The sequence below is a fragment of the Engystomops pustulosus genome, chromosome 7, assembly GCF_040894005.1.
Source record: "Engystomops pustulosus chromosome 7, aEngPut4.maternal, whole genome shotgun sequence".
NCBI classification, from domain to species: domain Eukaryota; kingdom Metazoa; phylum Chordata; class Amphibia; order Anura; family Leptodactylidae; genus Engystomops; species Engystomops pustulosus.
The window spans coordinates 59064941-59137029 of NC_092417.1; the positions used below are offsets into that span (position 1 = coordinate 59064941).

General features: G+C 43.0%; 1 protein-coding gene and 1 long non-coding RNA gene across 3 annotated transcripts in view; one reads left to right on the forward strand and one right to left on the reverse strand.

Annotated features, from left to right (window-relative positions):
* Window positions 1–28954: 28954 nt before the first annotated feature.
* VRK1 (VRK serine/threonine kinase 1) lies at window positions 28955–58002 on the reverse strand. 2 transcript variants are annotated; one of them, XM_072116061.1, is made up of 14 exons: window positions 57848–58002; window positions 54897–55072; window positions 54587–54642; window positions 45248–45317; window positions 44439–44526; window positions 42488–42596; window positions 42251–42343; window positions 40817–40949; window positions 35460–35580; window positions 34298–34356; window positions 33116–33291; window positions 30562–30591; window positions 29343–29424; window positions 28955–29127 (listed from the first exon to the last, which is right to left on the reverse strand). In XM_072116061.1, exons 2-14 carry the CDS (start codon window positions 55060–55062, stop codon window positions 29048–29050), a joined length of 1263 nt encoding a protein of 420 aa, XP_071972162.1. In that variant the 5' UTR covers window positions 55063–55072; window positions 57848–58002; the 3' UTR covers window positions 28955–29047. The 2 variants fall into 2 exon arrangements, with proteins under 2 accessions (XP_071972162.1, XP_071972163.1); XM_072116062.1 differs by lacking the exon at window positions 30562–30591.
* Window positions 58003–67120: 9118 nt separating this feature from the next.
* Window positions 67121–72089, forward strand: part of LOC140068792 (uncharacterized) — a 13644-nt gene continuing 8675 nt past the window's right edge. The window contains exon 1 of the long non-coding RNA XR_011848564.1: window positions 67121–67238. This is a non-coding gene — a long non-coding RNA (uncharacterized lncRNA). The remainder of the gene's footprint in view (window positions 67239–72089) is intronic.

Genomic DNA, 72089 nt, shown 5'->3' on the forward strand with positions numbered 1-72089 from the left:
GCCGCCTTTTCTACAGTGATCATCTTTAGTTAACACAGTGCAGGCCTGTGTATTGAGACTTGGTGCTGAAGCTCCTAGCCGTGCAAAGGTTAAACTGCAAACATTCCTTAAATTGTGAGCTTATGGAACCTAACTGTGCCATTGAGAGGAAATCTGGGCAGAATATTCCCAGTGGCTTCCAGACAATAAAACATCTGTTGGTTACATGGTTGATTTGTTGCCTCAATTCAGCTCCAAGAGATCGCCACTTGATCAGTCGTGTTCATACCCAGCGGTGCCAATAGAAGCAAAGAGAAATTGATATAAATGTATGTGGGAGAAGGAGGAAAACAGTCGCCTTCTCAAAAAAGCCTATACACAAAGGTTTTCCAGTAAAACTGTATGTGACAACTTCTCACTGGAGTTTCCTGACTGCTATTCAGGCTACAGTAGGAAACAAATGTATCATGTACAATAGATAGATAGATATGAGATAGATAGATACGAGATATATGAATAGGTAGATAACAGGTAAGATAAGATAACAAGTCAGCAAAACAAACACTGGAGATCAAATTTAGAGAACAACACACAATTTCCTATACGTCAAGGTTATTGTGTAGTCATATTTTAATATGAGGAAAATAGCAGTATTTTATTTTTATTTCATAAATTGTATATATATATATATATATATGTATATATATATATATAAAAACTGATTAAAAATGTAAATTAGATCATTGAAAAAGAACACTGATCAAAATAAATGAACACTTTCATAGTAGATATCTGTAAATGATTGGTGTTAATCTGGCGCCTTGTGCTACTTTCCATAATTAGCTGACAAACCCTGTTGAACTGGGATCCTAACCCTCCAGCTGGTTGTCCTGATGAAGGCCAAAGGATGACACTATCAGACTTAGAAAGAGAAGTTGGTTGTCCAAACCTGTGATTTCTAGAATATTACATCTTTCCAACATCACAAACTAATTCAAATCCCCCGTTTAAGAGCATTTGGACTGAAAGACCGCACTACGGTGACCAAACCTCTCATCAGCAGGAAAAATCAAAAGGCTAGACTCACCTTTGCTGAGGAGCATGTTGTGTGAGAAGAATGAGAAGCGGTCAACACTTCATTCTAGTGATGTAAGTAAGTTTAATTTATTTGGATCTGATGGGAAACATTATGGTTTTCGACAAACTGGGGAAAGACTGAACCCAAAGTGCGTAAAGAAGTGATGGAATTGTCATGGTTTGGGGAATGTTTTCTGCAGCAGGAGTTGGACCTCTCATAGAGCTACATGGCATAGTGAATGCAAGTGTATAACAGAACCGTCTTCAACAACACATGGTTCCTTCCTTTCATTTTTCACACAACCAGCCAGCATTTGCTGTGTGATAATGCCCCTTTTACCATTGGTATTTTTTCACAGAGTTTTGGGCAATAGAAATAAAAAGTGTTACTATAATTCACACAAGTTTCTTCATCCTTTGATGTGAACCTGGCAGTGAGGATCTTTAGCACCAAACTTTTGTGCTATTTTAAGGCAAAACTGATTGATCTGTCTCACACATTATAGAAACCACAAAAATTGTGCAAAAGACAACAACAGTTTTGCACAGTTCATGTGATATGTGTGGTAAGTGGCAGAATCTGCAGTCTGGTTATAGTGTACTTCAAATAAATCCACTGCGGGTCATCCACAAAAAAGGTATCCGTTTTCAGTCTGTAGATTACTGTATTAGTATTGTATCCACTTCAAATTGCCAAAGATTAGATGCCACAAAACCTGGTTCACCAGCAACATCTGAAAAGAAAAACAGATGACACTGTCCTTTTTTTCTAGCCAACCCATTGACTTTCATATCTTTGGTCCACATTTGTGAATAAGTAGAGCCTGATGTGGTTTTGCTTACTAATATATGGCTAATGGAAAAAATATATATAAAAAAACATATTCTGTGGTCCGTATCCTGTGGTCCATATCTTGTGGTCCGTGTCCGGTGGCCTGTAGCCTGCGGTCTGAGTCCGGTGGACCGTATCTTGTGGTCCATATCCTGTGGTCCGTGTCCGGTGGTCCATAGCCTGTGGTCTGAGTCCGGTGGTCCGTATCCTGTGGTCCATTCCCGTACGACTGTGCTCCTGCTGTGCCGTCCTGGGCTCCAGCCCAGTGGTGACCTTCTGCCTTCCTGTGCTTCTGTCGAGCCTTCCAAGGTTCCAGCCCAGCGGTGTCTTCATTCCGTACCAGCATTTCCTGTACTCCTCTGCGTTCCTGCTGTCATCTCAAGTTGTGACTGTTTCCTGCATCCATTGCCTTGGGTCCACAGACTCTGCCCTCAGAGACTTTTCCCGCAGAATCTGCTGTTTTATCGTTTTGGGCCGTTGCCTGCTGTTCAATAAAGAACTGTAAGTTCATTTGCACAATGTTGCCTGTTTTGCACAATGGCTGTTTACCACCACAGGCTTCCCTTCCATTACCCAGGGACTCATCCTACAGACACTCAGGGGTTGCCCCAGGGTGAAACCAGTACATCAGCCTCTCCCTCCTTATTTCTTGCACACACCACCTGCTGGAGACATGCCAGGCTGTAGCACAGCCCTCCGGTCCCCATACCCAGCACCGTGACCACAGCGTGCCCAAGGCCGCACTAGCCAGCCACTACGTATTCTGGGCCCTGGCTGCCTCCAAGCCCCCAAGAAAAGGCTAGCCCCTGTGGGGGATGTTGCTCATGTATGGTAAATTATATAAAATAAATAATTATGATACTTCACCCTCATACTTGTACTTGTTTAACAAATCTTCCACCGAGATTAAGATACTGTTACTACCACATCTACCACCGATTTTTCTTCTCTTAATAAATTTATTTTTCCTTTGGAAGTAAAATTTCCAAGTTGTCTTTTGTGAGTAGCTGTTTTGTATGGGTTATAGGATCAATTTGCATGTTGCTATGGTAGATAATTATGCTGGCTGAAGGGTATTACAGAACTCTGCCTTCCTATAAATATCCCACCTTGCAAAAATGCACAACAAAAAACTATTGTCTAAATTTAGACAGTTAGTAATTGTGAACTTAATACAACTTCCATATGTTTCCTGATCACACATCACAAGTGCACTGAGGAGATGATTGTATCTTCTGCATGACTGGTCGCTGGATGAGCAATGCGACTATGTCCGAGACTGTATCCTGACAATGACAGAGATTCACTTCTACCAGGCAGGGGGCAGATTTATGAAATTGGCTTTGTTGCCCCAGTAAAATAATCACAGGAGAGGGGAGCTTACATTTATTTTAAGAGCAGTCTATGAGTTAGTGGACGAAGCAACAAATATCATGAACAAGACAATGGAAAACGTTATTGTGACATTTATCTGTGGTTCTAGTGTCACTTTGTTCATCGTCTTTTCTCAAGTGTCAGTCACTGTGGCATTATTTTATCACCTCAACAAACTAGAAGTGGGGCAAATTCTATTTGTACCTCGGCCATGGGTGTCAACATTTATTTATTTACTAACTTCATCCTCTTCACACTGTGGAGCCTTGGGAGACTTTCTACCTTATTTACATCCTGTGTTGGACCACAAAAATATGGTACATGGACCCCAAAAGAACGTATACCAGAAAAGAGTAGTGACTTCACAGCAGGACATCTATCAGGGCAGTACCGGTAGTACCTCTATCGGGGGCATGGTCACAGAACCAAGCAAAGGAGGCCGGTACTCTAAAGCGCCAGAACAGACAGCTTGAGTTGTAGTGTACTAATGCAGATAGCCCTAAGGCATAGTACCACAGAACGGGAAAGTTCCTTGCGTCGCTCCTTTTATTTGTACCCCCACTGAATAGGATGCAATGGGCAGAAGATGGTTGATTGATCGCCAGCAAGTTTGTAAATATTTTTTTCAATTTTATGTTTACACACTTCTAGCTTTTAATATAATATTACGGTATTATTTACTAATCAGGGACTTCTGTACAAAATAATCACCTTCCGACGCCCTCCCCCCCCTTCCCGGCAGGTCCTCTTCTATATCGCAATGCTCCTGCATCGGCTCTGTATCCCCATGTCACAGGGATTGTGGCGTCGTCACGATCCCTGCGACGGTCCGCGCGGAGACCCGGAACCGATGCCAGAGCATTGTGGTAAAGAAGAGGACCTGCCCGGGGGCGTCGGAAGGTGAGTACAGTGTTTGCTTTTTTTCCTACAGGAATTATATTGGCTGGGCCGGGCTGTATACTACAGGGGGCTGGCCAGGTTGTATACTACAGGGGGCTGGACAGGCTGTATACTACAGGGGGCTGGCAGGCTATATACTACAGGGAGTTGGGCTGGCTGTAAACTACAAGGGGCTGGTCAGGCTGTATAGTACAGGGGGCTGGGCATGCAGTATACTACAGGGGACTGGGCATGCATTAAACTACAGGGGCTGGCAGGCTATATACTACAGGGGTTGGCTATATACTGGGAAGCTGTGACCAATGCATTTCCCACCCTCAGCTTATACTCGAGTCAATACGTTTTTCCAGGTTTTTGTGTTAAAATTAGGGGTCTCGGCTTATACTCGAGTATATATTGTAGATTAGGCATGGGAAATATAGAAATAGATCATTACTGAGTCTTGTTTTACATTGTAGCACAGACTGGATGGGTTTAGAGGAGCAATATATGCTCTTCTTAAAGAGGACCTGCCACTAGATTTTGACCACCCTGACTGAAAATGCCTGCTGATTAAGGGCTATAAGTCCTCCCCAAATCACCTTAAATTACCTGCCAGTGGGGCACTGTACCTTAATTACAGACATTTTTCTGATATGCAAATAAGCTTTTGTGACTCATGTCTGGTATGTGTGACTCTTCTCTTTCTGTCAGGCTTCCTGTGAACCAAACCCCATTATTCTGACTGACAGCTCTGTGTCTCTTTAAATCACTTCTATGCCTCCTTGTAGTTAGGGACCATCTGCTAATATCCAACTACACACATATAAAGCTCTATATACAGATGGGAAATATTGTGTCAATTATTTTACATGGTGCCTTGTGTTACATTCATGACATGTGACCATTGTAGGTCCTTTAGCCTTCTAATAATAGCAAATTGTACACCATGTATGTGATTACATGAGGAGTAATGGAGAGGAGTAGAAGGAGAGGAGGCGGCTGTGACTTTATGTGGTCAAATGCATGCATGGGGTACAGTTTGCTATTGTTAAGAGGCTAAAGTATCTGAGATAATGTCACTGTGGTCACATGACATGAACTGTGACCAGTAAGAAGGCACAAGGAATGGGGAGTACTGGATGGGAGGGGCTGGATGAGCAGGACACACCCTCTTTGATGCTAGGTAATATAAGATAAAAGGTGATTTATGTAGATAGTAAGCGAAACAATTTTTAGCTAAAAGAAGGGTGTCAGTCAGTTAATAGAGCTGTATAGGAACCTGTAACTAGCTGTATATGTTCAAATGTGGTGACAGGTTCCCTTTAAAGCTGGGATGTGCAGTAAAATTAATGGGATATAGAGAAAAATGAAGAAAGCAAATAATAAAGATAAAGAAGATAATCACAAGGAGAGAGAGAGAGAGAGAGAGAAAGGATAGGGAGAAAAATGAAGAAAACAAATAATAAAGATAAAGAAGATATGAAGATGTAGAAAGAAAGAATGAAAGAAAGAAAGGGCATTATGGATAGATAGAAAAAAATTGTAGATATATTGGGGTTTTTAATTGGTTACTATAAGAAGATTTTTGTCATGTACAATCTCGTCAGTACTAAAGATTAAAATAACTTTAATTATAATGGCCTCTTTAACAGTGGAAAAACTAGTTGTATTTATGAGCTCTCATGAGGGAGTGAGAAAGCTAACTGATAAAGTGCACCTTGAGAATAATGACAGTAATTCAGCTTTTAATAGTGGAAGCCATTATATCGCCTTTCAAGCTCTGAATCAGTCATAATTGAAATTGCAATTATTACTGCGCTCGTATAATAAAATAGACACCATATTTTCATATTTACCCAAGTGATGATAAGGGACTTTTAAACCTAAGTGATTCCGACAATGGAACATAAAGAGTTCTGGTCAGTGAATTAATTCTAGTGTCTTATAATTTGTAAAACCTGGAAACCGGTTAAACACGCCACTTCCCTGCTGACAGTACAAAAGAACAGGCTAAAGACTACTCCACACAAGTCTGGCTCTACTGTAGTATAAAGCATGAGTCGCTGTAGAGCAAAGGATGGATGATGGGTAGGTAGAACAGAAACAGAAAGTGCTCCAAAGAAAAGATAGATTAACTAAAATAAAGAAATAGGCAACACTCCAAAATGATGTAAAAAAGGTGGATTTATTCCAGTGCTACATTCAGATCCATCACTCAAGCCAATATCAAGCCTCGACATAACCTACACACGGAAGCCAAATCATAGCACTGGAATAAATCGACTTGTTTTATTTTTCCACATCATTTAGAGTGCTGCCTTGTATATTAGTTGGATAGATAGATAGATAATCTTTATGTATATAATGTAATCATATTCCGTAGAGCTTTAGTATTAATAGGGGACATATACAAATAAAATACTACATATGTATATATGGCCGGCGTATATATGGCCGATATACGTACCCCATACACTTCTATGGGCTCACGGCCTTGTACGGGAGCACGTGCGGCTCCGTACCGCTCCGCAGACATGTCCTATCTAACTACGTGATAGTTAGCGCCTTTGTATTAGCAGGCATACATCGTCTGAATGAGTACTGGTAGTCATGGAACAATAGAAGTGAGGGCCCTCCTCGCAAGAGCTTACAGACTATGAGGATGAGGGGGTGACACAAAAGGTATAAGAGCTTGCATAATGGTCCAGCCATTCTTTATAAGGGAACAAAATAAAATAATTTAATACATAAATATGCTGCTGCTGGGTTAGTAAAGAGAGAGTTGAAATTCCACGCAGTTAGCGATTGTGATAGGCTTGCAAAAAGAGATGGGTTTTTAGAGCACGTTTTAAACTTTGGAGGTTGGGTATTAATCTGATTAGTCCAGACAGGACATTCCAGAGACTTGGTGCAGAGGTTAAAATTAAGGTAGAGATGAATCCAAGATCAATGGCAGATCGAAGATCACGGGTTGGGCAGTAGACTGAGATGATATAGGAAAGATAGGGAGGTGCAGCATTATGCAGAGCTTGTGGATGAGAGTGATTATTTTAAACTATATTTGGAAGAAGACGGGCAACCAGTACAGTCACTGGCATAGACTGGAGGTATCCGTGTAGCGTTTGCTCTTAAGAGAAAAGCCTGACTGCTGCATTAAGATTAGATTGGAGAGGAGAGAGGTGATTATTTTTAACTGTTTTCGAAAAAAGATAATGGGCAACCAGTGCAGTGACTGGCATAGACTGGAGGCATCTGTGTAGTGTTTAGTGAATATCGAATATAGCAAATATAGTGAGCCCAGCACAACCCCAAGACAGTGGGCCTACTGCCTCGGAATTATCGTGATCTCACAGTCAGAGATGGAGAGGTAAGGATAGACTTGGTTAGTAGATGATGGAAAGACAAGAAGTTCAGTGTCAGAAAACTTAAGTTACAAGAAGAGAGAGGACATGATGTTAGAGACGGGAGAGAGACATTTGCTACTATACTGCAGTAAGCCAAGTGTGATATTATGTGCAGAAGTATATAACTAGGTATCATCAGCATAAAGATGATAATGGAAAGCAAATCTGCTGGTTTGACCAATGGGGCCAGTATAGAGGGAAAAAAGAAGAGGACCTAGGACTGAGCCCTGATGAACCCCTGGTAGTGAGAGGAATAGGAGAAGAGAGAGATCCAGAAAAGGAGACACAGAAAGAGCGTCCATAAAGATAGGAAGAAAACCATGAGAGTGCGGTGTCCTTTAGGCCAATGGAACAAAGTATCATGAGAAGGAGCTGGTGGTCCACAGTATCAACCTCTGCTGATAGAACCAGAAGATGGAGGAGAGAATAGTCACCTTTGGATTTAGCAGTGAGGAGATCATTGAAGACTTTAGAAAAACAAGCAGTTTTAGTAGAATACATAATATGAAAACCAGATTGCAGAGGGTCAATAAGGAAGCTAGCTGAGAGATATTGGGTTAGTCTAGAAAGTCTAGGGAGATTAGAGACTGTTGATAGTTAACAGCACTGGATGGGTCCACTAATAGTGTAACAACAGCATGCTTAAAAGAAGAGGGAACATCACCAAAAAAAAGAGAGAGAGGTTGAAGATTTCAGTGAGGTGAGAAGTGACTGCTGGGGATAGGGACTGTATGAGATGTGAGGGACACTGATGCAGGTAGTGGGGCGAGCAGAGGAAAGGAGCCTGGAAACTTCCTCCTCTGTGACTGGCTCAAAAGAAGAGAATGGAGCAGGGTGAGGTACCGGAGGGAAGGGGATTTATGGAGTGAGTGGATTGAGAAATTATTTCCTGGCGAATACAGTCAATTCTATCTTAAAGTAGGCAGCCAGATCTACAGCCCCAAGGTCTTTGACAGGAGGCTGCACCTTTTGTGTTAGTAAGGAGTGAAGAGTGTGGAAGAGCCTTTTGGAATTATTAGAGTGAAGATATTATATTAGTGAAATAGACCTGTTTAGCGAGGTGAAAGGCAGAGTTGTGGATTCTTACATGTGCAGATGCAGATTCTGCAGATGTGCGCGATTTTCTCCATAGAAACTCCATTCCATTTTCACAGCCTGCAAACAAAAGGAAAGAGAAGTAATCTGCTTCCTTCTCATATAAAAATTGAAATCATTTATTGGAGCCATATCCACTGGCAGAAGTCCCCTTTTAAAAAAAATAGATGGATAGTTAATAAAAGATAGATGATAGATACTGTAGGTAGAAAGATTATGTCAGAAAGATAGACAGACAGATAGATACTTCAGCACAACTAAGGGAAATATATTTCCTAGTCATTTTCTACGCCCTTGGAGTTGCAATAGAGATGCATTGCACATATTATACATGTAAGTTCTATTTCTACTCCACAGTCGCCTATTATGGCCGCCTCATCCTGATCTATCATTTATTTATTTAACCTTTCTTCTTTTTAATTACCTTACTGGGGCCGTTATGATATTTGGCCTTTGACAGGAATAGCGCAGTCACGGTATGGCGGGCTCACCATCAGGCGTACTATCTTTCTCTCTTCTGTTCTCAGCGCATATTGCTGAATTAAGAGACATGAGGCTCGGGGTTCAGAAAAATTCTACTGAAATGTCTCCAACTGCTGATATTTATCTCATACATTAAAATTCACAGTCACTTAACTTTTTCAAAGGTTGCACTCTGCTTGCCAGATGGCAGACATTAGAAGCTTTCAAGACGGCGAGAATGGAACTTACGAGTAAAACTTCTATTCTTTTTAATGGTAACAGTGGTTATAAGAGCGCGGCACCTCATTTCAGATGTATTACCCTAATGTTAATGAGCGTTTGATCGTTTTCTCGGGGCGTTAGTAGAGGGCGGCGGTATTAGCTGACCCTGTCTAATATCTTGTGACCTCAAGATGGAATACAGCAAGTAAAAAAAAAACCTTAAGGAGCTATTCAGAGACTTTAATGAATCATACATTTAACCTTTTCTGCTAAGACACGATTCAACGTACTCCTTGGCATGTGGGCTGGGTATTAAGTGGAACATTTTTCAAAGAGATTAGATCAGGATGCCAGCCTTGTGCCAACTGAGCCTACAGTGAGACGAAGCCGGAATGGCTCACCGTAGTGTGTGTCATGGTTTTTGGGATGATATATAGCACAGCAAGAATAGTCTCTATCATCAGGAAGACATTTGTATCAATGCCAGAAAGCTGGGATAAAGCAGTGATTTAAAGCAGGGATAAAGATTGGTCTGTATACAATGTGAAGTATGGGATTTGCCGGACTGATTGGTGTTGATGTTGGGGGCACATGCTTTCACAAACCAGTAGGCCCAGAGGTCTTTCAGGGCAAAATATGAACTTAGAACGTAAACTAATGACGCTACTACTCTACAGCGATGGATAAAGACTACCTTGGACCCTGGGTTGTTGTGTTCTCCCACAAGTCAGATTTACTGCTTACATACTTTCTGTTGGCACAAACTAATCAAACAACCAACCAAATCATCTTTCGCACATAATGTATGTATGCTGTCAAGACCCTGGGTCTCCTTCCATTATGGAACTAGAATTGAGAACAAGATGCTGCTCTGAGCAGTAGCCACATCCCTCTTACTACTCTTATTGGCTCTTTATTATGGAAAAGGAGGCTACACTTTACATGGGAGAGAGCTCATCCTAGGTTTACATTAAAGTAAATCTAGCATGACAAACCATGGAAACTTACTTATAGATCCAGACACTGTTAGTGTGGTTATCTACTTATATGTATTATCCATGGACTCCTTCCTTGTAAAAATCAAAATTACACTGATGAGCCTGAACAGATTCTGGGGCTGTCTCCCCCTTCCCCACTTAGCGCTTCACCTCTATCTCTGTAATCTCAGGGCAGTAGACAAAGTTTCAGCACACAGTGGGAGGGTGTTAGTGCTCCCGCACAGTGTAATGGCTTGTTAATCTTCATCATGGCGGGGCTCTGGTAACACCTAAAGGAGCCCTTCTACCTAATTAGCATAATTTTAATAGTTGATTTTAGAAGAAAGGAGGCAATGGATAACAATTATAAGATAAATAGAGTCACTGGGTCAGATCTATTAAACTCTGTTGGCTTTCTGTCAAACTTCGCACAAGAAAGAACATGCAAATGACATGCACACATATCTATGAACAGTCTGCAGTAGTTTTGTGGCGCGGCTGCACTGTGTCCACCATGCCACAACATTCTGCACATAAAGGGGCGTTCTGGCCACATTTATTACGGTGACTCAATTGAAAAGTGGTTCCCCCTCATTAAGTGCAAAAAATACTGGTACAGTATATGCACTGGTGCTGGGTGCGCCAGTATTCAATAATCTGCACATTAGTGCAGTTTGCATCACTACTGATAAATCTGGTCCACTTGATTTGATGAAAAATTTCCTTTAACAGGAAATGTATGATTTATCCTGAAGAATAATAAGTGAAATGTATGAAAATAGAATTGTATTCTCTTTCATTCATTTTCTCCTTTTTTAAGCCCGCACTTTTATATTCCATTATTGCATTTCAGTTACACAATCAAAGCATCTGGATCAGCTCATGCGTTCCTCCCGGAGACACCCAATGGCCCATGTTTTCACCTCGGTCTTCAGGGCCATACCCTTAATTGGAGCTCAGTGTCCCATTAATGACGGTGTCTCCAGAGGGTCATATGACCATTTTAGCACTGCAGTTGTCTTTGCGCTTAATGGACTACAGTACAACAAAGAACTTTTGTCTTCCCATCCCAGCGGTTCCCTATTAAGTGTACAGCAGTCGTCAATTAGCCTGGAGTTTAAAGAGGAAAAAAAAAAGCAGGGCGGTGAATTTAAAGATTCTCTTGACTCTCTGAGCCTAAATTGAAAAAGATGGTTGTCTGAGTCTCTATGCATGCATAAAACAGGTCATTGGCTGAGCATCCATTTCATTCAGATGTTGGCGAGTATCTCTTTCAAAGCATTAGGACACGTGAAATTGAACCTGATGGTATCATTGTCGCAGTATGTTTCTTCCCTCATTTAAAATTCTGCAAAGTGTCCTGCACAGAACTATCTATGCAATATATGAAGCTGGCAGATAATATGGTAATGTCACCGCTCCGTCCACCATCACATTCCTCTTCATATTGTTAGTGGATGCAGTCACTTTCACTGATAGCCCCGAACAAAGGCTATACTGCTTGGAAAGACTCCGAAAAAATTTCTAATAAATACAAGCCCTTGCATTGCCCCCTTCTGACATGTTGTGAAACATTCTAGCCAGTCCTTTCTTCCATTGCAGTTCGGTCATTCTGAATGACTAAATTGCCTGGATAATGATGGGGGTTGTAGCGGCATATAGCTTTCCTAGGATACTGAATGGTAACGTCAATTAGTTATGTAGAGATAAAAGAACCAGTGATACATCACTTGTACCTTAACTGAGCAAATAAACCACTACCAGAATGTTATCAAGTAAAATCACCTTCCTGATCATGTATCAACTTTGAAGTGAGTTGTGAATTCATGGAGGCAGAGATTTCAAAACTGAAGTCAAGCTCACCCTGCCTAAGAACATCCTCTCTGTTGTGACTACACTTCAGGAGAGCCAGATAGTGATGTCCCTGGATACAGTGGTGTAGATTACAGGGAGAGCTTGACTTCAGAGCAAAATTCTCTGCCTAACTGACACACCAGTCTCACATCTACCTCCAATATACACCAAAGTTGATTTTCTGGATGATTCCACAAGGATGGGCCATGAATGAAACATGGTCAGGAAGATACTATGACTATTGACAAAATTTTAGTAGTGCTTTATTCGGTTTATTTCTGCTAAATCCTCTAAAGACATACAATTAATAAGAATAGAATGGAAGGAAATCTATAAGATCTATTATCTATGAGATCTTTTGCAGAGCCCTTAACAGCAAATTTTGTGAGCTTTATAGCCATAAAAAATAGTTTTGCCTTCAAGCTTTCACAAAAGAATAATGTAGTAAATGGAATTTCAACCCAACTTTCCAAGAGTTCTGAATGGTGATTTTGCTTAAGTTTCGAAGCAATAAATTATGAGGGGGTGCATCTATTTCACCTTCTGTCCTTCACAAAGGCAAAATTGTACAGCTACTGCAAGATCTGACATATAATGTCCTCATTGATAATTGTATCTGCATTTGGCCCATTAATAAACAAACATATGCTTTTCTCATACATAAGTCATCCATGGAGTCAGTGTTATGAAAATGAAACTGCTACAGTTGAGGACAGTAGGTTGTCATCCAGCTTTCCCAGAGGCCTGTGTGCAGGCAAAGCAATAACATCAATTATGTTAGGAGTAAAACAATGAAATGGCTGGAGTTTTAACACATTTATCCACAATACAATCAGCATTCTTGCGTTTGTCACCCCCTACCTGAAAGTCGTGGAGTTTTTTTGGGTTCAAGTTCCAGGGTCAACATCTGCAAAGAGTTTGTATGTTTTCTCCGTATTTGCGTGGGTTTTCTCCCACACTCCAAAACATACTGGTAGGTTGATTAGATTGTGAGCCCCATTGGAAACAGGGACTGATTTGGCAAGCTCTGTGCAGCGCTACGTAATCTGTGTGCGCTATATAAATAAAGAATTATAATATTATCAACAAGGAAAATATATTAAAAAAATTTACTCTGTCCAAAAATAGTGAATAAAACATAAATAAATTCCTGATGATAGAATCTTGTGGGGAGCAGGAGCCACTAATCATGTTATAAAGATTATTACAAGGCCTCAGATTTCCTATATGTGCTAGAATTATGTAAGAATAAAATTAGCCTCTTTCAATGGCTTATTTGAATTAAGATCACAGGAAGCGCTCATCTGCTTGTCATGCTTTGCATTAGAGTCAAATCGTTCTGCAGTGAAGTGCCATGTCTAGGGTGACAATGACAAATTGTCACTAAATTACAAAGACTTCTGGCAAAAAGACAAGCTATTGGGGCCACGCGAACAATATATCAGCGCAGAAAATTGAAGCGTCTGTAGTCCTTTCTGTTACCACCAGACAGTGCTGTACATGTACAGAGCCTCCATATGACCAATTAACCCTTTCATAGCATGCAGAAAAGTTAAATTAGAGTAAGATGAGGATATATATATATATATATATATATATATATATATATATATATGATTGCTAGAGTAAATTCAATGTAGTAACAGTTGCACAAGGGTTCTGACGATTGAGATTTTGTGGTCTTAAAGGGCATGTCCATTTTTTAAAACTATATAATCTACATGATAAGGTGAATTACATATATGCACTTATTGTATTGAAAGCCAATGCCATATTAGACTGATTCACAGTCGGACCGTGCGCCACATTTATCATGCAAAGTCCAAGAATTGTGCCGCACGCCGCATGTTAAAAGTTGCACCAAAAAAGTGGGTGCACGCCATCGGAACAGTGCAGGGAGTGCCACAATTCATGAACCTGGCGCACTCTGCACATTCCCCAGTTTTTGATAAATGTGGGCCATAACATGCTTTATGCCTCTTCTCAAAAGGGGTGAGACATTCAATAAGGCTAAAGAAATCACCATGCAGGTAATGAAATGAGTAGACATAGGGGGGCACATGAGGTCCTGCCACGAAGTAACAGCTGGGCAGCCATAGGTTGCTTTCATACAATGGAATCAAAGCAATGGCGATATCGTAAATCATGAATTTACTTCTCTATTTTCATTCTTTTTTTATAATGGCCGATGAAAAAGCCGTCTATAAATCATCCGTAAAGATGGATTGTGCATTGTTCAGGGAGTCTGGTAGAACAGTCACTTTTTACCTTTCATTCTGAACTTCGACTTGACCTAATCCCTTATCAGATGATGAGTTTACCATCTGGCCATAGCCAGGCCACTGGAGAACTTCAAAGGCTACATTTAATAGTATATGCTTGGCGTCCACACTGTATCTGTTCTTCATTACCGCTTATTTATTGTCCTACTTTAGCAGATGGAAGCTAAGTGTCCAATTGCAACTTCAACCCCCATCTGCCACTGCTTAGATTTCGGAAAAATTGTGTTGGGATGGTAAAACTGATAATACTGCGTATTTGTGAATCTCCATAAGGTTCAATAATGAGGGGGTCCCCGATTAGCTACACCATAGAGAAGTTACCGGTACCTCTTTCTGGAGGATCAAACATGCCAAGTCATTTAGACAATCCTGGATTTCCATGGAATGGACCACCATTTTCCAGATTAGCAGAAGTATGCAGTATTTCTATATAGCAGATATAACACCCAAGGAATTACAGTTTAAGCAGTTTCCTAAAACACCAGTGTAAGTTCTGCCTGGTCCTCTCTCCACTCCAACTGTCTATTACAGTTTTAGCATAATCCGGGGGAGAGGAGCCAAGGCTGGCAGACTGCGGGGTTGTCAGCGCCGGATGCTCCGTGCACAGGATAAGTATTTTTAATAACAAACATACAGAACCCTGATGCTTGTGAATAGGAGACATTGCAGCAGATTTATCAGTACTTCTGCTGTCAGGGTGATCGCTGACAATTTCTATTCTGTATTTGGGGCTTGACTTTAAGGGATGTTTCAGCAAATAGAGGTTATTTATTGCATAGAGAAAAGGTATACAATATTCTAGTATGTCTGACGTCCACCAAATTTCATGTGACAGTGATCAGACCTTGGCACTTGTGTGCCCGTCAAATGACCACCATGGATTTATATCCACTGGAGGTGAACAATAAAGTTTTATATTTGAATGGGTTTTCCCATAAATCACATTTATCCCATGTTCACAGGGTAAGGAATAAATGTCTGGTTCAAGTGCTGGGACTTCCCACGATCTTTACAAAGGAGGAACGCAAGTCTGTCTTAGCGGCTTAGTGATGTTGGCTTTCGACATTGGCTTTTCTCTTGTTTGAAAACAGTGAAGAATTGATACAGAAGTGGAATAAATACACAGAATAAGCATTATTTGCAGACATCAGCATATCCCTTCCGATTAGCTATGCTATGCTGAGTTTTAAAAAATTGTCATTCGCTTTGCCAGCATTTAGAATCATTGTAGTAGTTTATAATTTTTTTTTCACATTACCCGGCTCCCTGTCAGTAAAATGGTATCTGCATCCAATGGGGTTGTGTCTTTCTCCTCTCCTCCACATCCTCCTCCTCCCTTACTGCTCAATGCACATGACAGGAAGTGGGGAGGGAGCTGCATGACTTTGGAGTAGATTGACACAGGCATACATAGGCTGCTTTTTCTGCTCCGTGGAGTCATCCCATGCTTCTGGCAGGGAGCCAGGTAATGTGAATTAAACTTCTATAAACTACTGAAATGATTCACTATACTGACAAAGGCATTTTTTAAATTTGCATAGCATAGGGTGTTAAAGGAAACCTACCACTTCTGAAGGTAGGTATGAGATGTAAACACCGTGCACCAGCTCAGGGTGAGCTGGTGCCGGAGCTTACCTCAGCTAGTGTTTTAAACCGCTATATCGTGGTTTAAACAAATTTTGATTTACAGCCCCGAGGTAGCTTCAGCGCCCCCGGCACTTCCAATGGAGGCGCGCGCAGCGCCTAAGCTACCTCGGGGCTGTAAATCAAAATGTGTTTAAACAGCGATATAGCGGTTTAAAACACTAGCTAAGGTAAGCTCTGGCACCAGCTCACCCTGAGCTGGTGCCCGGTGTTTACATCTCATACCTACCTTCAGAAGTGGTAGGTTTCCTTTAAAGAGGACCTGTCACCAGATTTTGACCACCCTAACAATGCCTGCTGATAAAGGGTTACAAGTCCTCCCTATATCACCTAAAATTAGCTGCCAGTGGGGACCTTAATTACAGACATTTTTCAGATATGCAAATTAGCTTTTCTGACTCATGTCTGGTATCTGTGACTCCCCCTCTCTCAGGCCGGCAGTGAACCATGCCCCAGTATTCTGACTGACAGCTCTGTGTCACTGCTCTGCCTCCTGGTACTTGGGGACCGTCTGCTAATATTCAACTACAGACATAGGTACAGATATGTACAGATAGGAAATATTGTGTCAAAATTTTACACGGTGCCTTCTGTTACATTCATGACATGTGACCAGTGATATCATTGCAGGTCCTTTAGCCTTCTAATAAGAGCAAACTGTACACCATATATGTGATTTCATGAAATCACAGATGCCTCCATGGAGGATGGAGAGGAATAGAAGTCCATGGAGGCTGCTGTGACTTCATGTAGTCAGATACATGCAAGGGGTACAGTTTTCTATTATTAAGGGGCTAAAGTACCTGAGATGATGTCACTCTCTTTACATGATAAGAACTGTGACCAGTAAGGAGGAATAAGGCATGGGGGGTATTAGATGGGAGGGGCCGGCCAAGCAGGACACACCCCCTCTGATGCCAGGTAATATAAAATAAAAGGTGATTTATGTGTACGTAAGCAAAACAATTTTAAGGCTTATAGAAGGGTGTTTGGGGGGGGGGGGCTGCCTTTCAAGGTAGCAAAAGGAGGCATAGTTTTCCATTTAACACCTTGGAAAACTATTTGCATATTTCCCAGAATTCCCTAGTGGAGCATCTTTGGCGTCTCCACACACCTATAAGATGACCTTGATTGGCAAACTCTCCTTAAGACAACCTCTTATCTTCTCTCCCTAGTCAATAGCCTCTCACACAGCCAAACCAGTTCCCAACGCTGTACTACGGAGTCGCAACCAGGTTGAAACAGTGCTGTCTACAGTGGAGAGTCTGTTCCTTCTGGAATAGAAATACTGGTTTGGCTAAGGCTACATTCACACAGGCATAAGGCGTATATACGTCCCCCATAGACGGCAATGGCACACGGTGCCGCACAGGTGCAGTACGGTGCCGCCGTACCCGGGAGGAAGATAGGACATATCTTTCCCCGTAATACTGTGCCATGCACCATATACTGCTATGGAGAGGGGCGGGGGTGAGTGGCCCTCCTCCTCTCCCGGGCGCTGTTTGCCTGTTGTGCTGAGGTACGGCAGGCACATCATTGTGTGAACGTAGCCTTAATCTCACATCATGTTATTAGAATTCTTGTAGGTCATACTTGGTGTTAAGGGGGCTGTCTTTCAAGGTAGCAAAATGATTCATTGTTTTCCATTTAACACCTTAGAAAACATATTTGCATACTTACCAGTTTAAAGTGACATTGTTGGTGACAGGTTTGCTTCAAGAATACTTCAGATCCCAAATTTTGCTTGAAATTATTTTAAGGTTTATAAATATGACCCATCTACTATTCACTTTAATGGACTGCACATATGGAGTGACTTATATGCCAGACATTAGGCTGCAAGAAAAAGTTTTCTTCGGAGGAGGAAGGAAAACACTCATATACTTCTAACAAACTAACCATCCCCTAAATGCTGCGCAGGGCCAACATCATATGGTGAAATAATTGACTGTCACTCAATACCTAAAACCACCATACAGTGCATAAAAATACCACAATACAAAACACACATACAAAACACACACAAAACAGCTTTCATTTTACCAGAGAAGCTTGAAGGGGTTTCAAGTTAGCAAGGTATCAACATACTAGTTAATAAGCTGATCGGTGAAGGTCCAAATGCCAGAACCACCACCAATCAGGAGAACGGGACCCCCAGTTTTCCATCAAATGCTAATCTTACTATTTGGCAGAGTGGCTCCTCTATCTTAGCAACACTCCGACACATCTATACTATTGAATGCAAAATAAAACACATGCCCAACCTCCTGCTCAACCCATTGGTGCAAGACCCTCATGGCGGGGTTTGCTGGGGGTCATGTTCTGATTCCTGTTTTATTCTCAGCTGCGGGGAAGCTGGATGTTGGATACATATAGTGCAGACCAATAGTTTGGACACACCTCATTCAAAGAGTTTTTTTTTGCATTTTCATGACTATAAAAGTTGTAGATTCACACTGAAGGCATCAAAACTATGAATTAACACTTGTGGAATTATATACTTAACAAAAAAGTTTGAAACAACTGAAAATATGTATTATATTCTAGGTTCTTCAAAGTAGCCTCCTTTTGCTTTGATTACTGCTTTTCACACTCCTGTAACTGGCGACTACCTCTTGAAGCTCATCAAGAGAAGCCAAGAGTGTGCAAGGCAGTGATCAAATCAAAAGGTAGCTACTCTGAAGAACCTAGAATATAAGACATAGAAGATATATTTTTAGTTGTTTCACATTTTTTGTTAAGTATATAATTACACGTGTTAATTCATAGTTTTGATGCCTTCAGTTTGAATCTACAATTTTTATAGTCCTGAAAATACAGAAAACTCTACGAATGTGAAGGTGTGTCCAAACTTTGGGTCTGAACTGTATATACAATGTTTTTAGCCCAAAAAACATTTTTAACGCCCTATCCAAAGCATAGCTCATTATCCGGGGTACCCCTTAAACAAATGAAGGATGATATCGGATTGGCTGCTAGGGGCAGCCATTATGTTAATAGGCTAGAATTGCTTACCAATTCAGTTAACCCCTTGGTATTCATTACGTTAGAAGAGACTGGCCTTACTCTCCTTTCACGATTCTCCGTCCGTTCAGTATTTCTCATGTTAAAACAGAAAAATAGAATAAAATCCCCAGATCTGGTTGCCTCTAGTCACTGTTGTTGCTGGCTGTCTAGCACAAATATTTTCTCTCCCAATTTACATTTTTAGAAAGACATGAAATAAAGATGATTTTCCGCATTGGGTGACTGCACGGAGTGTCGCTGCCCATGTGCTAAGCCATTTGTTAAAGCCTCATAAACGGCATGTTGGTTTTTTTAATTAAACACATGGTAAACCGAAGGGCAGATTCAATTTACTATCATTTTTTTTCCTAAATGGTGCCGTGTAAGGGGATCACTGTCAGGAGCGGGAAAGATAGCGGGGTTACTGCAATTTTACCACATAGAACAATTGCTTAATTCTTTAGATTAAAGCTTAGACTGTATGCAAATTTATGTTAGTTTTGAAAAGCAAAATGAAAGGAAATCTACCATCAGAATACATCATGATAAACCAGGGGCACTTACACAGACGCTTTGACTGTGGTAATATTCTTATATGTGTTTTTCATAGCCTTCCTTTTATTTTTAAAATTATGCTAATGAGCCAGAGTCAGCTTCGTGTTACACTGTACAGGAGCACTTCCCCCTGCCACTGTGTAAGATTACAGCAGGCAGAGGGAGGAGGGAATTGCTGGGAGAACAGAAGGGGAGATAGTGTATCAGCCTGTGAAGCTACAGCACAAATGGGCTATGGTAATGCACTTCGAATCTTTTTGGATCATTTGCATAATTTTTAAAGTTGATTTTAACAGGAAGGTGGTCATAGATAACAGGTATAAGAAGATTACCATTATGGGTACAGATCCAACACCAGGTCAATTCTCCTCCTTTTTATACACCTTGTACCCAATTCCTCCTTTTATCCCACAGCCTGTGCCCCCACTCCACCTACTACTTCACACACAGCCTGCCCCACATTTCCCTCACTTTATTAGACAAACTGTCCCTCCCCATGTCTCCCTTCTTCTCACTACCTGCACCTCCATGTCCTTCTTTTCATATTGCTTGTGCCCCATGTACATTTTTTTCACATATCCTGAATCGGACCCCCAGGTACCCTCCTTCTGACACTACCTGCACACACCTTTGTGCCTCACCATAGCCACACATCACATTTCACACAATATCAAACCTCAAGGATGATGTCATTTGATCCTGCAGATCAGGAGAAGACTATCTGTAGATGCTATTTTCTAGAAGAGCTGCAAGACCCGTGATGGTAAATGCAACATCAGTTCAACAACAGTTCCTGGAGGTTGATACCGTGTAACAAGCGCAACCAGGTTTCATTGATCACTGGAAAAATGACAAAACTACGGAAAATTCTATTGTGGTGCTTCCAAGTTATCCTTCGGACTGCAGTATAGTACTCAGCCAGATTAATTCGTTAAATTAGTGCATTGCGTTACAGAGGAATTTTACACCACAATTTTGACACATTTTGTGCATTAAACCACACCATTTTCCCCAATTATTCACGCATTCTTTTCAAGTGATAGCTCAACATTTGTTGCAAACATAAGAACAGGTTGAGTTGCAGCTATAAAAGTAAATCATCAGGAACGAGAAAGGTGGTGTCACCAGTGAATCATACTATTTGGGTGGAACTCTGTCTGTAAATCAGTGGTTTCTGAGAAACAATAAGAAACAAAGTAGTTAGAATATCCAGGAATGGCATTGGAGAAGCTGCCAGTGTGGTGAAAGGACTATTGTGTTGCATGGGGATCATGTTCAGAGGTGCACGATTCTTGTGGATGGGTCTGAAGTCCAAGCAGTAGCGGCGAGTGGTTCTGTCACATTTACTTGTGATTGCAGCTTTGACTTTTTGCATATGTTATTGCATACAATAACTTATTGAAAACAGAATTGTCCAATTTAAAAAGAAAATTAAATCACCCCAATACAGGCGGTCCCCTACTTAAGAACACTCGACTTACATACGACCCCTAGTTACAAACGGACCTCTGGATTTTGGTAATTTACTGTACTTTAGTCCTAGGCTACAATAAACAGCTATAACAGTTATCACAGGTGTCTGTAATGAAGATTTAGTGTTAATCCTGATTCTTATGACAACCCAACATTTTTAAAATCCAATTGTCACAGAGACCAAAAAAGTTCTGTCTGGGATTACAATGATAAAATATACAGTTCCGACTTACATACAAACTCAACTTAAGAACAAACCTACAGACCCTATCTTGTATGTAACCCGGGGACTGCCTGTACTTAGCTTTCGTCTGCCAGCAAATTATACAGAGGTTTTATTTGCCCTGTGCCCTCCTTTTAATCATTCTTATCTTCTTGGGCTATTCAAGTTCTATCCAGACATTAACAATGAAGTTTAAAAACTCAGTGGGCTACGATGTCGGGGCACAACCTACTGTTCATTGAGGTTCCAGGCATATAACATTTTGGAAGCTCATAGCTACTGCACGGACCTTCCCAAAGTGGTAAGGACCCTGGTGGGCAGTCTCACTTTTGTTGTCCATCATGATACAAACATGGAGGAAATATTAAATAATTTGACCAGAGACATAACTTTCCAATAACTTTGTGTCCATCTGATAATACATCAGGTATTTGGCACCCCAGTCTTTAGACCCTATGTCAGTACAGGCCGAAATAACCATTTATATAGCCAATGCGCTCTGAACAGAAACCTTCTCAAGGCAACAAATTCATATTTTAGGTAGCATCTTTCAAAGTCGCGTCCTTGGTCTCCGGCATTAATGATGTTATTGTCAACTTGTTATTACCTTGTTCTTTTCCCATTTAACCTAAGAAGTACCAAAGAACAGGAGGACAGGATACACAGAATTGTTGTAGGCGTTTACGTAGGTCGAATGGGTCTCTTTGGCTGACAGAAGCTATTCTTAAGGACACGTGCTGGATGCATCTTGGCAGGAGATTCACAAAGCCTTTCTGTTAGCTGTTAACTCCTTACAGAACACAAGGCATCTAGCGTTATTCTGAATTATCCAGACACAAAGGAAGACAGTCCTGTTCATGTTAGGGGTTGTGCCTTCCACAAATCCTCCCTTAACAGTAGCCTATGACTGTATTTTCAACAACTGAGGAAGTCGTCTGGGTGACGACGAAACGCGTGGGGAAATTTACCTCGTTGCCAGCCTCATCACCTCCTGCTGACCAGCCAAGCAGTAGCTATTTATCTATTCTCAGTGACATGACTCAGGAACATTTCGCAGTACCGACACACTTTGTGGGATAGCCTATCCTTTATCAGTATAGCACTTTATTGAAGCACTTGTATTTTTTGCTTATTGTTGAGGAGATATTACTTTGCACGTATAATTATTTGGCTGCTGCTTGAGTCTGTGCCTGGATATTTTATATAAACCCAATTTCATACTCCCACTATATTTGGAGGTTGGCTGCTTGACACTATTCAGTGTTGGAGAGAGGAGGTACCCTTACATGGGTCCCCGACCTGTTTTGTTTGTACATTTTGTGTTTTAGATGTATATGGGGTTTGTGATGTTTGTCTTCTTATTTTTCAATAAAGATTGTTGTAGATATCTTCAGAGTTACATTTGATTGGCCGTTTGTTGTGCACCGCTTTAGCTTTGTAATTTCATTGATGTATCTCTCTGCACAAGGCCATTTTCTTGATTAATTCAGGTGGTGCTAGGCAATCCTTTGCTTGGTACATATATCAATATTTTGCACCAAGTTCAGTTCCCGAGTCCAGTTTCTCAAGGAAAAATCAGAATCAAGCCTTTGAGAGAGGTCCAATTTCTTTCTGGTTCTGGATCAGAGTTGTTAGAATCCTAGTAATTCAAACAGGAAAAATCTCTATCAGGTTAAACAGTGCAATTACCCAACAGACAGAAGGGGGCCATACTGTGTGTGATGCAGGTTGTGGTCTTCTAGGGTGATCTCTGTTTTAGTTTGTCTGGCTGGTTGTAGTCGAGAGGGCCGTAATTTCCCCAGAAGCTGACTGTGATAGGTCCCTCACCTTTACAGAACTACAAGTAGATGCAACAACCAAAATCTTCACAAATGCAACCCATGTTGCAACAGGGTATCAGGTTCTGCCAGAAAGCTCGAAGGATTATCGAATTCTCCTTAAAACAAAGTTTGTGGCTCTTCCACAAAGAGCTAAAGAACTGCTTAGATACAGATTATCTAAAAATGTAAAACCGACTCCAGGAAACCTATACCAAGCGTTTTGTAGTGCAATGTGACCAGGTGCAATAGACCTTTTTAGAGGCTGTGATACGGTCGGATCAGCGCCAGAAAACAGGTTGTGATGATGGAGCATTAGAACATTTTCATAACCCTACCCAAGGTCAGTATTCAGTGCTGTCCCCTTCTTCTAAAACCCCTTTTCACACCAAATGTTACCGATTTCTAAAATATGTTGTCCCAATAAAAACCTATTAGATACATTTTACAACTTTCTCCATCCTGATATGAATAGAAAACCGTATGAGATGGATGGTTTCTATTCCTCCAATATCCTCTATATGACCTCCGGGATATAGGGAATCACTGATACAAGCGTCAGTGACACGAGTGCACAGCAATTGTACATGAGAATCAGCTCTAATGCGGATTCTGTCTGCACAGATACTGGTGTGTGGCCGGAATGATTCTGTGCGACAGCTCTCTGTGCCAGTTTGTATACTTTTACACAGAAACATTGAGAATTTATAAGACAGCTGACACTGGCTGGCACAAAAGCCACTTCTCAATGTGTTAAAAGGAAAATTCAATTAAAGATATGCTCAACGGCTGTGCGTCCAACGTCAGCAGGGAACTGGAGAAGCACACGCTCTGTGCATTACTTCTTCCGTATGGAGCCCAGTCTCTTGTGCTCACTTTTAAGGAACTCAAATTCCGCCTAAACGGAAAGCAGCAACTTGGTGTGAAGGAACCAAATTATTTCTACTTAACTGAGCAGGTTAAGAAAACCAAAAAAATAAGGCGTTAGAACAAAGACAACACATACACAAGGGTGGCACTGCTCCACAGGAAAGAAAACAAAGTACCATAGATCCCTTAGACTGCATTCACAAGCCCATATTCAGTCCATCTACCACCTCCCTAAGTTTCATAATCTGCAGGCAAGAGAAAAATGTGATTTCCAAAACACCTGTATTATTTCAGTCAAGCGGTTTCTGGGAAATACCCATTTGAATCCTTAGGAGAATGAGAGCGTTGTTGCACCTGATGTATGAACCCCAGCACCCGGAGCACCAAATATTCCTGCTTGGACCACTCATCTGCTCAGCAGGAGATTATCTTGTGCGAAGAATGGAGCTACGCGGGAAGAAGTGGGAAGTGATTTAGGCAGGAATAGCAGTGCTAGAGGTCCAACGATTTGGCTCACCAACTACTTCCTTAGCATACAAATTAAGGGCCCTTTCACACAGGCGTTGTGGGTGATGTATCAATGCATACGTCCTCAGACACCTGTGATGCCTGTACAGTGCCCATACACCTTTGACACCATAACTTACCAAGCACAAGGAAAAGATAGAGCTTGTTCTAGGTTTCCCCATGTTTATGGCTGGGCACAATGCCTTGAGGGGAGGGGTGCTATGGTTGGGTAAGCCTACAACAATGCGAAAGCAGCCTAAGGGTACATTTACACAGTCGGATGCCTGCCATACCTCTGTGCACTGGAGAGGTGGAGATGATCTCTCCAATCTCCACAGAGAAAAGCGGCACACGTGGAAACGTAGTGCATGCTCTATCTTATCCCCATGTATTGATGTATTGGGCGGAACTGTGCCACACGTGTTGCACCATACCGCCGTCAGACCACCATTGCCACCCAAATTGCAAATTTGCAGCCGCATATATGTCCCCATAGACAGGCGTCTGAATGTACCCCTACTTGGAATATCTTGGAAATGGCATAATGGACAGAAATAAAGGCTTTATGAAATTCATGTTGCATTTCTCTGCCAAGCACATGGTGAAGATGGTAGGTTCCCTTAAAATACTGACCTCTGGTATTTCCCAGACTGATCCCAGCCTGCCCAAGGCACTACAGCAATGTACTCAAAACATGATTACAGTAGGGATCTTAAGCCCTTTAAGGAGAAAAGGAATTCCAGCACGGCATACAATTGTAGTGCTAGGGAATGGGAAGGGGGCAACGCCTGTGTGAATAGGGTCTAGATCTCAAAATCTTTTAACATAAGAGCATTCCCTGTTTTAGTATTGAGATCTGACCCTTAGCACTCAATATATGACCGTCGCACAGAGCCATTTTTTATCCTTGAGCAGTAGCTGACTTGGAGGAACAAGATATTCATGACAAAATGTTCAAGTGGCCTACCAAGTGCCAGATGAAATTGCATGACTTGCAGACATGCATTGGAAAAGGTGGTGGATCTAAGAGAAGAGGGACCATAGGAATTAATCCAATAAGAGCTAATATGGCTCATAACAGTACAGTAGTTAGTAGTTGTCCACAGTTCTAGGATCTGAAAGCAGGGGAAAACTGAAAACTGAAGAACAGCTGAGCTTACTGAAAGAAAAACACAAGATTCTTATTATGGAATGAAGGTAACTTATTGTTTGGGTCATGCCCTGCATGATAAGACCTTCTGCTCCACATGAACATTCATTTCCATATATGATGACAGTGATGGATGTGAATGTCATCATCTCCACTCTTTCCAGGCTATCCTTTCTCAGGCACAGCTCAGTTTTAAGTGTGTCCACCAGGACGTCTTACAAATTGAACCCAGCAATACTAGAGCTAAACCTGAAGTTTCCTCGGATGGAGCTGGTGAACATTTTTATGAAAAGAAGAGGATTATGATGCGTCCAAACTCAGACATAAAAGAACTAAACAAACATACTACTCATCTGCAGCATCCCTTACTCTGTGTGAACGCTTCCTCACACCAGCCAAAATTACTCACCCACAGGGCTGATTAATCATGACAACCCAAACAAGAATCAAAAATAAAATCAGAAGTATGGGCATCACTCTTTGTACAGAGGAGAGATCAGAAACAAAGGGAATGGATCATCAGAAAACATTTAAAAAAGACCAAATTTTTAATGAATTTTTTTTTTTGTGCAACCTTGCATCTCAGAAAAATAACTGTTTTCACCCCAACTACTACGAGGGAACAAACTGAAATTTCCTGTTCTCTACATGTCACTTTTCTACTTTGCTGTGTAGATTGAGACAGTATCAGCTGAGTTACATCTTACTCATTTGTGGGCTGGGTCAGAAAAGTCATCTTCTCATTACCATTGACAGCCATAACCCACATCTGCAGGACCCGATAATGTAGTAGCAGGGTTTACAACTCTTGCTACACCACAACATCCAGCAAGCCTTGAAAGCCACAGCCCAGAGCACAAGACACACAGTTTGAAGACCACCACATTGTACACAACACTCTGAATGCGGCTCAACTTAAACATTCGGCCTCTGAGACAAGAGTATTGTCATATCTTAGCAACAATCATTAGCCTCCAAAACTTTTTGGTCCATTACTTCCCATTTATTGCAGTAGCCATAAAGAAATACCCCCTGCTGAACTGAGTATAAGGATGTGTGCGCTTCAAATATGGCAGAACCCATGAAGGTTTTAACACAACCCCCCCCCCCCCCCCCCCCCCCCCACACACACACAAAATGTTTTAGGTTTTCACATAATAAAAGAAGCTTAAATGAAACCCCTTTAATAATTATGAAAGTCTTAGCGCAGACTTCTTCACTGTGTGAATACTAACTTTGTTAATGGAGTGAACACAAATTAGAGATAGGACTTGGCTAAAATGTTACTTCAATTGGCTATTAAAATTTAAGAGCCAAGTTAGATAGCTAATTACAAAACATCTCCAATCGTGCTAGAACTAAGCGGAATGAGCAGCAGCAAATGGCAGCCTGTCTGCTACTATTCCCCCGGGAACAGAAGAGAAGTGATCCAGACAGTATGGAGAAAACCTATCGGTATTTATGGCCTCCCAAATCTGGTGGTTCAGATGGACAATTCACAATTGACAGTTAATGGCGAGGCACCAGCATGGATTATTATTCTTCTCCTCCGCAATAAACACAGGACATGTTAAAGATTTCCAATTAGTACAAGGAAGGATATACACAGAAGGCGAGTTTTTACTATGGATAGAGGGATGTGTGGGAGTTCGAAGGATCCGCTTCATTATCGATATCCTCATTAAGCCATCAGATGGAAAGGACTAGTTCCCCTGTGAAGATTTATCATATACAGTGGCCACTTTGAAACACAGGTAGTGGAATCTTTAACATTCAGTAGTCAAGTATCTCCCTGCTGCGCCTGTAAATGTCAGTCCAGTTTTTTCACGGCTGTGCGCACTGATTAGAAACAGCAGGGGATCCTGGGAGTATGACTACAATACCAGTAAGGACACTCGTCTTTGCGGCACTACTCAAGTGATTCTTGGAATGTATTACCCTGCTGTTTTCTAATATTTACACACAACTGGAGTCATCAAGAGCTGTAAATGCAGTCTAAAGGCAGTTCTCCAATGTAGTAATCTGCACGCTCACTCAGCAACGCACCAATGAGGAGGGGGAAAAAAAGATTCTGTAATCTTTTATACAAGTATTCCAAGATAATTCACAATATAAGGTCACTGATCATGTCACTGCATTGGGTGATCAGACTTTTTTGTGTATTTGTGGCAGTTTCTTAGTTTCAAAATATATATTTTTTTTAATAGTCGTCTTGAGGAGCTGTAAGAGAAAATGGTCTTCATAACCAACAACCCACAGAAATGCTCTGTCTCCATTATCTTGATCAGTAGGGATCTGACAAAGGTAGGACTATGAAAGAGGAAGAAGGGAGTAGAGAAGGAAGGTTTTAAAAGGGGTTTTCCCTCCAAACAAGTTAGGCCCTATTCACAGGGTGGATCTCAGTGATGAGAACCCCCACAGGGGTCTGATGTATCTCTATCGGATCCCTTGTCCCTATTCATTTCTATGAAATACGGTGCTCTGTAATTTCTGTCAGCGCCATAAAGATCAACAAAGAAGAACGGACATGCACGGCCATGTGCTCCACTCATCTTGGGGAGCAACAGAGATACATTGCACCATCAGTGCAAGGTTCCCATTCCCATGATCTGTGGCGGGTCTCACCACCAAGATCCACCCCGTGAATAGGGTCTAACTTGTTTGGAGGGAAAACCCCTTTAAGTCACTGTTTAGGCCTGATACACTGATGCTTTGTCAGGAGTGGACTACAGTTTTCAAACGGCAACATCTATACCAAATAATTGCTCTAAACTTAATGGTATGATAAAGTCACAACACATTAGAAACCTCTCTAGCAGGAATCATTTCAAAGCTAGGAATGCAGCCAGCAATGAACACAGTAGGGGGTTCAATTAGTTTGTTGCGGCTCTGTCCACATTTGAGCAATTTTGCCTTTAGTATACCAGAGATGTATTAAACAGGATAGGTGATAAAACTTACGGCTGTGTAGGCAGCTCCAGCTAGCATTGGAAGAGTATATCAGAGTTACATGTCCAACTGCAGCAGTAGTGTGAATGATAAAACATCACTCCTAACCCGTCTATGGGGTAAACTGAGCCAGCAGTGTGTGAACCTTAGTAAGCCTCAAAGGTGAATGGATTACAGACCATCTGCATGTTCCTACAAGGGACTGTTTATGATTATTTGTGGTCTCATTTGGGGACCACCAGTAATAATGAACAGGGCATCTTTTACCACTGCAGTTGCACTCCCTATAGATTTTACCTAATCACTGGAAGAGCCATAGCGACTGATAAAATTTTTATTCTGAAAAGATAATATTGACATCTAAACACATTCCTCATACAAAACATAAAAACACATGTAAAAATATAACAAATTTACAGTTTTTTCCCTCTCCCGCGTCCTCTTCCTTTTGGTGCCGGCTTTGGGGATGTGGCAGCAGCTTTGGTTGGGCGTCCTGTACAAAGACAACATATTGTTAGTTGTGGTATCACAGCGGGGACAACATGTAAAGTATTTTTGTACTGCCTCTGTCCATGTACTCTGTAAAAGTGTACAGGTAGACTTGGGCAGTATGTGCACAAGGTGCCAGGTGACTTCACACTACAAGAGTTTACCAAGTAAACAGCTAGAGAAACACAGAGGAGTCATTTGATGCAGCACGAGACTTGCCTCTAGGAACCTTCTTCTTTGCTTCAGTTTGTTCAGCCTCTTCATTATCATCATCATCATTAGAGACCGTAGGCAATTTTCTCTGAAAAACAAAAGTCTCTCCATTATTACTTGTATGTTACACACAACAAAGCAACTTAAAGGGGTTGTCCGAGCTAACAGCTAACAGGTTTCTACCAAATTATTCTTTTTAGATTTTAGCTTAAAGGGAACCTACCACCACAAATCTACCTATAAAGGGCAGCTCCGCGCCCTCGTCCGGCGATCCTGCCGTCTGCGCATGCGCAGAAGAGCAGGCCCGCGCCTGCGCGGTCACTGCTCCGAAACAGGCACAGGCCTGCTCTTCTGCGCATGCGCAGACGGCAGGATCGCCGGACGAGGGCGTAGCTGCGCGCCGAAGCTGGGTGAGTAGGAGGGGAAAAGAGGCTACTGGGGCGTGGAGTAGCCGCCTCGTGTAACCTCAGATGCGGCTACTCCACATCCCAGTAGCCGCATAAGTAAATTTGAATATATGTCTAATAAAAGTTATCAAAAAAAAGTGTGGGGACGTGAGGATTAGCCCTTAAAAGGGCTAATCCACACGTCCCATTGATCCACCTACCACCCGATCTACCTTTATAGGTAGATTTGTGGTGGTAGGTTCCCTTTAAATAGCATAACATGCACCTAATTAAGGACCACAACTCAAAACTAAAATGTATCATGTACTCCATTATGGAATTCGCTAACCTATTATTGGGGTCTCCATATATCACACGGGGTTAGGTTGTTAGGTATACAGTATTGGGGTTGGGTTGTAGCAATTCTGCCTCCAGATTTCTATACAGAAAATCCTACCTCAGCCTCCCTGACTGTATACCAATGGTACAGAGAATATTATGGGATATAAACCACAGTGCACTGCCAGATTGCAGACGTGGCTCCATCTTTATACGCACAAGCATGTTCTATCCATCCATATTTGTGGCCATGTGCTGTGTTTCTTATGGAGAGGGAAGGGGTGAGCACGCAGAAGTGTGCATGTACCCTTAGCCAGAATTTGTATGCAAGTCTGAACAGGTAATTTTGTAAATGCAGCTCAAAAAACAAAAAATAACCATAATAGGTGTGTGTGTGTTTTTTATTTTAAGTATTTTGAATGGAATTTCAAGCCAAACTCATTATTTGCATCACATGAAAACCATTATCCATTTCTTTATTTCTTTCTCATGACACTTACCGTAGGCTCCCCAGCAAACCTACTATTTACCTATGAAACAAAGAGGTAGGTCTCAGTTCACACGTCATCACCGCACCCCCGATACTACGGCAATTAATGCAGGGAGCAGATGATTATGCCAGTGACACTTCCCATGGTGTGTAGTGCTTACAAGTGCTGCCCTGCACATTAATTATTAGCACGGTCAATCATTAGCATCTACATAATTCATACAGTACGGACCCTGTGGGCACATTTACAGGTTTGCTCTTGTTGGACAATTACAGGAAATTACACGAGTCTGACAATTGTACTTCCCAAGCGTTAATGCTAAGAAAGCAGCTGTATGGATACAATGCTGATGGGGATAGAAGGTGAGGGGGTGGATAGTGCAATCCATCGCTCATGGAAGGAGCACCGCTTCCAGATTACCATCTAAACCCTGCTGGGCTGAACAGATTGGTTTGATAATTACATACAATAACTGCAATGGGCAGGTAACCCTCAGCTGGCACAGAGCAGCTCCCCCGTGGGAACTCCCATATGCAAACTGCATTGATGGAGTGCATTAGGTCCATCTCTTCTGCCGCTGCACAGGCCTGATTATCGCCAGCTATGACTTCAAGGTTAGCATGTCAGCAGATTTGTGATGCATTAGTCAGGAATACACATAGACACTTCTCATTCTGACCAAAACTACAGAGAGGATCTCATTATTGCACTGCTTATGCTGCCGCAATGCACAGGCCAAATGGAAGGGCTGGAAATTAGAATATTTCTCTGCTTTGCTAGGAGTTTGTACAGAATGTTTCCTACTTGCACAATACATTGTAAAGCCAAAGCCATAGGAAACAAGTGGTTTACAAATGCAAAAGTGGTCAATGTCTTACACGATCTCCTATCACAGTACAGTAATATTTACAGCAGCCAGGCTGCTAATCTGACACAATCTTACCAAACTATGGAAACCAATTACCACATTTGTTTCCCCCCTCTTTTGGGATACATAATCTACAGAAATGAAAGCAAGCAGTGCCGTCATTAGGGGAGCACTGAAGGAGAGAGATCTGCTGCACGTAGCTCAAGATATCTGGCTGTAAATCTTGCAGTAAAAAGTCATGACCAGTTTATGTTCTGGACTCAATGAAGCAGATCCTCACCTGGAAGTTACTAGATTGAGCAATACTGTAGTCACTGACTAACCAAAGAAAGTGACAGATGTTTGCACAAACAAATGAAATGGAGACCAGCAGGCACAAAAAGGTTAGCTGTAGAGTCATGAGATATAAAATAGCATAAGGTGGTGTCTATTACAAGCTCACCCGTTCTCCAGGTTATGAGGGATCTAAAGTGCCCTATATGAATGGAGCCACCGTGACACATGGGCTAATAATATTCGTTATCAGTGGGGGTGACAATATTGGTGCTAGGTTATCTGTAAAAGTCCTACTAGAGATAATAACCGGAGCAGCAGTGCACACGGTGCTCCCTGTACTTCATAAAATGTTACTGAGGGACTCACCGCTCTTCTTGTGATGTGGAAACAATGAGGGAATCTCCTCAACATATTTTGTAGCTGTTCTAAGATTACCCCATACTGGGACTCCTGGGGGTGGTTTGTGAGGCAATAGGTAGATCTTAGCATACAGACCTGGCCTGGGCTCTGTTACATCACCACAATGTTTCCCCAACCACATAGAGAATGTCTCCGGTTCAGAACCTTTTGAATGGCACTAAAGCATGAATTCCAGCTTGTTGGCAATCCCCTGATCCAATAACCGGCACTTTATAATGCCAGTGGATGGGGTGTCTAGTAATATTGGGTCATTTTATTTACTTGTGGTGCTACAGATAGCTTCTCTTTACCCTACTGTTCTTTGTAAATTATTTTACCAGAAATAAAAAAAATCAGAATAAAATTTATGAAGGGGGAAAAAAAACAAATTAAAAAAAAAAAAATATATATATATATATATATATAATAAATTGGTTACTATGACATTCAAAACTATATAACTATTTTTTCCCCATGTACAGAGCTCTATGAGCGTGTTTTTTTTTTTGCATAAAACCAATTGAACTTCGCATTTGCACCATTTTCTCGTGGGCTTGGTTTTACAGCTTTTACTGTGCCGCCCAAATGACACGTCTACTTTGGTGTACAGAACTGTGCAACGTGTTATTTTTTCAAGATGAGATGACGTTTTCATTGCTAGCATTTTGAGGAATGTACGCTTTTTGATCACTTTTTATTAAAAAAAAAAAATATGCAAAATGACAAAAAAGTGCAGTTTCGGACATTTGGGCGCGATTATCAGTTACTGGGTTAAATACCGGAAATAACATTTTGATAGATCAGACATTTAGGGACACGGCAATACCTTACAGGTTTATGATATTTAATGTTTATTTTTATATCAGTTTTAGGGAAAGGGAAGGTATTTTTTCTAGATCCCACAGGAAACTTAAAAAAAAAAAAAAAAAAAAAAAAAAAAAAAACACACAAGGTAAAGTGGCCAGAATGTATAATATATATTCTGTGTATATACACATTATAGTAAAGAATACTAGCTACCTTCAGGGCCTTTGCAGGGCCACCACCATTCTGCACTGAGGAGAAGTCCAGCTTCCCATCATCTTTGGCACCCAGAGCTTTCAGACCTTGCAGCAATATGTCTCTTAACTTTTGATACTGAGGTTTCTCAACATAACCAATAGATGCAATAGCCTCCATGTATTTAGCAATTTCATCTGTGAAAACAGAATGAAGTATAAAGCTTTAAAAACAAAAAACACAAGGTAAAAATGGCAGTCAAATATGTAATAAACCCATGGACGAAAAGATAACATATGAAAAAAAAGTTTGGGCACCCCTATTAATCTTTAGTTTTAATGCATTGCACATTAGCTGTTAGTAATATTTCAGGATTAAAATGAGGTTTATTGTACTGTGTCCATCAGTTATTAGATATATAAAACTGAAATAGCTGTTGCAAAAACCCAAATTTTTTATAACCACAGACAGTCCCCGGGTTACGTACAAGATAGGTCCCATAGGTTTGTTCTTAAGTTGAATTTGTATGCAAGTCGAAACGGTATATTTTTAGTTAGTTCCAGACCAAAAAAAAAAAATGTTTCCCCCAGTGACAATTGGAGTTTAAATATTTTTAGCTGTAATTAGACCAAGGATTAATCAATAAAACTTCATTACAGACACTTTACAGCTGATCATTGCTGCCTGGGACTATAGTAAAGCATCCAGAGATCTTCACCAGACGCCACAGTGGGCAGAGGGGTCTGTCTTTAACTAGGGGTCATCTGTAAGTTGGGTGTTCTTAAGTTGGGGACTGCCTGTATATAGTCCTTCCAGTGTCTGAATGTTTAGTAATACTTTATGCATTGAAGATCTGTCACCATTCCTGAAATGTATATTTTAGTAAATACACACAATTTTCATGATCTAAAACAATTCAAAGACCTCTGATATCTGTCAAGCTCTGTACAATGTCATCCCTTTGTACTTCCTCCATAAAATCTATAAGCAATATGCAGAGAAAGCAAGTCCTTACACTGGCAGCCGTAATCAAACAGTGCGAGTGTGTAGGAACAATTGTCAAGTTATATTTCAACAGAAATTATACAAAAACAAAAGTTTTTTTTAAAGTCACTCCAGAATGGTGAGACCCATAAATATGACCCTTATATAGGTGAATACTGTTTAATCAAAATATATTTGTCAGCATAAGAAAAGACCCACCTGGCTTCTTCTTTCCTGGGAAGCACTTTTCCATAAGTGTTGAAATTTCATCGCAGTATCTAGAGTAGATAGATTTAAAAAAATTAATTAAAAAAAGTTTACATAAATATGTACTGGCTCATTGTGGGGCTAGATCGTTATTGGAATCAATCACTTCGTTCTATAGGTTTTTTAATTAACTTATTTCTAGTCATCCCAGGGGCCTTAAAGGAAATTTACAACTCAGTTAAGTAAAAGTGAAATGCACACTCACCTATAGTTCTCTTCACCTCGACCTCAGCACTGGTCTTTAATCTTGGCACACTGGGATTGCCTTAAAAAATGTCTTATAAAAAGCAGTGCGGAGCGTGGGGACGCAATGTCCCTCACACCTCCTGTGTTATAGATACCTCCCTCTCCCAGCTTAGGCGTCATGTGAGAGGTGTGAACAACAACAATAAATAGCCTGAAGCCCTGGACATCGCGTCCCCATGCTGCGTTTTATAAAACTTTTTCCTTAGATATGCCAATATTAAAGACCAACTCCGGGATCAAGGTGAAGAGGACTAAAGGCGAATATGTGTAGTTTAATTTTACTTTGAGTGATTTCCTTAAGGGAGGGTGTCTAGACACTGGTGTAATATAATTATTAATATATATATATCACATACATACACACACACTGGCCTGTTCTTTATTTAAAACAATGTCAATAGGTCATAAATATGCAAGACAGAAAACCCTGTTTAAACATGCAATCATTTGACTGCTTAGGCCGTGTTCCCACAGTCAGGGCTTTCTGATGCAGTTTTTGAAGCTAAAAGCAGGTGATGGGTGAACCCACATCAATAGGCACTTCTGCTTCTCATTTTGCACATTAAAAACTGCATCTGAATTGAGGGGGGCGATACAGACACCTATCCCATTTACTTTGCTGGTTTGTTTATATAGTATCCTAGATGCAGTACTGTGGCCACATATCAGGATCTTCCTTCTTAGCAAGAATGGAAATGGTCACCATTCACCTACCTGTTTCACCTGGGAAAAAAATTAGGTAGCATGATGCATTGTAGCATAGCATTTAATTGTTAAAAGAATACTTTACTGCCGATAATGTGGAAAAGCTAATAAACAGAGTTTAAGGGGAAAAAAAAAAAATAATTATTAAAAAAAACCCACACACCTTATTTTGGAGTTTGCAACATAATTAGGATCTGTCAATTTATCCTCCCATGGAAGTTTTCCACACAACCACTGAATCATGCAATAGCCAAGGATTTCCAAATCTCCTCTTCTTGAAGGACCTGAAGCCAAATAGTAAAACATTACAATATCACAATTGAGTACCATACAAAAACAGAAAGCACCTAAAATACAAACATTAGGCCTAATAATGAGAGTAACTGCTTGTAAAGCCAGATTACAGAGGGACCAGGGAAGCCCCACAAGCTTATTAGCAGAATGTTAAAAGATTGTGCCTGGATCCATCTATAAGCAAGTGCCCCGCACACCTCCTGTGTTATCACGATGGATTTTTATGGCCGATTTATTTTAAAAGCCAATCATTTATAGCATTTCTGTAGTGGTAGTTTAATACACTTTTTTTTTTTTTTTAAAGATTCAACTTTTTGCTTTCATGACACATAACAACCATTTGTAGGTTTTTATTTTTAGCTCTATTTAGGGGAATTGACATTACAAAAAGTGAAAAAAGGCCTATTTCATTATGCATGCAGTCCCCAGGTTACATACAAGATGGGTTCTGTAGGTTTGTTCTTATGTTGTATTTGTATGCAATTGAGAACTGTATATTTTATAATAGTATCCCCAGTCAGAATTTTTTTGGTCTCTGACAATTGGATTTTAAACATGATGGATTGTCACAAGTACAAGGAATAACAATGAATCTTAATTGCAGACACCTTTGATAACTGTTACAGGTGATCATTGTAGCCTGGGGGGTATAGAATAGTAAATTCGTAACATCCAGCGGTCCCGTTTGTAACTTCGTATGCAAGTTGGTTGTTCTTATGTAGGGGATCGTCTGTATAGTCTTATTTTTTTTTTCACTTTCAATACACACAGAGAAAAAACTAATGATTTTTTAGTAATAAATTGCTTCCCTATTGTTTTCTGGTTGCTTTGATACATAAAGTGCATAGTTACAGGCAAATGGGGCAATTACAGAGATGTTATATACAGAACACCCTCACTAGGAAGATACCAGCTGACTAATTTACACCTTTCTATCCACAGAGAAATCCCGAGGCATTGGAAACATTCAGTAAAGGTTAATAAGAATGGGCGAATAAAAGTAAGCTTTATTGGTTCTTCAAAAAGAAGATAAGATAAAGAAAATGTTCTTTCACCCATACCATGCTGGAATTTGCTAGCCTTATATGAAAAGTGTTAGGTTAGGGGATAATTTTTTTTTTTTTTTAAGTTTACTTTATTTGGACACTTTTTGTACCAAAGCTTCCCAGTATAACTGGGACATCCATAAGAGATTGAGGAAAAAGAAAAACTCTTGTGCGCTACCCAATAGCCTTGCTTTAAATTTGTGACTGTAGGCTCCAATAGGGGCAACAGAACTGCTTCCATTCACTACTTAGTGCTCCCAGGTTCCATTTTTCATGCACAAGAAACTGCAGGGAAACTGAAGATGCAGCTGCAGCATTGGTTCATGTCTAAAAGATGGCGGGTGGTTCTTATTGGGTTAAGGTACCTCACATATACACAGTGTATACATATACACTGTGTATATACAGTCATCTCTACTATAAGGGGTTGTTGACAAAAAAGGTCTGGAGTTGTTTATGGAATAAAGCAGCAATTTACAACATAAAATCCGCAATGGCATGTTACAAAATCCCATTGTCTAAAATTTTTAGGGTGCAATAAGTTTTTTTTTTTGTGACTCCTCAAACTCTATAGCTTACTACAGGGCTTTTAACACATTCATGCACAATATTCCCTATGAGAAATGTTTGGGTGGTGTTTTTATGCAGTCAGATATTGCCCAGAAAAATAAACTATTTTCTTCATCTGTCTGGAGAATGTAATTTCTAAGAATTCAAGGGATGTCACATACACAAACTGTGCCAAAGCAATTTGCATACTGTATGTAGGAGGCCTAGCAAGTTGTTTGGACAGAAATACAAATTACTTCTGCAATAACAGCACCCCCTTAGTACAGTAAATGAACAGCTGAGCCAAACACTTCAATATGATGTTTGTGAAGAACCAGTAGCAGACTTCATAAGTTAGAGGAAAAAGTGTCACTTACTCAATATTTGGTTTCCTAACTTTATGCTCTTTTAAACACCAGACAGACAACTAATATTTTATACACGCCGACAGCTGGATGTAAGCCAGAAATTAAGGAAATAAATTATTAATTTGACAATGCTATAATAATAAAAAAAAAAATAAAAATATCACAGATATAATTCCAACCTATGTATATAAACCCTGTTGTACACAATTTTAGTTTCCCTTGGATCCGACCATAAATCTTCTACGGTCGGGCAGGGCAGATCTTTCTTATGAATAGCTTCTCCTGCAGTGAGCCGTCTGCCGCCCCATTACAACAAGGGCTCACAAAGATACTTCTTGCCAGCAAGCAGCAATGTGCACAGACTCTACAAGCTACAGGCAAGATAAGACCTTTGTAACAGGGCAAGGAGACATATAGCAGTCTGGCAGGATTAACCAAGAATGTGCACCCGATATCCTGCATGTGTTGCTCCCCTAAGTTCACCATCTTCCTCCCGGTGCATGTAAGTGCTTGGCTTGCGACACAATTTTGAAGTTAAATCTCATGGTTTGTCTGAATTAGTCGGATCATTCAATGGCCCGCCCCCCAATTTGTACCGCATGAAAGCCGTGCGACACAATTGCCTTCTAAATACCTGTACCATCAACGCGATCCCCAAAAACGTCGGAAAACCCAACAAATGCGGCCGCGGGACCCATAGTAAATAAGCCTCATAGTGTTCTATATCCATCTCATCATATCTCATATCTGTCACTTAATATAGTTAGATACTAGTGAGTGTCCAGAAGTGTATATAAACTTTGTACCCTTATAACCTAAGCACATGGTCAGTACACAGTATCTCTCAGTACAGAGGAATCAGGAAGTGTCTGCTTAGAATCCCCACCAACACTCCTGAGTGATAAGATCTAAAACAGAGTAGTAAGTAAGGAGTAAAAATAATAATAAGACACTCATACTGTGCATACTCTAATAGTATCAGAAGTTTTATTGATAATCCTTTGTACCATTACAGCAATACATTTTTGAAACTCCAGTTGTCACTGGAAAAATAAATTTTGTCTGAGCCACAATTATAAAATTGTCTGTATGAATGTATATGTACATCAAAGTACTGTGCAAAATATAGAGCAGTGGCGGCAAACCTATGGCACGTGTGCCAGAGGTGGTACTCTGAGCCCTTTCTGTGGGCACTCAGGCCATCCCCCCAATTTCACCAAACAGGAACACATCCACCAAATCTTACTGCAGTCCCAAGCAAATTAAGGGATGCTGCTCTCAGTGCTATTTTAAAGCAATACATCACTGGCTGTTTGAAACTGCAGGAAAAGTGAGAAGGTGTTGACTGAACTGCATTGTCTTTGGAGTTCATCCTGCTGGTCCCACTATTCTTCCTGGAGAGAAGCTACAATGATAATCTGAATTTGCCCACTTAACTGTCAACTGCATTGGTGGCCTTAGGAGAGCCAATACAATTGAATGATGTTGAAGAACCGGTAGCAATAAGTTAACTGCTTGAAATGCCATATTGGCACTTCATGGTAAATAAGTGGATTTTGGTTGTAGTTTGGGCACTCAATCTCTGAAAGGTTCACCATCACGGATATAGACGATGCAAAATGTGTAGTGAGACTTGCACAGGGGTAATAGAAGAGTAGAAAAAAAAAGGAATGATTTTACCCTTTCCTTTAGCCCTTATGGCCAGTTTGTCCCAATGTTGTCCATGTACCCATAAAACTCCCATCCATACAACAGCAGTACCGCAACTTGTATTCAAAAGACTTATACCCTCCTTGAATTAACTTGGCCGTGATGCGTTTCATCCGTAAAAGGACTCAGAGGGCAGTGTCAGCACATATTACTCAGGGAACAGAAAGTTTAACCCCTAAAATCAGTTTGTCGGCCAACAAGTTTGGGTTCCTCTGTCACAAACCGCTTAATAGGGGTGATGCTCCACAAATTGCCCTCAACTGAGCAAGGACCACAGCAGACACTAAGGATTGTGTCCAAATGGCCATAAGAGTGTACCCCAGCCCGTTGCCCAAGTCACAGACTACATGCCTAAAGTCAGAAGGGGGTTAGTGCATTGGGTTCTTCTACTATTGCCAAATAGCTGTGGAGTACAAGTATTACTGCTATTTTGGTGCGCATTATATAGAGCAGGATTCCCCAAACTGCGGCCCACGGGCCACATGCCGCCCGCAGACCGTTTCGATCCGTCCCCCGACGCTTGCCGCGCCGGGCCCCAGCGGCCTTCGACAGTCGGGCAGGAAGCTCCTGCCCGTCACTGTATAGTGCTCGATGCGGCCGGAAACGGCCGCTCGAGCACTATTACTGGAGCGATGTGGCCGGAATACAACTCCAGCGCACATCGCTCTTTGAACTTAGATGCACCCTTTCCTGCCCGGACGCGACAAGAAATTAGAAGACGCGCCGCGGGAGACTTAGGAGAGTACTGGGTTTTTATTTTTTTTTATTAAAAAGGGCAGTAAAAAGATTGTGGTGGCCGGTGCTCAATAGTTAGTTATGAGGGGCAGTATAGGAAATAATTAACGGTGGGGGGGGGGGGGGCAGCATAGGAAATAATTAATGGTGGTGGGGGGGGGGGGCAGCATAGGAAATAATTAATGGTGGGGGGGGGGGGGGGCGCGCAGCATAGGAAATAATTAATGGTGGGGGAGGGGCAGCATAGAAAATAATTAATGGTGGGGGAGCATAGAAAATAATTAATTATGAGGGGGGGGGGGGGGGGAGAGAGGCATATTCAATAATTAATGGAGAGGAGTCCCAGTATATTTAATTAATTTTCCAATTAATTCATTAATTGGGCCAATATTTAAAATAGTTCTTAAGGGGGTGCAGTATATTAAATAATTAATTGAGGGGGGGGGGGGAATGCCAGTGTATTATGGATGCGGTCACATGTACTGATATTTATTTTTAAACTTTAGTCCGGCCCCCCAATGGTCTGAGGGGGACAGTGAACGGCCCCCTATGTAAAAAGCTTGGGGACCCCTGATATAGAGCACCCATGTGCTTTATTTGGTGTAAATATATTTTTCTGATGCTATTTGGAGCAGGTTCCATAGGAGTATATTACGTTTTTGGATTAAAAGTCAAGCTTTAAAAACATGACATTGTTTGCTAAAATACATTTTATAGTACCCAAAGCACTTCCGCTGTGCCCCTTAGCCTTCCACTAACCTTACACCTTTATTCCAGAGCAGAGATTCATACCAAGTAATGAACACAAATGTACTTACTAACTCCTTTGTGGGCATCAATACTTGTAAACTCTATTGTGCCATCATGGCATTTCCTGGGATCTTCTTTATATTCCTTGTGCACACCTTCTGGACAGTATCTGTAGGCAAGACCATAATCCACCAAGAACACCTGAAGATACAAGCAGTTGTTATACTATAATACAATCAGAAACAGAGGCCAAACTTAAAGGGGAGGATGATCGTGTGGAATAAACACATCCTAGCCTCAGAAACTCCTTGTGACAAGGTAACTGTAGCCAAGTGTTTAACATCTCCTGTGAGCATAGGATAAATTATTGTTTCGGACCCCATAATGCCGACAGGTCCTGCACACAAATGTGCAATATTGAGCTATAAACAACGGACCATGAGCCCGTGTGTCAACAGCAAGTGAGGTCAACTCATGTACTAATGACAAGAGACTGCCCAAGAATAGTGTGAGGGTATAGAGCTGAGCCAGTAGTTGAAACAAACACTAGCACAGGGGTATGTTGTATATGTGTGCATGTGGACTTAGACATACTACAGGCTGGCTTTACAGTTCATAAATTACATAGTTATACAGGTTCCATGAAGAGTGGCAGCCTCTGATATGACATTCCTAGACCCAGGTAGGTAGATATCAAAATTTGCTGCTCTATTGTGGAGTCTTCTTAGAGATGAAGGTTTAGCAGAGATAAAACTGCTTTTATAAAGCAGCCATTTTATTTATATTTTAGGCAACCACCAGCAGCGGGGAGGTATCATTTAAAAACAAGAAGCTGTTGTTCATCTTCAAATATATACAAGTGTGTTAAATTGTTTTCTGTAAATGAATATTTCAGGTTAATATAAGAATCTTTAAAAAATAGCAAATCCCCCTGGAATCCTCCTGACGTAGCCTTACAACGTATGACACAAAACGTGCGAGCATACCACTGTGTGCATGAGAGGAGGTGACCCCTCACTGCTCCATAAGAAACAGCACCGCACAACCGGGAAAAGATAGAGCATTCTCTATCTTTTCCCGGTGTACGGCGTGGAACGATGCCACACCTGGCGGCCATTGCCAACTATGGGGAAGGAAAGATGCGGCCAGATGCACGTCCGCCCAGACAGCCGTCTGAATGAACCCGAAGTATTATTACAAAGTTTCATTTATTCAACCGAAACATTCAGTTGCAGAAAACTATATAAATATTAAAGCATATCCTGCTACTACCACCAAACACATAACAGAAGTGACTGTGGTGCGCTAGCGAGTATCCTCAAATCAGATGAAACTGCTCTGAGCTGTAATACAAGTACTAAGCTGCACCTGGCAAACAACAAGTGAGGATACAGAGCAGGCAGAAGCCCTGAGGACTCTGCATTCAGCTGATCCGATGCTGGGATTTAAACCCAGAAAAACTCAATTTTTCCCCAAATCCAAAATGGTCTCTTACAACATACCTGTTCTGGATGTTTATGATGTAGGAGAAGATTGGAAGCTTTGATATCTCCATGTACATATTCATGCTCATGTATATACTCCAGAACATCAATCTGAAAACATGCACAGCAAAGGATCACTGTAAAATTCAATGGTAAACTACAAATTGTATAGTAAAATGAAAGGAAACAAATCCATAGTGATCCAAGATGGCAGGATTTAGGCTATGCCATTGTGTTAACCAATGCAGCACGTACCAGTCTCAGTCCTAACTGCAGCACAGTTTTGTGGGAGAATCGCTTGGAATTCTCTTCAAATATTTTCTGCAAGTCCTTCCCAAAACGATCCATGACCATAAACCTATAACTGAAATCAAGAACGAGTTAGAAGTCCAAACTGACCAAAGACCAGAAAGGAGGAGTGAAATTTAAAAAAAAATATCAAGGATGTAGGATCCATCAAACATTCATAACCCTGAAGGAATTGCTTTAATGAATAAGAGTACCAAGGAAGGTCACAACATCCCTGATGTAAACAGAAAACTAGTCTTGCATGTCTAAAAACAATAGGGGAGAAGTATTAAATATATGTTACCCAAAACCCTCCTAAAATCAACTTCTACAAATCTTACAAATGAGCAAAATGGGGTTTGAAGAGACATGTTCTGTTCATTATAACAGCCTGTGAATCTGCAGCACTGGGGGTGTGGTCACATGTTACAGTTACCGCATTACAATCAGTTTTGAGGTGGTTTTAGGTGCAGTTTTGTTAAAATAACAGGTGAAAGACATGAACTAAATAGGTGAATTTGATTTTGAAGGGAAAACCTGTTCCCTAAATGTCACTTACATGGTAAATTACCAAAACTACACCTACAACCAACTCAAGGTGCGTTCACAAGTGGCAGAAACGTATGCATTTTTTAAACGCATCAGAACAGCTGAGAAGAGAATATTTTGTAAATGCAATGTTAACAGCTACATAGCTGTTAACAATGCTATACAAAGTCTCCTCTTCTCAGCTGTTCTGAGAGAAAGGTGATTGCGATACAGTTTTAACTGCAATGTGTGACTGCACCCTCAGGGGCTCTGGTAAAGCGCCACCATACCGCTCCATACGCCGGAAAAAGATAGGATATGTCCTATCTTTCTCCGTAGTACGGCGCCGTGCGCCATACATCCCTATGGAGAGGGGCGGGGCTGAGCTGCGCTCACCTCCTCCTCTCCCCGCGTGCTGCCGTTGCCCGCCATGCTACGGTATGGCGGGCCACCGCAGTGTGAATGTAGCCTTAGTGAAACAGATTAAAAACCGCCAAATGCAGGGTAAAAAAAAAAGGGTACAAAAACGCATGCGTTTTCAGTGTGTTTAAGAATGGTCCAAGAACTCACCGTGTGAGCATAGCATAAGGCTACCGAGTTGTACTTTGCACCAGCTATGAGTTGGTCTAGTTTTCCCACTCATTATTGTGGTGCAGCAAAGTGCCTAAAGAAATCCCCCCTAATGTCTGCTGACTGGGAGCAAATCTGTTTTCCATCATCCATAGCGCAGAATAAACCAACATTAATAAGAATTAACACACATTACATTCTGTTCACAATCTATGGGTACATAGGAGGAAGCGGAGCAGTGTGGTTATTGATTATTGTAGGCAAGTCTAAACAGATTGGGATTCAGATTATGTTGAAGGTTTGCAAGATGTGGAACAGTTAGACATTGAGGGGCACACAGAAAAATTATTTGTTGAGACGATAGGAGAGTGAAGGATTAAGTCTTTTGAAGATTATGTGTGGCACGGTAGTGGCAGATTAGTTTAAATCAAGGGTTGATATATTAAACTGAATTTCTTGTGCTATGTGTAGCCAGTGGGGGACGGGAAGAGGATAAATGTTAGCCAGTGCCAGAATGTATAGTACTGAAGTGTGCAGAAAGTCACTTCCTCATTACTATTATGCCCATTTGCAGGAGGGAGGTTAACCACAGAAAGTAGATCTGCCACCAGATAGAAACTTGCAGCAAAGATGACTATGGTGAAGTCTGTTAAATTTTGTCAATACACAAGCAGCTGAAGACATTACATGGATGTTGCTGCCTATACAGGCCTTAAATGTAGGCTCATGTCTTTGAATAGCACCATCTAAGGGTCAGGTTACCCAAACACAATGCATCCTTTAGCTGAACTTTATGTTCTCCTCCACTCACAATCATTACCTTTTCCCATTTTTATCATGCAATCCAGAACCCCAGTACCTGGGTACACCAAGATACTTCAATTTATGACTGCTGGTCCATTTCTGAACTAAGAGAAAAAAAAAAAAAAAAAAAGTCAAGCTCCTTTATAGGAAACGAAAAGTTAAAGGGGTATTCCAGGAATCAGCATAATTCATATATAAGTGGGCACTCAAAATATAAGCTAATGTGTAATTAGTTATTTAAAATTTTGCTCCCCTTAGCAGAAAATGCTGATGGCATACACTGTAATGAAGAATTAAAATACTACTGGCCCTTTAAATCAGTCCGTTAATTTCCTCCGCGCGGTCCGTTGCAGGACAGAAGATGGCCGCTGGTCACATGTCCACATCACATGTCCTGTACCTGCCTGTGCAGGTCATGTGATCACCAATATGTTTGGCTGTAGTCGGTTGGTTGCACTGCATCCAGTATGGCCAGTGTTGTGGGGATGGCAGTTACACATCATTACTATGGTAATGAAAGTCTGTTATATCATCACTGTTAGCAGAGCATAAGTGGTAGGAGGAGTTACTGAGAACTAAAGGATCATGGAACTTGTAGTTTCCAGTGGCGGCCATCTTAGTGATAACTCCACCTACTTTAGAGAGGCCATAAATTTTGTAAATCATAAAATCTATTTATTTAAGCTCCGTTTTATGACTAATGACATTGAGTAATGTTGTATTCATTTATTTATATCATCATGGGTTTTTGTGTCAGACGTTCATATTCCCGGAATACCCCTTTAATAACCTATTTTTTTTCCATATACATTTACAAACACTTACTCATGTCTGGTTTGGCAGCTCTCATGTAAAATTTAAGTTCGGAGAAGAGGGGTCCATTGTCACTCGGTTCCTAAAATAGAAGTCACATAAAACCTTCCTTTAATTACCGGTAACCCAATTTACTTATGTGCATTTTACAATTCCATTCACACACTAGAATCACACTTTATTGACCCATAGGCCACGTTCACATGTTGCATTTCTAAACGCAATTCAAAAAAAATCATTTTTGAAATTTAAGATCATTGTGCTTTCAGGCAGATAGATTTACCACCTAAATAAGTTACTGAATAACATTTCCCATATGTCTACTTTACACTTTCATAATTTTTGAAATGTCTGGATAATTTATTTTGATGTCACACAGCTTACAAATATTGGTTTTCCGTATTTTCAGAATTGACTATTTTGGGGATAAATACGGTTTTGAATGAAATTTTAAATATTTTACATTTGGAACACCCCCCCCCCCCCCCCCCATACGTATCAAACCATTTTCAAATCTGCACCCCTCAAACTATCAGAAATAGCTTTCCAGAAGATTTTTAACCCCTTGAGATCTTCATAGTAATTCAATCAAAATGGAGGTGAAATTTTGTCCGTTATACGTTCATTTAGCCTTCATTAGATCTATCATTTGTTCATCTCCGTCTTCCAAGTGGCATAATATTTTTACTTTTTTTGGCTAAAGAGCTGTTTGATGGCTTGTTTTTTGCGGGACATGTACTATGCAACAGTATAATTCTGGAGTACATATGATTTTTTATTGATTTAAATGTTTTTTTATTCAATAACTTTTTTTTTTACTAGTGACACCATGGGACATAAACAGGCAATCACCTGATCTATTGCAGGGTATTAGCTGTGTCAGCCTATGCACGTGCACAGGCTGACACTTTGCCTTTAAGAGGACTTCACAGACGGCATCATACAGGCACTGCCTGATCAGACCTCGGAGCTGCCGTTGGTACAATCGGCACCCCCTGAAATGGTTTGATAGTGGGGCAGAAATTCCCAAAAGGCAGTTTAAATGCCATTTAATGGGTTAAAACTAGAGATGAGCGAACATGCTCGTCCGAGCTTGATGCTCGGTCGAGCATTAGGGTACTCGAAACTGCTCGTTGCTCGGACGAATACTTCGCCCGCTCGAGAAAATGGCAGCTCCCGCCGTTTTGCTTTTTGGCGGCCAGAAACAGAGCCAATCACAAGCCAGGAGACTCTGCACTCCACCCAGCATGACGTGGTACCCTTACACGTCGATAGCAGTGGTTGGCTGGCCAGATCAGGTGACCCTGGGATAGACTAGCCGCTGCCCGCGCTGCTCGGATCATTCTGTGTCTGGATGCCGCTAGGGAGAGAGCTGCTGCTGGTCAGGGAAAGCGTTAGGGTGTTCTATTAGCTTACTGTTAGGCAGGAGTGATTCTCCAAGAACCCAACAGCCCTTCTTAGGGCTACAATAACGTTCTACTTTTTTTTTTTTTTATTTGCATCTAGTACCATTTTGTGAGGAATTAGCAGGGGGACTTGCTACCGTTGTGTTTAGCTCTTAGTGGCACACATATCCACCTCAAACACCAAAGTGGGAAAATTTAGTAGGGGTTGGATTTCAATTAGGCACAGTCTGCCATTTTTCCTTTTTTATTTTACGTTTATTTTGTTTAATAACTCAGTGTCATCTCATCTGGCATATTAGTGTGCTTTCATACTTGGCTAGAAAATAGCCATAGGAGAATCCAAACGGCTTACTTACGCCTACAGTAGCGTTATATATTTGATTTCTGGTCGATCTGCTGGTGGCTGTACTTGCTGCAGTGCATCTACTAGCCAATTGTGAGCAATTTGTAGTGAGACTTGCGACCGCTGTGTTTTGCGCTTAGTGACGCACATATCCATTGCAAAGACCGAAGTGGGAAAATTTAGTAGGGGTTGGATTTCAATTAGGCACAGTCTGCCATTTTTCCTTTTTTATTTTACGTTTATTTTGTTTAATAACTCAGTGTCATCTCATCTGGCATATTAGTGTGCTTTCATACTTGGCTAGAAAATAGCCATAGGAGAATCCAAACGGCTTACTTACGCCTACAGTAGCGTTATATATTTGATTTCTGGTCGATCTGCTGGTGGCTGTACTTGCTGCAGTGCATCTACTAGCCAATTGTGAGCAATTTGTAGTGAGACTTGCGACCGCTGTGTTTTGCGCTTAGTGACGCACATATCCATTGCAAAGACCGAAGTGGGAAAATTTAGTAGGGGTTGGATTTCAATTAGGCACAGTCTGCCATTTTTCCTTTTTTATTTTACGTTTATTTTGTTTAATAACTCAGTGTCATCTCATCTGGCATAGTAGTGTGCTTTCATACTTGGCTAGAAAATAGCCATAGGAGAATCCAAACGGCTTACGCCTACAGTAGCGTTATATATTTGATTTCTGGTTGATCTGCTGGTGGCTGTACTTGCTGCAGTGCATCTACTAGCCAATTGTGAGCAATTTGTAGTGAGACTTGCGACCGCTGTGTTTTGCGCTTAGTGACGCACATATCCATTGCAAAGACCGAAGTGGGAAAATTTAGTAGGGGTTGGATTTCAATTAGGCACAGTCTGCCATTTTTCCTTTTTTATTTTACGTTTATTTTGTTTAATAACTCAGTGTCATCTCATCTGGCATAGTAGTGTGCTTTCATACTTGGCTAGAAAATAGCCATAGGAGAATCCAAACGGCTTACGCCTACAGTAGCGTTATATATTTGATTTCTGGTTGATCTGCTGGTGGCTGTACTTGCTGCAGTGCATCTACTAGCCAATTGTGAGCAATTTGTAGTGAGACTTGCGACCGCTGTGTTTTGCGCTTAGTGACGCACATATCCATTGCAAAGACCGAAGTGGGAAAATTTAGTAGGGGTTGGATTTCAATTAGGCACAGTCTGCCATTTGTCCTTTTTTATTTTACGTTTATTTTGTTTAATAACTCAGTGTCATCTCATCTGGCATAGTAGTGTGCTTTCATACTTGGCTAGAAAATAGCCATAGCAATAGGATAGCATCGTTTGGTTTTAAAAACTCAAAAACACAAAAAAAAGTTAAAAAAAAATTAAAGCTATAACTCTCATTTTAAAAATGTTTAACCCGAGGGCTAGGGGTAGAGGACGAGGGCGGGGACGTGGGCGTCCAACTACTGCAGGGGTCAGAGGCCGTGGTCCTGGCCGGGGTGAGACACCACCTGCTTATAAGGGAGCAGGGGAACGCCGCAGAGCTACACTCCCTAGGTTCATGTCTGAAGTTACTGGGACTCGTGGTAGAGCACTGTTGAGGCCAGAACAGTGCGAACAGGTGATGTCGTGGATTGCTGACAATGCTTCGAGCAATTTGTCCACCAGTCAGTCTTCCACGCAGTCCACCCATGTCACCGAAATCGCCACTCCTCCAGCTCCTGCACCTCAGCCTCCTCCCCCCCAGTCTGCCCCCTCCCAGGAAAATTTGGCATTTGAACCGGCATACTCTGAGGAACTGTTTTCTGGACCCTTCCCACAGTCACAAACCACTTGTCCGGTTGCTGCTGAGCAATTTTCCGATGCCCAGGTTTTCCACCAGTCACAGTCTGTGGGTGATGATGACCTTCTTGACGTAGTGGAAGTGTGTAATGAGGTGTCCGACGATGAGGAGACACGGTTGTCAGACAGTGGGGAAGTTGTTGTCAGGGCAGGAAGTCCGAGGGGGGAGCAGACTGAGGGATCGGAGGATGATGAGGTGACAGACCCAAGCTGGGTTGAGAGGCCGGGTGAACACAGTGCTTCTGAGACGGAGGAGAGTCCTCGACCAGAACAGGTTGGAAGAGGCAGTGGTGGGGCCAGACGGAGAGGCAGGGCCAGAGCTGGTGCATCAGCGCCAAATGTGTCAACTGGTGAAGCTCCCGTGGCGAGGGCTCTTGCGGCGAGGGCTAGATCTTCAGAAGTCTGGAGGTTCTTTAAGGAAACACCGGATGACCGACGGACTGTGGTGTGCAACATTTGCCAAACCAGGCTCAGCAGGGGTTCCACCACTACTAGCTTAACTACCACCAGTATGCGCAGGCATATGAATGCTAAACACCCCACTCAGTGGCAACAAGCCCGTTCACCTCAGGCCGTGCACACCACTGCTCCTTCCCCTGTGTCAGCTGATAGTCAGCCCCCTGCCCAGGACCCTGCCACAAAAACCCCATCGTCGCCTCCACGATCCTCCACAGCATCCACCAGCGTTCAGCTCTCCATACCCCACACGCTGGAGCGGAAACGCAAATATAGTGCAACCCACCCGCACGCCCAAGCCCTTAATGTGCACATCTCCAGATTGCTTAGCCTGGAGATGCTGCCCTATAGGCTAGTAGAGACCGAGGCCTTTCGCAACCTCATGGCGGCGGCCGCCCCTCGGTATTCGGTCCCCAGCCGCCACTACTTTTCCCGATGTGCCGTCCCAGCCCTGCACCAGCACGTGTCAGACAACATCATCCGTGCCCTGACCAACGCCGTTTCTGACAAGGTCCACCTGACCACGGACACGTGGACGAGTGCTGCCGGGCAGGGCCACTATATATCGCTGACGGCACATTGGGTTAACTTGGTGGAGGCTGGGAGCGAGTCTGACCCTGCGGCTGGTCATATACTGCCGACGCCGAGGATTGCGGGGCCTACCTCGGTCCAGGTGTTTCAGGCCTACTATGCCTCCTCCTCCTCCCACCCCTCCTCCACCTCCGAACTACCATCCGTGGGCACGGCGCCATCAGTCGGTAGCTCTAGGCACAGCAGCAGTGCCGTCGCTAAGCGACAGCAGGCGGTGCTCAAACTGCTGAGCCTAGGCGACAAAAGGCACACCGCCCAAGAGCTATTACAGGGCATCACGGCGCAGACTGATCTGTGGCTGGCACCGCTGAACCTCAAGCCGGGAATGGTTGTGTGTGACAACGGCCGTAACCTGGTGGCGGCTCTGCAACTCGGCAGACTGACACATGTGCCATGCCTGGCCCATGTGTTAAATCTGATAGTTCAGCGTTTCCTCAAGACATACCCCAATCTTTCTGATTTGCTCACGAAGGTGCGCCGCATCTGTGCGCATTTCAGGAAGTCCAGCCCAGATGCTGCCACTCTCAGGGCAGCGCAGCGCCGCCTCCAACTGCCCGCTCACCGACTGTTGTGCGACGTGCCCACGAGGTGGAATTCAACACTGACCATGTTATCCAGAGTTTACCAGCAGCGCAGAGCGATTGTAGACTGCCAGATGTCAACTTCCACCAGAACTGGTAGTCAGGTCAGTCAGCTTCCTCAAGTCTACAATGAGGAGTGGACGTGGATGTCTGATATCTGTCAGGTGCTGAGTAACTTTGAGGAGTCAACACAGATGGTCAGTGGCGATGCCGCCATCATCAGCCTCACCATCCCGCTGCTTGGCCTGTTGAAAAACTCTCTGGTCAGCATGAAGTCGGAAGCTTTGCGCTCGTCACAAGAGACAGGGGAAGAATATTCCCTTGTTGATAGCCAAAGCACCCTCAGGTCTGTTTCTCAGCGCATATCGGAGGAGGTGGAGGTGGATGAGGAGGAAGAGGAGGAGAATGTTGGCGAGACACAAGAGGGGAGCATTGCTCAGACCTTCACTGTTCAGCGTGTATGGGCAGAAGAAGAGGAGTTGGAGGAGGAGGAAATGGACAGTCAGGCCAGTGAGGGGAGTGAATTCTTACGCGTTGGTACTCTGGCGCATATGGCAGATTTCATGCTAGGCTGCCTATCCCGTGACCCTCGCGTTCAAAGAATTTATTCCAGCACCGATTACTGGGTGTTCACTCTCCTGGACCCACGGTACAAGCAAAATCTTGCCACTCTCATCCCTGCAGAGGAAAGGAGTGTGAGAATGCATGAATACCAGCAGGCCCTGGTGCACAAGCTGAAACAGTATTTCCCTTCTGACAGCGCTAGCGGCAGAGTGCGTAGTTCTGCGGGACAAGTAGCGAGGGAGAGTAGGCGAGCAGGCAGCTTGTCCAGCACTGGCAAGGGTACGCTTTACAAGGCTTTTGCCAGCTTTATGTCACCCCAGCAAGACACTGTCACCTGTCCCCAGTCTCGGCAGAGTAGGGCTGATCTTTACAGAAAGATGGTGAGGGAGTACGTAGCTGACCATACCATCGTCCTAAATGATCACACAGCTCCCTACAACTACTGGGTTTCAAAGCTGGACATGTGGCACGAACTGGCGCTGTACGCCTTGGAGGTTCTTGCCTGCCCTGCCGCTAGCGTCTTGTCCGAGCGGGTTTTCAGTGCAGCTGGTGGCATCATCACCGATAAGCGTACACGCCTGTCGACTGACAGCGCTGACAGGCTGACGCTTATTAAAATGAATAAAGGCTGGATTTCTCAGAATTTCCAATCTCCACCAGGTGAAGGAAGCTCAACCTGAATAATTGATCCACTCCTCCTCCTCATTTTCCTCCTTCTCCTCCTCTTTGTACAGTAAAGCAGAGGAAAATGGCTATTTTTTGACAGGGCCCACTGGCTCTAGCTATAGTACTTCATGCATTTAATTTTTCTGGAGGGCCACCTACCCGGTCCTCTGTTTTAAAAAATTTTTGGGACTGCCACATACAGGCACTCAATCTATTCCATTTTACTGGAGGGCCACCTACCTGCTCCTCTGGTTTGAACAATTTTTGGGACTGCCACATACAGGCACTCAATCTATTCCATTTTACTGGAGGGCCACCTACCTGCTCCTCTGGTTTGAACAATTTTTGGGACTGCCACATACAGGCACTCAATCTATTCCATTTTACTGGAGGGCCACCTACCTGCTCCTCTGGTTTGAAACATTTTTGGGACTGCCACATACAGGCACTCAATCTATTCCATTTTACTGGAGGGCCACCTACCTGCTCCTCTGGTTTGAACAATTTTTGGGACTGCCACATACAGGCACTCAATCTATTCCATTTTACTGCAGGGCCACCTACCTGCTCCTCTGGTTTGAACAATTTTTGGGACTGCCACATACAGGCACTCAATCTATTCCATTTTACTGCAGGGCCACCTACCTGCTCCTCTGGTTTGAACAATTTTTGGGACTGCCACATACAGGCACTCAATCTATTCCATTTTACTGGAGGGCCACCTACCTGCTCCTCTGGTTTGAACAATTTTTGGGACTGCCACATACAGGCACTCAATCTATTCCATTTTACTGGAGGGCCACCTACCTGCTCCTCTGGTTTGAAAAATGTTTGGGACTGCCACATACAGGCACTCAATCTATTCCATTTTACTGGAGGGCCACCTACCTGCTCCTCTGGTTTGAAAAATGTTTGGGACTGCCACATACAGGCACTCAATCTATTCCATTTTACTGGAGGGCCACCTACCTGCTCCTCTGGTTTGAAACATTTTTGGGACTGCCACATACAGGCACTCAATCTATTCCATTTTACTGGAGGGCCACCTACCTGCTCCTCTGGTTTGAACAATTTTTGGGACTGCCACATACAGGCACTCAATCTATTCCATTTTACTGGAGGGCCACCTACCTGCTCCTCTGGTTTGAAAAATGTTTGGGACTGCCACATACAGGCACTATCCAAATTAAATTGTCTCCATAGCAGCCTCCACACGTTGTCTCCATTGCTACCTCCAAAAGTCGTCCATATAGCTGCCTCCATACATCGTCCCCTTATCAAACGAGGTGTGTCAGGCAGAAATTTGGGTTGTTTTCATGGATTCCACATCAAAGTTGTTAACTTTGTCGCCACCCTGCTGTGTTATCCACAAAATATACTGGCAAACTTTTACCATTTACGGATATTATTTCAGCGCTTCTTGCGCAGCTGTTTACATTCCCCTCACCCGGCATATCCTAAACTTATAAGAACGCTACTACACTTGATCTTATACAAAAGGTTCTTAGAAGTGCTGTTTGGGGAGTAGCCTATAGACAGGGGCTTGGATTGGCGAAAGCTCGCCTGGCAGCGGAGCGCCAGCTCCATGCCAAGATCCAACTAACATAGTTTTAACTGCAGCACCTTTAATCTACTACTAGTTCACTGCCTCCATACATGGTCCCCTTATCATACGAGCTGTGTCAGGCAGAATTTTGGGTTGTTTTCATGGCTTCCATGTTAACTTTGTCGCCACCCTGCTGTGTAATCCACAAAATATACTGGCAAACTTTTATCATGTACCGATATTATTTGAGCGCTTCTTGCTCACCTCCTTTGGTTCCTCTCTGCCACCCATTGGTTTGAAGCCTGAGTCCAATTAGGGTATGTCGCCATGCCACTCTCTAGCCTGCTGCCGCTGCCTCTGCATGCCGTCCCCTATAGTGTCAGGGTCAATTATTGGATGTTTTAGATGCTATCTAGCTTCATTCTGTCACTCTGTCATGGCCATGCTGTTGCCCATAATTTTGGCATAATGGTGCGATTATGCAGCCTCAGAGGCATCCATGCATGCTGCCCCTGCTGTTTCCTGTCCATTTCCGTGGTGTTTCCATCCTTTTCTGAGGTTTCCAGGTGTTTGGCCAAGCTTCCCTGTGCAGAGCCTTGGTCCCCTTGAAAAATGCTCGAGTCTCCCATTGACTTCAATGGGGTTCGTTATTCGAGACGAGCACTCGAGCATCGGGAAAAGTTCGTCTCGAATAACGAGCACCCGAGCATTTTAGTGTTCGCTCATCTCTAGTTAAAACCCATGACCAGAGCCCACTCTGACCGCAGGTATTACCACTGGGATGTCAGCTGTTAGTTACAGCCGGCACCCCATGCATCCCAATGCCGTCTCAGCTCAGATCTCAAGCTGAGCCGGCATCAGCTCAGCGTACAATATATAGGACGCTGAGCGTTAAGAGGTTAATGTACATGATGCTGACCCCAGACGAAGGCTCGCCGCGGGCCGAAAAGCGCGTCGGGGACGTAGTCATTCCCGGACACTGCGGGATCCACCATCTTTCACACACTGGTAAGGACTAGTTGTTTAGTACAGTTTAGGCGCCCACATGATTTCTTAACACGGCACTTTGCCATTGCATTACCCAAATATAAGCTTATTACAGCTTGGAGCGCCATTACATTGTTTTTGTTTTCTTAACCCATAAATGTCCAGGCATGACTGCCCTTTTCTGTCTGTGTATCACCATCACATTTACTGCATCTCTATGTCATTGCAATTTTTTCTCTTTTACTATTTTTGTTTATGTTTTTTAGTCAAAGCTATCATGCTAATAAACATTGTCATACTTTTTAATCTCATCCCAGTGTCAATGTCTTGCCTTCACTCCCCTTGCCTTTTATGGGTAATTTGGGTGTATATGATGCTGTGTAAATAGATGCAGACATACCACTTTGATGACATAAGGTGCATCAGGTCCCACAGTTTTGGAAGAGTTTTCGTCCGCTGGTGAGCAAGGAAGAAGAAGAAAAAACCATGCAACTTTAGAAATAAGTAGTACTGCATGATACTCTCATTTTTGGTTTTGGCAGTAAAACACAGATTAAACAATTTTTTTTTTTTTGGGAGGGGGGGGGGGGGTGGCAGCCACTATAACCATCTATCCTAGAAAGGAGACTATATGGCACAAAAAGTGAACAGGTTTCCAACAATGAGTCTTCATAATCCTATACTACTACAAGTTTGCCTCATAACCTTACCAAGATAAAGACGTCCAAATCCTCCCTGGCCAATCGGCAATCCCAATTTCCATTGCTTTTTTGCAGAATCCACAAGCACTTCTCCTTGTGGAAATTCCTCTGCCAACTTGCGTTTAGCTGGAGCTTTCCTGGCGGCCGGTGCTGCCCCTTCTTTCTTACGAGGCATTGTATTTAGTCTGCAAAATAATTTAGACATGTGTACAATAAACCAGTAACAAATATACTTTGAGTTCAGAACTCAGAAATATTTTGCACATACTCTCCACCAACATCATAGTGTTTCACTACCAAGATGTGATCAAACGCAGCACATAAACAAAAAAAAAAAATTACCATCAAAAGTAAAATAGTGGCCAAACCACATCCATGATGCTCAATTTAAGTGGAGTTCAACTTTCAAACCCTACAATTAGACCCAACAAGTAATCCAACTGGTTACTGTGCGATATATCAAGAACACACAAAGCCAGGCATATGTACCGTATATGTATATGAAGCCCGTGACACATTAGGTCTTCTACATGGGTGAGTGTTTATTTTGATGGTCCAGAGATTTTAATCCTATATGTATTTTTATAGACTTAATCATTAAAAGTTAGGTTTTATATATGTTTTTTCACCCCGTGCTATGTTCGTGCGATATATCAAGGAGGCGTACTCCAGTGCTCAACATTGTAAGGACAGACCACACTGACGACAAAGTGACTGCAATATATGGATACACGAAGTCCCTTTTCCACTGAGAAACTGCAGCAACAGACAACATGATGAAAACATGACCGTGTAATCTTCTCTCTTCATAGGAGGTATCAGTATATACATGCACACCCGAGTGCACAGAGCGCCGTCCCCTCCTGCATATGCACACCCGAGTGCACAGAGCGCCGTCCCCTCCTGCATATGCACACCCGAGTGCACAGAGCGCCGTCCCCTCCTGCATATGCACACCCGAGTGCGCAGAGCGCCGTCCCCTCCTGCATATGCACACCCGAGTGCGCAGAGCGCCGTCCCCTCCTGCATATGCACACCCGAGTGCGCAGAGCGCCGTCCCCTCCTGCATATGCACACCCGAGTGCGCAGAGCGCCGTCCCCTCCTGCATATGCACACCCGAGTGCGCAGAGCGCCGTCCCCTCCTGCATATGCACACCCGAGTGCGCAGAGCGCCGTCCCCTCCTGCATATGCACACCCGAGTGCACAGAGCGCCGTCCCCTCCTGCATATGCACACCCGAGTGCACAGAGCGCCGTCCCCTCCTGCATATGCACACCCGAGTGCACAGAGCGCCGTCCCCTCCTGCATATGCACACCCGAGTGCACAGAGCGCCGTCCCCTCCTGCATATGCACACCCGAGTGCACAGAGCGCCGTCCCCTCCTGCATATGCACACCCGAGTGCACAGAGCGCCGTCCCCTCCTGCATATGCACACCCGAGTGCACAGAGCGCCGTCCCCTCCTGTATATATACACCCGAGTATACAGAGCGCCGTCCCCTCCTGTATATATACACACACACACACACACACACACGAGTATACAGAGTGCCTTCCACCTCCTGTATATATACACACACACACGAGTATACAGAGCGCCGTCCCCTCCTGTATATATACACACACACACACACAAGTATACAGAGCGCCGTCCCCTCCTGTATATATACACACACACACACAAGTATACAGAGCGCCGTCCCCTCCTGTATATATACACACACACACACACTCACACACACACACGAGTATACAGAGTGCCTTCCACCTCCTGTATATATACACACACACACACACACACACGAGTATACAGAGCGCCGTCCCCTCCTGTATATATACACACACACACACACACACACACACGAGTATACAGAGCGCCGTCCCCTCCTGTATATATACACACACACGAGTATACAGAGCGCCGTCCCCTCCTGTATATATACACACACACACACGAGTATACAGAGCGCCGTCCCCTCCTGTATATATACACACACACACACACGAGTATACAGAGCGCCGTCCCCTCCTGTATATATACACACACACACGAGTATACAGAGCGCCGTCCCCTCCTGTATATATACACACACACACACGAGTATACAGAGCGCCGTCCCCTCCTGTATATATACACACACACACGAGTATACAGAGCGCCGTCCCCTCCTGTATATATACACACACACGAGTATACAGAGCGCCGTCCCCTCCTGTATATATACACACACACGAGTATACAGAGCGCCGTCCCCTCCTGTATATATACACACACACGAGTATACAGAGCGCCGTCCCCTCCTGTATATATACACGAGTATACAGAGCGCCGTCCCCTCCTGTATATATACACGAGTATACAGAGCGCCGTCCCCTCCTGTATATATACACGAGTATACAGAGCGCCGTCCCCTCCTGTATATATACACGAGTATACAGAGCGCCGTCCCCTCCTGTATATATACACGAATATACAGAGTGCCGTCCCCTCCTGTATATATACACATAAGTATACAGAGCTCCATCCCCACCTGTATATATACACATAAGTATACAGAGCACCGTCCCCTCCTGTATATATACACACATGAGTATACAGAGCTCCATCCCCTCCTGTATATATACACCAGTATACAGAGTGTCGTCCCCTCCTGTATATATACACGAGTATACAGAGTGCCGTCCCCTCCTGTATATATACACATAAGTATACAGAGCTCCATCCCCACCTGTATATATACACATAAGTATACAGAGCACCGTCCCCTCCTGTATATATACACACATGAGTATACAGAGCTCCATCCCCTCCTGTATATATACACCAGTATACAGAGCACTGTCATGGTATATGAGCACATACACAATGGCAGCTGTGTACACCGCACCACCTCACAACCCGCAGCTCCCCTCCCACAGGGCGCCGGCCCCTCAGTCATACAGCCGGGGGTCTGCAGTACCTCACAGCCGCTACTTCTCCTGGGCGGGAAACTCAATTCAGTTACGGCTCAGCCTCCGAGTCCTCCTGTCTATTTCCTCACGTACCTAAACGTGATGACGCGATGCGTCACATGACTTGAATTCAAGCTTCAGGCGAAGAGAATTCCCGCCAATGAGCGCGAGCGGAGAGCGGAGAGCGGGGAGAGTGACAGGAAACCGCGGGCTGTGGTGGTCACCCAGTACCCTCATGTGTATCATACACACACATCTATAGCCCCATTATCTATAAAGCGTGCATTATCCAGCGTTTCAGTATAGAATAGAACTGCACATGAACAGGAATGGGACCTACTCTGAGTGACATCCAGCTCAAACGTGCGGCCACAGAAACTATAGCTGTGTGTACGAGGCCATAGAAATGAAATAGTGTGTGTTATCCAATGAAATAACAGCGCGCATTTGCTCCTTCAGTTTTTCAGATGCAGTTTTTGACTTCCAAACCAGAAGTGTTCTCACCCGTTATCATTGAAACCTGTCAAAAACTGCATCAGAAAAACAAAACCAAATGTGTGAACGCTCACTTAGTGCGTGGACAAAAACCCTGGTGGGATGGGAAAAAGTCAAATTCCGTAAGCATATGAGAGAAAACTAATGCGGATAAAATACTGGCATAAAATGGACTCGTCATCTGAATAAACCCATAGAACCCCATACATCATGTCAATCCTGGAAAGGCAATGTTACCTCAACATGTGATCATGGTTGGTGCTTTGGTTTGCATTTAACCCCTTAGCGCTCTGCGCCGTAGCTGTACTGCGCTGAGTCCCGCGAATAGCGCTCAGCGCAGTACAGCTACTGCGCAGAGACGATGCCGATTCAGCGCTGCATAGCAGCCGAACCGGCATCGTTAGCCGTGGGATTTCAACGGTAATCTACCGCTGACATCCCCGGCTAACACCCGCGGTCGGAGTGGGCTCCGATCGCGGGCGTTTAACCCGTTAAATGCCGTGGTCAACGCGACCGCGGCATTTAACATGACTTCCCGGGGTCTTTACCTCACGATCGCCTCCCCCCCCCCCCCCCTGCGCCGTTTTCGGGGGGGGGGGGTGATCGCTGTTTTGGCACCTCTGGGGTCCGATCGGGACCCCAGAGAAGTCTGAAGGCGGTGCCTTTAAGATGGCGTCTGTGATGTCATCTTAAAGGCAAAGTGTCAGCCTATGCATCTGCATAGGCTGGCACTGCTAATACCCTGCAATACATGAGTATTGCAGAGTATTATCAAGAACAAGCAATCAGATGATTGCTTGTTCATATCCCATGGTGGATCATGTAAAAAATGTAAAAAAAAATGTTTTTCAATAAAAAATATCTTTATAAATCACTAAAAATGCCCATAAGCCCCAAAACATATAAAGAGAGATATAACGCTCAAAAAAGTCTAAATCATAACACAAACCCCACATATATAGTATCACCGCGTCCGTAACAATCCATAGAATAAAACTAAATAACTATTGAACCCATATGATGAACTCTGTAAAAAAAACTTTAAAAACCTGCCCAAAATTATGATTTTTACCTATTATATCCCACTAAAAATGCAATAAAAAGTGATCAACAAAACATATGTACTGTTGCAAAGAACAACATGTCCCGCAAAAAACAAGCCATCAACCAGCTCTGTAGCCAAAAACGTAACAATGTTATGCCACTTGGAAGACGGCGATGCAAAAATGATAGATTTTTCCCCACATTAGGGTTTTATTTGGCAAATTTAGTAAAACATAAGAAAAAATATTCATGTCTGGTATCCCCGTAATCGTATCGACCCATAGAATAAAGATAACATAATTATTAGGCTATACGGTGAACACGAAAAAAAAAAAAAAAGTAAAAAATCCAGTACAGAATTGATGCTTTTCTACTCATGACCTCAAAATAAGTTCCTAAATTTTCAACAAAAGGTGATAGCAACCCCAAAATGGTAACACTGGAAAAAGCATCTCATTGCGCAAAAAAAAATGCCGTCACATGGCCCCAATAACGAAAAAGCGAAAATTTTATAGCCTTCAAAAGGGGGCAACCAGAAAACTAAAATCTTGGCAGCTGCAGGGCCCTCCTTCCCTTCTGCGCCTCGCTGTGCCCCCATAACACAAGTAACGGCCACGTGTGGGGGGTCGCTGCACTCAGGAGAAATTGTAGAACAAATTTTATGGTGAGTTTTCTCTTTTTATCTTTTGGAAATGAAATGAAATGAACGTATAAGGGAACAATATGACCATTCTAAATTTCACCTCCATTTTGATGTAATTACTATGAAGATCTCAAGGGGTTAACAATCTTTGTAAATGCTGTTTCTGATAGTTTGAGGGGTGCAGATTTGAAAATGGGTTGGTTATATAGGGGTTTTTTGATGCTAAATATGTAAAATTTAATTTCAAACAGTATTTATCCCCAAAATAGTCAATTCTGAAAATACAGAAAATCGCTATTCGATTTGTAGGCCGCGTGACGTCAAAATAAATTATCCAAACATTTCAAAAATTATGAAAATGTAAAGTAGACAAATGGGAAATGTTATTCTGCAAGTTATTTAGGTGGTAAATCGATCTGCCTGAAAACACGGTGATTTTGAATTTCGAAAATGGCAAATTTTTCTAAAAATTCATCATTTTTTTCCTTTTTTTGTAAATAAACGCAAAACTTATCAGCCAAAATTTACCACTAAAATGAAGTACAACATGTGGGGAAAAAACTATCTCTTTGATAAGTAAAAGTGTTCAAAAGTTATAACCATATAAAGAGACGCAGGTCAGAATCCAAAAAATGGGACTGAGCCTTAAGCTGTAAAATGGCTGCGTCCTTAAGGGGTTAAACATTTTTAGGTGCGTTTTCATAGCGTTTTTGAAAACGCATGCCTTAAGGTCTGCATTTTGATACACATGTGATTACATGTACAAACAGCAGGGAGAATAAGGCCCGTTCCACCCTTGCGAGAGTGATGCGATGAACTCGCATCGCATGCTGCCTGGGTCTCCCGGCCCGAACACTGCAAAGCGGGACTGCAGTCAGCATGTCAGTTCAGTTCGGGTTTGCTGCGTTTGGGCCGGGAGACCCGGGCAGCATGTGTTTCGAGTGTGCAGCAAGTTCATCACATCACACTCGCAAGTGTGGAACGGGTCTAAGATCAATGGGGCAGATTTACTTACCCGGTCCTGTCGCGATCCAGCGGCACGTTCTCCGTCTAGGATTCGGGTCTTCCGGCGATTCACTAAGGTAGTGCGTCCGATGTCCACTAGGTGTCGCAGCTGCTGAAGTCCGCCGGAGTTCACTATCCGATTTTCTCATAAATAAATGCAAAATATACCACCAAAATTTTTCAACTAACATGAAGTACAATGTGTCACGAGAAAACAATTTTAAAATCACTTGGATATGTTAAAGCGTTCCAAAGTTATAACCATTTATAGTCACACAGGGCAGATTTGAAAAAATGGGCCGTGTCAGGAAGGTGAATAGTGGCTTCGGCGTTAAAGGAAACCTACCACTTCTGAAGGTAGGTATGAGATACAAACACCGGGCACCAGCTCAGGGTGAGCTGGTGCCGGTGCTTAGTCTCGTTAGTGTTAAAACCGCGGTATCGCGGTTTTAACACTTTTGAAACTTTCTAGCAGAAACTGCTTCGGCGCTTCGTGCACACGATCGTGCGCGCGCCTACATTGGAAACGCCGCAGGCGTTGCGCGCGCACGGTCGCGCGCAGCGCCGAAGCAGTTTCTGCTAGAAAGTTTCAAAAGTGTTAAAACCGCGATACCGCGGTTTTAACACTAACGAGACTAAGCACCGGCACCAGCTCACCCTGAGCTGGTGCCCGGTGTTTGTATCTCATACCTACCTTCAGAAGTGGTAGGTTTCCTTTAAGGGGTTAAATACCATCGCTATGAAGTGCAATTTGTTAGGCAGAAAACAAGCCATCACACAGCTCTTTACTTTAAAAAGTTATAGATTTATTGAAGATGGGGAGTGAAAAATAAAGACGCAAAAACGAAAAAGAGCCTGGTCCTTAAGGGGTTAATGTACATCAAGCATTGTGTTTTTAAAAACGCAAGTGCAACATCCCCCACTGGGGCTTAGCCTTTCTTCGGTGGTTGTAGACAGCCTAGGCCCAGAATACCGGAGTGGCTGGTTTATGCGGCCTTGAGCATACCGTGGTCACAGTGCTTAGTATTGGAACTGGTGGACAGGCCTACAGCCTGGCAGGTCTCCAGCAGATGGGGTGTGCAAATGGAGGGAGAGGCTGATGAAAGAGGTGTATATAGGAATCCCTGGGTGATGGAGGATGCGGAGCCCGTGATGGTGAAGCAGCCTGATCCAGGTATCCCACAGAGGCATGATGTGCAAATCAACTCACATTTCTTTTTTGGAACTTGAACAGCAGGCAACGGCCTAACATCAGCAGAAGAATTCAGCAGGCTGGAACGCTGCTAGGAGATAGCTGGTCCGCAGGAAGGGTTTCTCACAGCCTGGTTATAATTTCAGGTCGGGCTGGGTAAAGATGGAGCCGAGCCCGGACAGTGGACCTCTGGGTCTGACCATGTGCTCCCGCCCACAAGGGGTTTTTATACACCCCTAGTGAGGTGGCAGCACTGTCCAACCAGCTTCCAGCTTGCTTTACAGTAAGAACACAGCATATCATTGTGACTTGTCTGTGTTATTCATTCCAGAGCTTGGCCCCCACCTTTGTGCTCCTGTATAGGTCCTCCTCCTGCTCCTTCTCAGAGGTCACAGCCTGGTGAGCTGACATCAGTGGGGGAGGGACAGAGCTGTACTTGAGCACAAAGATGGGGGCAGCCTGCATCTCAGACAAGTCACATGTTGTTTTTTTTGAATGCATCCAAACCAAAGTCCAGCCCCTGTGACTTCCCGAGGATTTTGTCATGGTGCAAGAGTAAGTTATAACACACAATTATAGTGCAATGCAAATGCTTAGAAAAGGCAGAGGATTTTTTGCACTGCTGGTGTCATGGGCTTTTACAATCTGACTTTTGTGAAAATGAGGTCCCTGGTGACAGGTTCCCTTTAAGACAGGCTGCATTCAGATGTGGTGCTAAGAGGAGGTTTGCCTAATTACATTGCTTTTAAAATTTGCATTTATAAAACATAATGTTAATGCTATGTGTTAAGGGTGTGTTAACATGTTAACAACATGTTAACAAAATAACATGTTAATACAATGTTATCGCATGTGTTAATATTGCGTTTTGTAAACACAAATGTTAACTACAATGTAATTAGGCAAATTTCCTCCATCAGCTGTTGTATTGCGTTTCCAACCGCAATGTAAATACCACACATTAACACAGGGCTCATAAATGTCCCCCATAGTGTTTATTGTAGCTACTAAAACACCTATGACCAAACTTCTGAGAATCTGCCTCTTAGTCATTTTGCAAATAAAAAGAGCAACATGCCCTTTTTGCCACAGTTTCAGCAGGGGAATTACATCTCGGCCGCAGTTTTTGCTGCATATTCGAGAGGGGAGATTGTCCCAACATCTGGTCCGAAAATGGACCCAATCCTAGTTCACCACATTCCTACAGTAACCAGGAATCGATTGGGATGTTGTGGAGGCTGAGCAGTTCCTACCAGTCCATACCATCATATTTGGAACTATACAATCCAGTACGATCTCACAGTAAGATGAAGTATGACTTATGGAGGAATGTAGCATGCCACGTCATAGATGCCACGTGTCCTGACATCAGTCCAAAGCCACTAGAGAGCTATGCAGACAGGAGATTCCCAGGAGAATAAGAGAAGTTAGCCAAGCAAGAAGACAGCACAGTGAAATCTAGAAAATCAGCAGAGCTAAACTTTCAGGTTGTGCCAGTGACTGCCTGTGTACATGCTAGACCAGAGGAGACGCTATACATACCCAATAAGCATTCCCCTGTGCGATAGGGAACTAGGGAACTGTAGTGTCTTAGACGTGCCTATGGCGTGGCTGAACAGCTGAGTTAAAATAAAACATATTCATACTTATCGATAGATGTGAACCCAGAGCATGCACTCTTCTGTCTGGACAGAGGATGGTATGAAAGGTGATAGCCAAGCAAAAAGAAAAATCTAGAAAAAAGAAACCTGATAAATTCTACAGAAAGCTAAATACTGAGGGGTTGCCTCCAGGACACGGTCTGTATCAAGATCAGTTGAGGCATTAGTATAGATAACAGGCTTTGCCTGCATTCACACGAACGTATGCCTGCCGGGCCGTAGCCGGGTGGCGAGTGACCCCTCCCCTCTCAATAGCAATGCATGGGGCACAGCGCCGTAACACGGGGAAACATAGGACATGTCCTATCTTTTTCCCGTGTACAGAGGGATACGCTGCCACACGTGTGCTGCACCATCGCTCCGTGCGCCCTTTGGCGTCTATGCAGGATGTATGTATGTGTCCCCGATGGTTGTGTGAATGAGACCTTACCAAGAGGAACAGCTTAATAAACTTTCCTGAATAATAAACAATCTCCTGTTTCACAGCAGTGACCAGAATAAAGAAAAATGTGCATCATCTGTATAAGCTACATTCACATCACATTTTGGCACACATTCAGCATATACACCAGGAAAGCTCCCGCTCTAAGTGTCCATAGACTTATACTGGCAGGTAGAGGCATAGTTTTTGCCTTTGGCAGCTCACTATACATTGTCACCTGTGACACTTAGCCAATGTCATTGTAGAGGCATGAGATGATCTCTGATACTCCATGTACATCCAGAGCTGCAGTCTTATCCTTGCCATACACTAAGCCAACATTGTTGTAATCATTAAATAATCTCTGATGCTGTAGTCACATCCAGAGCTGCAAAAAATCATCTATATACTGTTATAAAATTTCTGGTATTCATGTCAGATCCAGAGCTGCAATCATCTATCTAGCCTTATATAATCTCAAATGACTGTAGATCTGAATGTGACAGGAGCATCAAACTGCCATTATATCACTTCTAATACTCCAGTCAAATCCAGAGCTGCAGTCTTAAGCTTGCCATCATCTCACCTCTGATACTTTTTTTTTGTATAGCTTAGAGCAGTTATTTAGCATCCGAGGCTAGTGTGTATATATTATATACTTTCACTGAGTTTCAGATCTTTACTTTTATGTACTGTGCTGGCTGTGAATTGGAACATTCTTGATTAAATAGCTCAGTTTCAGGTAGCATTAATCTGATGACAAGTTCCCTTTAAGAGCCTGTGGAAGATCCCTGAATCATGAGAATTTTTTCTTGATAAAATGGTTTAGTTTGAAGGCAGAGAAATATTAATTGTTAGTTATATGCCAATAAGCATATACTTATATTTACTGCACCATGAAGGTGGTCATGAGGTCCAGTGGACCACATGGTTATAGCTCCCAACCATCCCGGATACAGCAAAACAGTCCCGTTTTTTTACCTCTGTCCCGCCGTCACAGGCGGTTGGGAGATTGTCCCGCTATACCCCCCATTGTCCCGGATCCTGGGACAGAGATGGGTACAGCCTGGCTGCTGTAGTCTCCTCACACAGGCAGCCAGCACTCAGCTGGTGCACTCAGGGGGTGTGCCAATGACCGAGAGGGCCAGCGTGGGACATTCCTGCGCCCTTGCTATAACCTGCGAACCTTCATGACTTTGCCTTGATGTATCCAGAGGTGCAGGAAATTCACCTGTTCCCAGAATGTTTTTTTTTTTTGCGCTGATCCTTTTTTTTCCCATGTAAAGTGCTGTGTGAGGGCTTGTTTTCTGTATAAATCAAAAAGTACTTCATAGTGATGGTATTTAATATTCCATGCTGTGTACTGGGAAGTGGGGAGAAAATTCCAGATGCAGTGAATTGGTAAAAAAATTATGCACGATTTTCTTTTTTTCTTTTTTTTTTTTTTTTATGGTTTTCACTGTGTGCCCCAAATGAGATGTCTCCTTAATTCTTTGGGTCGGTAAGATCACAGGGATACTACATTGATATAGGTTTTATTGTGTTTTAATTAATTAAAAAAAATACATTACAAATACGATATAGTGCAGGAGGAACCTCTTGTATGAACTTTGCTACTATACTATAGCTACTATACCCTGAATCGACCAGAGGTGGCAACTATCCTGCATGTTATATTAGACATCATTACATAGACATTGCAGTGACTAGGGTCAGGTTTTTCTGTCAAAATCCTACAGATATTGGTAAAAACTCAGGAACAGGAAAAAGGGAAACCTCATCTAGCAGTAAGACACAATCTAGAGCCATCCAGCCGCTGTAAATCCAGCACTGTGTCATTACAGAGAAAATAAGCAAGTGTGGAGCAGCATGTTGTGCTGGGGCTCTCCACCGCGTATCATCTCAGTCTCTTCAATAGACTTATCGCTTTCTAATGAGCTCCGGTCCACATATTATCTTGTATATAATTTGTGAACACACAAAGGTGCCCATAAACTATATGGAGAGCTCCTGCAACAATGTTTATCACCAAACATTTCATTTATCCCATTACACGGAGAAAGAATTATTATCTTTCCTGTTGCAGCAAAATATGAAAAAAGAGCAAAAAAAAACAAACTCCTTTCGTTCTCCTCTAATGGAATTCTGCTTTGGAAATGTATTTGGTATTATAAGGTTCCACTTTCTAGTGAGTATGGTTCAATCAGTGATCTAAAAGGCACTTAAATGCTTTGAACAAGACACATAAAAAGCTTTTTATTGCAAGCGCTTTGCTGTATGTACCAATTTTGACATTGATCTCATTCCATGTCGGGGTATTTTGGAAGCAGCCCATAGCATATAAAATCGCATGGTGGCTTTTGATCTCCAGCTGGTGATTAAACCACATGATGGAAGTTAGAAATATTCTTCTTCCCATTAGCATACCCCTAAAACAGTGCTGTGATAAATGCAGCAGAGGCTTCTTTATCCCTAATAGGAAACATTTACATAGAGAGATCACAAAGTTACACCTGTTTATTTACATTACTGAGTAATGGAGCTCGTCGGACAGAGGTGAATTCATTAGTGTGCCTGGCTTTCCCATAGATCCTGCACTGTGGAGAATATTCTGTAAACGTTATCAGGTATGGAAAACTTTTAATTGGGCCTAAATAAAGAAAAGTTAGAGGGGTTGACCAGGAATTTCTACTGTTGGCCTATACTAAGGATCAATAGTTTATCAATAAGGGATATCCCTCATCTCTCTTGTCCATCAACAATAACCATCAATTGTAATTCCTTTCTTTTAGTCTCTTTCCTCAAGTGCTGCCCAAAAAGTGCAGCATGCCACTCAAAACCTCAAGGATTGAGGATGTCCATTACCCAGCGCTTGGGGCATAACATCTACTTCTCGCTTTCCACCAAGGCTGCAATCCCCATCAAGGAACTTTTGTAGGTTAGTTCAAACCAATTGGGAGATAAAAATATGAAGCATGAAAATATGAATTCTCAATCATGCAGTTTGGATGACCATTATCTTAGGTATATTTACACTAACCATCCGCCATTCAGAAGTGTCAGCCACTTTAATGTTCCATCAAAGATAACCATGAAAAGGGAACACATTTTAAAACCTAGCTCACTATTTTGTATTTTTTTTTAATAGTGCAGCTGAAGTGAATTGTTGCTGTCAATGTTTCCCTTATGACGTCAATGCTGAAATAGCGCTGTATACTGAGCAGACAGAGATGGGATGCATACTCTTGTGTCCTCCGTCATGGACACACTTAGCGTATAAGTCCAGTCCTTTCCTGGTAGAAGGAGAAGTGAATGTAACACCCAGATTGGGTCTCCACTTATGTGAAGAGGCTCATTCTGTACCTTTCTGGCCAGGAGCTCTTGGATAGACATTGAACAGATTTTGGATTTTATGTAGTTATCACCAGATCAGCACTTTTGGAGTCCGTGTAGGTACCGTTCCCTAGAGGCTAATCTAAAAGGGCTTTCCCAAGCAATAGATGCCCTTTGATAAGTATAAAGTCACTGCAAGCAGAGCACCCTTAGAGCTGAGCTCATGGACTGAATTTCAATGCATTAGACATGAGGAGATGGAGGCTATAAATGAGCTCTGTCATTGGAGTCATATTTTATATAAGAACATTGAATCCTTATAATGGAATCCATAGCTGTCACTGAAGACACTTTTTGATGTCTCAACTTATATATTGAGTGATGTGTAAAAAAAAAGGATTAAATGTAAAGGTGGTGGGTGATATAAATGGAAGGCACTTAGACATTATAATGTTTTTGTCTGTGTATTTGTTTAGCTAAAAACTAAAGATTTTGTGAATTTAATTATTGTTGTTACTTCTGAACATAGTGTATTAAGTAAAAACCAGATTATTTCACTATTATCCTTTTGAAAGGGTATTTCACTTTGAATAAATTGGCAGAGATTCATTATGTGTGAGGAAAAGGTACATAAATCTCCACTTCCCCGCCAGTCTCCTGGCTTCCCCGACAAAGCACGCCACTTTGCCTCCTGAATGACCGGACTGCCAGATTTGCTACAGTATAGTCTGGAAGACCAGACAAGAATATATCAGAAATCTTGCCAGATCATACCTAGTCATAAGTACAAACTGGCAGAGTTTGCACCTGATCTACTCAGTACAAGCCTCCTAGTAATTACGGGCACCGGAGCAGCCAGTGTGGGGAATTTAAAGACTGGCGTTTAAAATGCCATCCTTAAAATTTTCCTCCCTAGCAGTTTTCCCTTCTGAGTTGATAGATGGAGACCTAGATGCTCCCCTTCCCCTCTCGATAGAGCTTCTATGTAATGTTAACCCCTTCCCGACTTGCGGTGTACTAGAACGGCGCAAGCCACGTCCTGGTGCATGGAGAGCCCTCTCCATAGCTGGTAAGTCTTTGCTGTATATTGCAGCAAAGGCTTTATGGTAACACCCGTGATCGGTACTAGCCAGGTGGCCACAGGAGCGACAGAGTCTCATTATCATAATTTTATCATTGTTTTTTTCAGTTAAATGACTCAGCAAAGGGATTAAATAAGATATGTTTCCGCATTGGTGTAGCTACAGCTGTTTGGTTCATAATTAGAGATGAGCGAACACACTCGTCCGAGCTTGATGCTCGTTCGAGCATTAGGGTACTCGAAACTGCTTGTTGCTCGGACAAGTATTTCGCCAGCTCGAGAAAATGGCATCTCCCGCCGTTGTGATTTTTGGCGGCCAGAAACAGAGCCAATCACAAGCCAGGAGACTCTGCACTCCACCCAGCATGACGTGGTACCCTTACACGTCGATAGCAGTGGTTGGCTGGCCTGATCAGGTGACCCTGGAATAGACTAGCCCCTGCCCGCGCTGCTCGTATCATTCTCTGTCTGGATGCCGCTAGGGAGAGAGCTGCTGCTGGTCAGGGAAAGCGTTAGGGTGTTCTATTAGAATAGTGTTAGGCAGGAGTGATTCTACAAGAACCCAACAGCCCTTCTTAGGGCTACAATAACGTTATATATATATTTTTTTATTTGCTTGTGGCTGGGCTTGCTGGCACTAGTAGTGCAGCTAGTACCATATTGTGAGGAATTTGCAGGGAGACTTGCGACCATTGTGTTTAGCTCTTAGTGACACACATATCCACCCCAAAAACACCAAAGTGGGACAATTTATTAGGGGTTTGATTTGAATTAGGCACAGTCTGCTGATTTATTTTTTTTTACGTTTATTTACTTTTATAACTCAAAGTCATCAGGCACAGCACAAAATCCAGTTGTGTGCTGTCAGTGTAGGTTAGAAACTAGCCATAGCAATAGGATAGCATCGTTTTGTTTAAAAAAAAAAAACACAAAAAAAACAAAAAACAAAAAAATTTTACAGTTTACACTTTAATTTTGAAAATGTTTAACCCGAGGGCTAGGGGTAGAGGACGAGGGCGTGGACGTGGGCATCCAACTACTGCAGGGGTCAGAGGCCGTGGTCCTGGGCGGGGTGAGACACCACCTGCTGATGAGGGAGCAGGGGAACGCAGCAGAGCTATACTCCCTAGGTTTATTATGTCTCAAGTTACTGGGACTTGTGGTAGAGCACTGTTGAGGCCAGAACAGTGCGAAGAGGTGATGTCGTGGATTGCGGACAATGCTTCTAGCCATTTGTCCACCAGTCAGTCTTCCACGCAGTCCACCCATGTCACCGAAATCAGCACTCCTCCAGCTCCTCCACCTCAGCCTCCTTCCACCCAGTCTGCCCCCTCCCAGGAAAATTTGGCATTTGAACCGGCATACTCTGAGGAACTGGACCCTTCCCAGAGTCACAAACAACTTGTCCGGATGCTGAGCTAAGCTCCGATGCCCAGGTTTTCCACCGGTCGCAGTCTGTGGGTGATGATGACATTATTGACGTAGTGGAAGAAGTGTGTAAAGAGGTGTCGGACGATGAGGAGACACGGTTGTCAGACAGTGGTGAAGTTGTTGTCAGGGCAGGAAGTCCGAGAGGGGAGCAGACTGAGGGATCGGAGGATGATGAGGTGACAGACCCAAGCTGGGTTGATAAGCCGGGTGAACACAGTGCTTCTGAGACGGAGGCGAGTCCTAAACCAGAACAGTTTGGAAGAGGCAGTGGTGGGGCCAGACAGAGAGGCAGGGCCAGAGCTGGTGCATCAGCGCCAAATGTTTCACGTAGTCAAGCTCCCGTGGCGAGGGCTAGATTTTCAGAAGTCTGGAGGTTCTTTAAAGAAACACCAGATGACCGACGGACTGTGGTGTGCAACCTGTGCCAAACCAGGATCAGCAGGGGTTCCACCACTATTAGCTTAACTACCACCAGTATGCGCAGGCATATGAATGCTTAACACCCCACTCAATGGCACCAAGCCCGTTCACCTCCGGCCGGGCACACCACTGCTCCTTCCCCTGTGTCATCTGCTAGTCAGCCCCCTGCCCAGGACCCCGGCCCAAACACCTCCCGTGCGAAAACCCCATCTTTGCCTCCACGATCCTCCACAGCATCCACCAGCGTTCAGCTCTCCATACCCCAGACGCTGGAGCGCAAAAGGAAGTATAGTGCAACCCACCCACACGCCCAAGCCCTCAACGTCCACATCTCCAAACTGCTTAGCCTGGAGATGCTGCCCTATAGGCTGGTAGAGACCGAGGCCTTTCGAAACCTCATGGCGGTGGCCGCCCCTCGGTATTCGGTCCCCAGCCGCCACTGCTTTTCCCGATGTGCCGTCCCAGCCCTGCACAAGCACGTGTCAGACAACATCATCCGTGCCCTGACCAACGCCGTTTCTGACAAGGTCCACCTGACCACGGTCACGTGGACGAGTGCTGCCGGGCAGGGCCACTATATATCGCTGACGGCACATTGGGTTAACTTGGTGGAGGCTGGGACCGAGTCTGACCCTGGGGCAGGTCTCTCAGGCCTACTATGCCTCCTCCCACCCCTCCTCCACCTCATCCTCCGAATTACCATCCGTGGGCATGGCGCCATCAGTCGGTAGCTCTAGGCACAGCAGCAGTGCCATCGCTAAGCGACAGCAGGCGGTGCTCAAACTGCTGAGCCTAGACGATAAAAGGCACACCGCCCAAGAGCTATTACAGGGCATCACGGCGCAGACTGATCTGTGGCTGGCACCGCTGAACCTGAAGCCAGGCATGGTTGTGTGTGACAACGGCCGTAACCTGGTGGCGGCTGTGCAACTCGGCAGACTGACACATGCGCCATGCCTGGCCCATGTGTTAAATATCATAGTTCAGCGGTTCCTCAAGACATACCCCAATCTGTCTGATTTGCTCACGAAGGTGCGCTGCATCTGTTCGCATTTCAGGAAGTCCAGCACAGATGCTGCCACTCTCAGGGCAGCGCAGCGCCGCCTCCAACTGCCCGCTCACCGACTGTTGTGCGACGTGCCCACAAGGTGGAATTCAACATTAACCATGTTATCCAGAGTTTACCAGCAGCGCAGAGCGATTGTAGACTGCCAGATGTCAACTTCCACTGGTAGTCAGGTCAGTCAGCTTCCTCAAGTGTACAATGAGGAGTGGACGTGGATGTCTGATATCTGTCAGGTGCTGAGTAACTTTGAGGAGTCAACACAGATGGTCAGTGGCGATGCCGCCATCATCAGCCTCACCATCCCGCTGCTTTGCCTGTTGAAAAACTCTCTGATCAGCATGAAGTCAGAAGCTTTGCGCTCGTCACAAGAGACAGAGGAAGAAGATTCTTTTGTTGATAGCCAAAGCACCCTCAGGTCTGTTTCTCAGCGCATATCGGAGGAGGTGGAGGAGGAAGAG

Bases quoted from the DNA above. Each gene is read 5' to 3' on its own strand.
- VRK1 (XM_072116061.1), bottom strand. From the start codon at position 55,062: ATGCCTCGTAAGAAAGAAGGGGCAGCACCGGCCGCCAGGAAAGCTCCA. The intron at 54,643-54,896 runs GTAAGGTTATGA...CTTGCTCACCAG, and splicing joins ATTTGGACGTCTTTATCTTG to CGGACGAAAACTCTTCCAAA. The intron at 34,357-35,459 runs GTGTGTGGGTTT...TATCTACTCTAG, and splicing joins GTTGCAAACTCCAAAATAAG to ATACTGCGATGAAATTTCAA.